Below are 68,564 nucleotides of genomic sequence, written 5' to 3' on the forward strand. Positions count from 1 at the left end.
TCTAATTACCTCCATTTATTAACATGAAATGTGAATTCGGTAATAGATTTACAAGTAAAGCTTTTTAAAACTTACAATATTGATAAATCTTCATTTGAGCATTATATTTATGATATAAAACCATAAAACAGAGTCACAGGATCTTTAGAATATCTCCTTAGATATTATTGCCATTGGCCAACAATCACAAGGTTTAAAACTATTTTATCATCTTATTCTAGAAAAATAATTTAAAATTTATCAAAATTTTATTCTTTGCCTTTAAAATAAGAGGTAATTAACATTTTCTCTTAAATTGTATATTAATCTTTATTTATGTATTTCATCAAAAAGAAATATCAATTCAATATTTATATATTTTACAATTGATATAGGAGATAATTTTACATTTTTCTATCTTATATATTCATCTCGAAAAAAATATTGAAATCTACATGTATTTGAGTTTTATAAACTTTGCACTTTAAAGGCGATTGACATTTCTCTTAAATAATGTACTCCTCTTTCCTTTTTTTTTGTATTTTATCACACGCATACAACATGTCAAGACCGAAACATTCTGCATAATGAAGATGAGGCAATGAACATATTAATTCATAATCGTTTATTAGTCTCTCATTTTGTATATGGTCATATAACAAAAATTCCTACCCTAACCAAGATTTGATACATTCTGTTTTTGCATATTGTTGCTATTAACTATAATTCCTGACTATACTCGTAAATTATGCTAGAAACGTTGTATAATGTTTAAAGCAAATAAACTTTATTGTATTGTATTGTACTGTTTTTAGATGTGTTTTACGCCGAACGCATGATATGCATACAATCAAACAAACAAACAAAAAGATAAATAAAGAGTGTCAACTATTTCTTTGAAGTAGCTGTGTGTTCGCATATATACATGTATGGTTGTACATCTGTACAAACATTTATAAACAATTATTTGTACGTGTAATCCACTCTATGCAGGATAATCTAATGACAGGTATTGCCAAAATGCTGAGTATACCCTTATCAATCACACAGCAATGTCGTTATGAATTTTACTAACGATTTATTTAAATAACTTACTTGTTCGTAACGCGATCTTTAACACTTTCGTTAGCATGATTTTAACTAAAGCTTCTGGTTACTTATCGATAAGTATGTAATAATATCTATCCTTATGTGTGAAATACATGTATATATATACAAAGACACAATTTATTCGCTTTTAAGTTATTTTTGTGTTGCACGTTTGTTTTGTAGTCATCATGTCAGTCTAGAAATTTCATTCATTAAGGTGTGAATTAAGTCAAAGCTCCCGGCTTCGTGTCTAAAAGAAGAATAACCTTCTGTCATCTCAGCACATTATATGCAGATGATCAAAAATATCATAATGTAGCTATTGAATGCAAATTTTTAAGCAGTATTCTTTTTACCTTTGGCTAGAGAAATACATTTTTTTCTAAGCGAATATATAGAACATAAGTGTTCTTTTTAACCTGTACCAAATTGTTTTACGATTTCTAGGTAAAATGCATGTTAATGGAATATAATTAAATATTAAAATAGCTTTTCTTCTTTCTTTTTTTAATAAGAGAATTCACGAAATTTGTTTCATGAACATTTCATTAATGGTTTATTGTAAATTGATTTACCGAAATTTTCCTCTTCTGATTTTAGGAGAAACGTGTTCTTGTTAGAAGAAAATTTTTTCTCATAAAAACGAACGCTGAGAGTTACACAAACAATATAAAATTTTGAACTTGTAAACTCAAAATTCAAACACTTGGTTTTAGCAGTATCTAATAACGTAACTTTTAAAGTGAATTTGTCTATAATGGAAGATCTGTAAGCTTTAAATAATTATATCGCATGACCGCCACAACTTTCCTTTAAGGATCGGCGTTCTCTGAATTTCAGTATTGGAAAACTTTGGGGTGCTCTAAATGAGGTATCAGTACACTTTCTCGCGCATGCCCAGCTTATTATTTTATTTCAAATAATAAAATGAGCATACCTGGAAAAGAGCAAAACAAAACATTACACAGTTTACAGACTTTTTTTAAATACATGTATTTATATCTCATCTCTATTTTTTTCAAAATCTGAAAATGCAGTTATTATAAAGATGGTGACTCCAGTGGAAAGTAATCGCCTTTTTCTGCATCCTGACCTCGAGGACAAATCTGACACAATGGTCAAATTATTCTTTTCTTTTTTTACTTTAAACAATGTCTTCGTTTTACAGGAGATTCTGACCAGTAAGCTATTCAGTAAATCACTACAGGTATATGAACATAATATTCTAGCGTTATTATTAATAGATGGAAGTAGTGTTAAAGGCACATTATGCGTCAGAAATCCTAGCATTTTTATTTCTCAAAATTTTAAATATTTGGTGTCTTGTTACAAGTTCCACAAAAAATACTTATTTGCCATATAAATGAACTATCTTTGCATCTTTTGCTTTGCTGGCAATTGGTATAATTATAATGAATTAGTACTTTGTATGGAAGTCAAAATACTATTTGTTTACATTTTGCTACTTTTTCGACACATTACTGCACATTCAGCACTACTTTCTTCAGCTGTTAAATATTTTACATGTTCTAAATCCATTATTAAAACATTATTAAACATGTGTTTTACATTTCTTAAGAATTGAATAAAAAAGGATTTCTGAGGCATAATGTGCCTTTAAGTAAAAGTCACTACATTGTCGTTAGTTTAAAAAAAAACGCGTACATACCTCTGAAATATACACCGGGATACTTATCGACAATATTTCCTTGATTATATTTTGAAAATGAGCTGGACAGATGATTATTATTTCGCATTTAAAAAATTGCATCAACTTACCTCGTGAAATGGTTATTTATGCCCAGTTCCTTCAACGGCATCTAATGGGTGTATTTCTGTGGGTATTTCTTAAAATATTTATATGCTTAAATAAAACAAATATTACGAGAGAAGAAAAAAGACGTGATGGTCATGCGATAAAACAGTTACAGAATAAATACTCGGACTTCACCGGCTGGTATCAGCGCATGGGGCGACAAAAGGGTCAATCATAGAAATTAATCTCGACGTTCCGTCTCGATTAATTTCCTATGATAGACCCTTGTTGTCGCCCCATGCGCTGATACCAGCCGGTAAAGTCCTCGTATATATTCTATAACTATTACATAATACATACATTTCTACATTTTTTAATTATTTATGTTACATAACATACGTCACAAACTAAAATATATGTTGTTGTAGACATTTTAAAATAATTTCAAAGAGCTTAAACGTAAATCTCTTCAAGAAAAAGTTATGAAAAATGATATTATATTTTAAACAAGATAAAGTTTTGTTGAATCAATCATAAAAATTTTCTTGAGTCAGTTGGAAAAATGCTGAAAAATTTGGGGAGGGGCTAAAATATAAAAGGATAATTTGCAAGAGAAAAAATGTAGTAAACAAAAACATATGTTTCAAACAAACTACGATAAGATAAAATATTAGGTAATTATTAAGAAAGAAAGGTTGCTTTGGTACTATACTTCTGATATATCATCAATCCAATCAGTTCTTTTAACAGTTATTCCACTTTCTGTTGAAATCATTAAGAAATGCTATGTATTTTTCAAAAAATATTCTATCAATCAAATTTTTGAGATTCAAGATTTTGACAGGTTGTAAGACCGTATTATATAAACGGTTATTTGCATTTTTACCTTCGCCTATTGACTCATGTTATATATGAAAACAGTCGTTTATCTAGGACCATATTGCTTTAATTAAAAATCTTTAATCTTCCACTCACGTATGGGGACACATAAGTGTAAAAATTGCATTAATTTAATAAGGCAATATTTGTACACGACTTTAGTTCATGTACACATGTACTATTTTAATTTATTGTACATGTAAAAGATATCACTCAACATCAAGTTAAAATTATTTTGTATGGCAGTTAATGACGTTAAGCAAGAGTAAATATTTCATAAGGTAGAATAATACCCTCCCACACAAACAACCTTGAAAATAAATAAAATCATGTTTGGTGCGGCATAATCTAATCAATATGTTATAATCCACAGCTATTATGACATTTTAAACTAATCATATTTTGAAATGTTCAATTTCAATTTACATTCAAAAAAAGACGTAATCATGTGTTCATCGTATTAAGTATGGTGTTCATAACGTGATACCAATGAGCCAATCAAATCATGCTTTATTGAATGAAATGAAACACGTACGTGTATTGTGAAGCTGTGAATATATGAAAAATCTCAATTGTTCTATGTTGAAACACAAGTTGCGTGAGAGATGACGTTTTAATCAGTAGGATGTGCGTTAATTATGTTGTTTAAACTTCTTTTGTATTTTATATAAGTTCTAGTTTATTTTGAGACTAGAAGACTTTAATTTACTTTAACATTTTCTTTAAGCTCACCAGACCTTTAGCTCAAGTAATCTTTTAGAATTTGTCAATCAATCCGTTATCAAATATTAATTATTTCACTATTGTGGACACAATATGGATAGGAACATATTATGTTCATATTCGTGGTCTCTCGTATGACCTCAAATATCGGTGGTCGTTGGTAAAAAAAACCACGATGGCAAATCAAAGAAAAGTTTGACAGAATAAAGCGGTGCAAGACCGAGCTGCTTATTGGTCGGAGTTGTAATCTAAGGGTCTCCTGTTTGGTGGGTTCCAACGTCATCAAGGACAACCCATTGTTACCTTGAGTAAAAACCTTTACATTCATTTATCAATACTGGTTGGTTCCTTGAACGGATTCCTACACAGTCGAACTGAACTAGTTTGTTTAGATTAAACGCACATTATGCTTAATATTGAGTAAGTATTGCATATTTCACTGAGGGAAAACGTTGAATTATTAGTTGTACAGCATGTTAGATGCTTATCACTTGAAATAGTAGCACTGAGTGTAAAATTATTTGTCATAAAAGTATCAAAATGTTAAGAAAGCATTATTTTGATTTCCATACAAAATAATTTATCACAATGAATGCACTTATTGCCAAAAAGCAATAAAAAACAAAAGTTGGTTCAGGTAATTGGTGGATGAATATTTTTTAAACTATAACATGACACCAAAAATAAAGGCATTTCTAAGGCGTATTTGACCATAAACTTTGTGGGTTATCTTGGTTCAAAAACCCACCAGGTCAAATCAAAGAAAAAACCTTGTTAAATGACTCAAGACTAATTTTTCTGATGTTTATCAATAAGATTAACTCGTCCAGCTGATCGAATTTTGTGTCAATGAATTATTGGTCATCTGTTAGGAAATTGTCACGGCGACAATCATGTTTTAATTGCTTTTTATGCCTTACCGAGAAGTTAAAAGCCTGTTGCATAGATTTCAATAACTTTACAGGTCTGTATGTAGCGAACTAAATGTATAATGTAATAAATCATTTGAATCGAACTAATTTAAAATTTCTTTTTCCAAATAAAAAAATATATACTTTACATTTTAAAAAAATATTTATTATAAATTAGATTATAAATATGATCAGCTACCATTTCAATCAACATAATCAAAGGACACGAGCACTACCTATTATGTCAGATTTTGTTTTAAATTGGTAATAAAATTTTACAGAGCAGATTCCATCGTAACTAATTATTACAATATATTATGTGTTTCCTTTCTCTTTTCCTATGATTTCTTCCAGTGAGTTTTAAAGCTTCATTTTCTAAAATCAAATGAATCATTTCAATATCCCTTAGACATGTCAGCATTCGCGTTTTTAAGAACTGTTATCAGTTCCTATTGTCCACAAAAAAACTTCTGATTAAGATGAAAAAGAAAACATATTTTGCTCAATAGTCTTTCTCTTTAAAGATGTCCTTCCGTTTTGTTTTAGCTCATATCATAAATTCTTAACAAAATTTGTTTTAAATGTAAGCCCCAAGAGAAGAATCAAAGTGTTTCTTTTGAAAGTTTCAAGAAATATTTTACCACAATACCTAGTACACTGTCAAGACTCACGGAGTTAAATTATTTGCAGGGTTCACATTACTACGATAGGACAATCTCCTAATCTAGACATATCTTGTAGCGATAACAAATGAATTAACTTCAATATACCCACGCATAAACCCAGATTGAAAAAAGCAGTATTTATATGACTTGTATAGAAAGCCGTTACAACCTGAAGTCTATAAAAACTTAATAACAATTATTAACAGGCATTTTGAAAAACCATAAATATTAATCGCTGGCGGTCTTTTCGTTATATATTTATACCTTTACAGTCAAGAGTGCTTAATCTTTATGTTTTGCTATCTAATTATAACATTATATTATCTCAAGATGTCAGTTTGTCATTGACCTCATCAATAGAAAGATTATGTCTAAGAATACACTTTGCTTAATGCATAAAATTAACAAGTCACTACACATTGTACACGTTGTTGTTCCTTTAAAGGTCTATTCAGCCATTAAAAGCTATTATTTTATTTCACACATTTTTCTTTTCTATTTTTCGTTTTACTGTTACAGTTTCCAAAAACCTTCTCATCGGCCTTATAAATATAATTTCTTTTGCTTTTATGCAATTACTTAAGTAATGATGATTCGGTATTTTATATGAAATTCAAATTACATTGTACTACCTTGTAAACATTTTGGTAACAATATAACACATAAATGTACTTTTGGGGTTATTTTAATCTGATGTGTAGCACCTGACATGTTATACTCGTTATTAAAACATTATAAGACACGAGAAAAAATGTAAACCAGTAAAAAATACATTTTGTTTCCATTTCTGAGACTCAAAGGCCTTTAAAATGGGAGATTATGATTGACATTGAAAGTTTTAACAATTATATTGATATTTGGAAGCAATATACGGATACTTGAAAAGCCATTTAAAATTAATTACATACATTGGCTTCCAGGAGCATTTTTAGTTAGTTAGTTTGAGAGGTTTATTTAAGTGTTATAATATGGACAAATTTATATTTAGAATATTTTCACATAGCTTAGGAATAAAAAAATAGATAAACACAAGAAACACCTAGGGTAGAAAAGCCATGTGAATGAAATTTTTTTTAAATCAATTTTAAAGTAAAGGCCTACATATACCTCCGAAATGATTTTATTTTTATTTCTCAAAAGCCTTTTCATTTTGGTGTACTTTAAAAGTATCAAAAAGGTTAATTAAAAGCCGATTACCTAAACCATCTTTTTCATCTGTTGCTTTTAGGCAATGAGTAAAGTTATATTGTATTTGTATTTTGTATGGATGTCAAAATAATTTATTTTTACTTTGCTACTTTTATGACAATTAATTTCACATTTTTCGCTACTTTCTTCATGTAACATGGTACTAACTTGCTCTAAATCCATTATTTAAACATCTCAAAATTCAAGTGTACCCTTTCTAAAAAAGCAAAAATCTTTTTGTTTCTGAGTAATTATGTGCCCTTCATTTTATTAATATTTATCATTTATTTATTTATTTATTTATTTACTATCATGGACGACTAGTATACTAAAGAGTATACCGACCTCGTGTTGTGAACTTTTCAAAAGAACCTTTCTGTTTTAATTACACGTTGTAACTTACGATTAATACTTTTCTTATATGAAGTTATTTTTCGACCTTTCATTGAAATCCAGACGGGTTTTTTTGTGTAGTTTATCACCATTATTATATTGGAAAACATATATGTTTTGTTTGTCTTTTTTTCTGTTTACATATAAATAAAGATAACGATATAAAGATATAAAATGTCTGGTTTCATTTTTTTGTAAAATTACATTGCGAAGTCCAAAATTAGTTGTATTGACAACTATCAAATTCTATGAAGAACATACTGTTTTCTTGATTTATGTCCAGTCATTTTGGACAAATGTTGCCGGAGTGTTGTATCGTAGTCAGCCGTCTGTAGTGGCAGCTTTCATTTATACGTTATATAATAATAAAAAGCGTCTAGAATGTCGTGCTATCGTCATATTTTTGCAGCGCTTTAGATAAATGAAATTTATCTCATCTGTTTTTATTGAGTTCTATGTATGGGAAAATAGAAAAGTAACAAAATTGTTGATTAAAAAAGGTAAATTTACTTATTTGCCAGAAAGGTGAAACACATTTATAAGTACATGTATACATATAAGATAATCTTTCATATCTGAGCGACAAAAATCGCCTCTAACAAATTTATATATAAGTTGATTTTCTCATCTTGGCGACAGAAACCGTGTTTAACAAGTATACATATAAGATGATGTTCAATATCTGGACCACAATAACCGCTCTGTTAAGAACAATTTACAAAGTGCTGTAAAGAACATAAGAAATATTCCAACAGCCAAAATATATTCGGAGGAAAAGGTGGAGAAAAAAGGGAGGCGGTGGTTTAAAGCAAAATGTTTTACTTAGGATAAAATTTATGAGGAATGAAGATGGCGAATCTTGATTTGTTAAAAATGTCATGTGGTTAAAATGGATTTTCTGATTTAAAATATGTCTTGTTAAAAGTATAATGTCATTTTAGCCGTCCATTGGTAAAGGAGTAAATTCATCATACAATAATATCCTTCTCAGTATGAAATAGAGAAAAACGTAACCCAAAACGGCAAGATTGAAAACGCTGCAGGCTCGATTTCATTGTGCCCCTGGCGCTGGCATTAGCAGGATTCAACATTTAACATGAAATGGTAAGTTTGCAAGATAATGTTTCAAATCTGTTCAAAGCTTTTGAAAGAAGGCATAATTTGCTCCGATATTTCCAAAAAAAAAAATGCTGTTCGATCGAAGAAATAAAATGAAAACGAAATGTGTGATCTTCCTGAAAAAGACGACATAATTAGACATTGTTAGACCCACCTATGAAAAAAAATCTCATGAGGGACAATAACATACATGAATAAATTAACAGGAAGATTTTTATCTCGATGAAAATTAAGCCAACGAGAAGGTATTTGAGGATACGAAAGACTTAATGATACTTTTTAGTACCGATCTATCCGGCTTATATGATCGTTGGATTTAGGGCGAGTCAGTAGAATGAGCAAAAATAGACTATACTACGTTAATTAGAAATCATAATCTGTCTGCTCTTAAAATAATTCAAGGAGTGACTATACTCCTACTTTAGTTGAATGACTTTTAGTTATCAAAAAAAATCATTTCTTTCGAAACAATAAGTATTATCAAATATTATTAAGAATTGGTTTAGAAACATGTGTGGCTCTGATAAAATTAGGGAAGATGGTCACAATGAGAAAAATTAAAGGCAATGAAACATTACAATCACGTGACCGTAGGAAAACAGGTAAGGATAGTTGTTTAATGATCGTTTTTATATTGAAAGGTTAATGCACCTTAATTTTGAGAGGGTAAATGCACCTTTTTCCCATGCATTAACATTTGTAGAAACACAAGAACGCATTTGAGCCAGGAGGGCGATGAGTTTCGTAAGTCCGATGTCATCAGTAGATGTTTAAGTAAAAAAGGAAAAGATGCATAAGAATGCACATATGATTCAGCAATTTCGCGTATAGCAATCTCGCAATCTTTTTTTGCTTTTTTGGGTTGTTGTTATGTTGTTATTTTTGCATAAAGAAACAGGTTTCGCCATGATTTTACAGCCATTATTGCATTGGGCTACATGTATAATGCAGGTGCCCTGAATGATTCAGTTTACCCGTTAATGCATGTTTTTATTCCGTGAATGTACCTTTGCATGTACAAGTTTTATGCATGAATGTGAATTCATGGCATACACTGAAATTGATAAAATTGTTAATGTCACTACTAATTGTCGAAATTATATCAGAAATCATGCTTTTTGATGATGATGCCGATGATGATGCTGCTGATGATGCTGATGACGATGATTATAGCAAATAATTAGGACTGCACAGCTGGACATATAAGATCTCCCTTTATCATTGTAATTCAAATTTCGAACAAATACTTGATCTATTTTATACATGTGAATTAAAAGGCGGTAGGTATAAACAAAAATATAAGCATGCCGCAAATCATGAATACTGACTTAAATGTTAAATAATTCAATAAAGAATAGAGAGAATGAGAGAAAAAACCATAAAAGAATATCAAATTTTAATTTTACGTGCCGTTGCAAAGTATTATGTGACACACTTTGCAATTGATTTTATGTCCATGGTTGGTGATAAATTTACATATAAAAAAATAATTGCTTTACAATGAGAACACAAAATAGAAGCTGTGACATGGTTTTGGCGAGTTCATTGAGAATGCGTGAGAAAATGTTGAAACTCTCAGTTTCAGAGTCACGAGGAAAGACACAAACAGAGTGTTGCCAGAGATATAACACTTGTAGCTTTAAATAGTAAGTGTCAACAAGTTAACAATGCGCTTTCATTGATATATATACGTATACTATATTTAGCATGCAATAGAGATCCGATAGTTTAAAAAAATAAAAGCACAAAGAAAATTTGGTATATTCATATTTTAGGCGATCTGTTAACATATGGAGAATACAAAATATCAACAGCTGAATGGTGCTTTCTAAATCCTACATGGATGAAGTTTAGTTATTCAGAACTTTCTAAATATATTGTAAATCTTTCATTTAAAATATGAATGTTTTCATTGTTTCCCTATACAACTAAGCAGGGAAATAGGTCTATAATTTTCAGACCTTTCACTATTATCTTTAAATTTATAAACTCGAACAATACAGCCTCGAACTCAACAATATGGCAAAATGGGACTTTAGAATACAGGATAAAAGGCACATAATTTTATACTAGAAAAGTACTACTTCCTTAATGTATTTGTAAGTAACTTGATCAAGACCTGCCGCATTAGCATTCTTAAGAAAATTTCTGGAATCTAGCTCAAGATATAATAAGTCGCCGTCATCGTGGTCCAACGAGTCAGAGGCAGAGCTCGCTACCAGAGGTCAAGGTCCTATTTGAAGTTAATTATTATTAAATTAATTTAATATTATTCATTTATAATTATTATTATTATTATATTTTTTAATTATTATTATTATTATTTATGTTATAGCAATCATTGCCTTTTTTCATGTTTAAAACGAATATATATTGAGGTAAAGGTCATTTATTATGTTTGGTGACACTATTTATCTATTGCCAGAAATGCACACATTAACATAGTTCAATTTGCTAATAACAACACCATGAACTAGGAATTGGAGCTATTGTTTTGATATGTACTAAAAGTGTCGTTCAAATGACACTTGCCTAAAATTTCATGATTAAACTAGTAAATGCAATTACAATAACTTTATTTACTTTATCCTGTAATAAATAAATTATTTATCAAATGTGTTTAGTTTACTTCTATGATACTATATAAATTTCACTTTGGAATAAATCAAAATGCATTTTTCCTTTTATATTTTGTCTATTGTTCAGTTTGTTTTACCCTGAATAATCATTATTTATTGATATTAAATTGTAACGAAGTTACAGTTCATCGTAGATTCTCAGCACACATTTCTAACTTAATGAGAAATCTTGTTAATAATGCGCATTTTGGAAGGCGTACACTAATGAAATAAACATGTTCATAGGTATATATACTAAGTTATATATAGTAAGTTATAAAAATAATTAATAAATGTCCCCCAGGGCCTCCATAGTGTTCGGAAATTATATCTATTAAGATGTGTTAAATGCTCACAGGCTCATCTGTTATTATTTTAAATATTAAATAAAACCCTCAAATAAAACAAACTGCATAAAATTAGGCATAAAATAAAAATATTTTCTGAATGAATTGAACCTAACACGCCTACGTAGTATTACGTAACTAGGTAGGTTAATCTTTGTAATAGTATAATTAGTGCTTTGTTTTACAAAAAGGGGAATACAACATAAATACCTCTACAAATATACTCGCTTTTATCTCGTATTTTTTGCGGAAAGAATTTGACGCTATTAAACAAGATCGATGTAAGCCGGGTGATATAAAGTATTTTCATACGTTGACTAGTATATAAAATCATAATTGCAACCTTTGATTCAAACAAATAAAATGATCCGATTGTCATTATCTATAATAAGATACTAATTCGAGGAAATACGTCAATCATATATGTTTTAGTATTTTTTTTCTTTTATTCTTTATGGATAAACAGATGTAGAAATGATAAAAACAAAGCATTTATGATACTGGTTTAGGTATAGTCAATAATATACTAACAGTGACTTACGGCGACATTCAAAAAAATATTTTGTCGACAATAAAAAGCCAACACTGCTAAATAATTGACAAATTCTTAAATTGATAGACTACCATCACGAAATTTATATGCGTATTAAAATAAATCATTAATGTACCCGATGTATTCAGTAAAATACAGAAATGAAAGGCGTGTATGTTAATATTGTTGACGTTTTCCTTTTCTTTTCTCATAAAAAATTTCTTAGCACAGGTAAGGTTTAAAGTTATTTTTATTATTTTCTTTATCAGCTATAACTGTTGAATGAAGCTATAACTGTTGTGTGAAGTAAGACAATACTGACGTTAATACAATGTATGTAAATAGCGATTATTCAGGTGTTTTTTTCTTCTATAAATACAGGATTAATTTTCATCGATTGGTATGAATTTTAATATTTCATGAGTGGCGGTACATACTACAAGATGACAATAAACGAAAAAAAAAGCTTGAATTTTCTGTTTATTATACATATATACATTTTCCTCTTTTTTGACAATACAATTTGAAAACCTTCTCCATTAGCTGAATTCATAAGAAAATAGTCTGGCAAAACACCAGTGAAAATATTGAAAATATGTTTCACTGCAGTGAAAAATAAATTTGTACAGAGAAAATAGGGAAAATTAAATACGCATTTTATTTCATCAAAATTATAAGTATATGATAATTATAATGATTGCATGTTTGTATAAATGTTTGTTTCAGCTGGTATATGCTATAATTTTAATTCATAAATAATCACTTTCGCCAGGGACCATTTGCATTTTATTAATTTTGTTGTTGTACGAGTAATTGCCATAAAAAAGATAATCAAGACAAGAAATAAGTTTTACAAAATATTTACATTCATTTACATTCAGTTTACATACAGAAAGTAAAACAAAAGTTATGTGTGTAATATTAACTACATGAAAACATATTTAAAAACGTAATCTTTTTTCTGCAAACTTGAAGTATAACTATCTATCCATACAGGGTCTTTCAAATCTTAAAGGGAAGCAAATGAGGTTTTGTGATATGACGGGGACTGAAATAATTTCTCTTCTCAATTTCATGTTTGTTTAAACCAATGACTTGTGTACAATGTATCAGATCATTCACTCACTCCATTTTGCTAACTCATTCAAAAAATAATATTGTTAAACGGTGTAAAGCTACATTGTATATCTTTTGAAATATTACAAAAAATAAAACTAAAATTGTATTGCTTCAATTAACAATATTATTTTTTGAATGAGTTTCATTCAACACGCCTTCATACAAACTTTGACATGATATTAAATCACGTAGTTTGTGTTTATGGTTAATCTTTATAATAATTGTATAATTACATTAGAATCTATATTAATAAATTAATCTGATTGTCTTTACGGTGTATATTAAACAGATACTGTTTAATTAATACGAAGAAATAGGTCATTCACTTTTTGTTTTGGTCTTAAAAGATAAAAGGTGAGTGCAGAAATCATAATAATAAAGCATTAATTAAAATGAATTGATCAATTGGTCTATATGGTAAATTATTGTAAGGTCTGTAATACAAAAGATAATGGCATGACATTATTTAGAATAATATATAACAACAAACCATTAGAGTTATATATAATTCATGAATGTGTTTGGGTAGTATGAAATACATGGTGCGATATTATGACATGATTATTTCCGTTTCAAAGTTTCAAAGTCTGCAAAACGTCGTCTGCTTATGTTTGCATATTCATAGAGCCTATGACTATTTTTCTCGTGCTGAGTTAGGCGTGTTGTAGGCCATTCGAGGCTTTACATTTGGTAGCGTTCCAGTTTTTCCCTCCCAACCCCGATTTATTGTAATTAGAACAGCTCATAACTGACAAGTTTTTGTTAAAGTTTAAATAAGTTTTTGTTTCAGTTTCTTTTCATCCGGTGCTTTTAAAGAGATATGTGGCTTGCGACTTTTTTGTGGTTCTTCGATATTCTTCATTCTTAGTACGTATAGGGCTAATTTTATGCGATATATGCTATCAATAATAAGCCATATTCCTACTTGTCTTTTGTTTTATATTTATTATATATTTAGTGTTAAGATGATAAGATAATAATTATTCAACACGCGTTTTAAAGGAGTATCGGATAATAATATGTTCTAGAACAAAATATAATTATTCACCATATTCATGTTAACGTAACAAAGGGCAATAACTGGTTCTTGTATGTTGCATTTCCTTTCAATGTGGAGGACCATTGATGAAGTGTTATTGAATAACTCTGTAATAAGTCACGAAAAATTACGCTTCTTGAGCACTGCACTTCCTCTCATTGCGCTAGACCATTGTATTCCAAGGAAAAGGAACAAAGAGAAATACTCTACAAATACTGAAGATGGAGTTATAGTTATAGTACACTGCACTTCCTCTCATTGTGCTTGACCATGGTATGAAGTTATATTAAATTCCATCTACCAGTTTTCAAGTTATGCACTGGACAAAAAGTAAACAAGGGCAATAACTGTAATTAGTCTAAATAGAGTAATGTTTCTTGTGCACATCACTTCATCTCACTGCCCTTGACCATTGTATGAAGTTTCCTTGAATTCAAACCATTAATTTTCAAGTTATGCAATGAGCAATACAAAGAAACAAAGGGCAAAAACTGTAAAATTAGTCATGAAAGTGTTATGGTTTCTGTGCACTGCGCTTTCACTTAATATACATGACCATTGTTTGAAATGGTATTGAATTCCAACTAGTAGTTTGCAAGTCATGCTCCGAACACAAAAAAGCAATGGAAAAGTAACAAAGGGCAATAACACAGTAATTACTTTAGATAAAGTTATGGTTCTTGTGCACTGCACTTCTTCAAATTGTGTTTGACCATTGTATTAAGTTGTTTAGAATTCCAACCAGTAGTTTTCAAGTAATGCTCAGGACAAAGAAAAGTAAGTAACAAAGGGCAATAACTCTGTAATAAGTCAAGATAGGGTTATGGTTCTTGTGCACTGCACTTTTTCTAAATGGGCTTGACCATTGTATGAAATTGAATTGAATTCCAACCATAAGTCTTTAAGATATGCTCCGAATAACGAAAATGCAACGGACCGCTGGACCAACCGACCGGCCACCGAGTCACTCCTATATACCCCCACCTCATCTTCGTTTCGGGGGTATTATTATACAAATTTCTTTTTACTTAAGGTATTCTGAAGAAATTTTAATCATGATAATAACAATGATTTTGCAATCCAAGTACATCAAATATAAACAGTTATGCATTTTAAGGGTTGTTTTGACAAATATAAATCAAGTCCATAAATAAATACATGCAATAAAGTTATAATAATTTAAACTAAATTTAGATTATTGTGCACAAGCATAAAGACAATTATTGTATTACTTACAAAGTTATTCACTTGCCCCTAACTGAACTTTGTTTTTTTTTCATGTGTGGAAGCTATGCAGCCAGCTTACGGAACATGGGTGGTTCTACTCTGGTGCCTGTTTGTGCCTGAAAAACGAACGTATGGGCATGTAAGGTCTTCCTCCACCAGTTTAGTTGGAAAGTCGCCATATAACCTTTACTAAGTGATGCAACGAAACAAGTGACTTAAGGGTTAGACTATTGATATCCGTCAGTATATATAATACATGAATAGCGAAATGTTTTTAATAATCCAGACGGTATTAATTTGTCTTATCTCTATATGTTATTAATTCGTATTATTTCATCAAAAACAGATTAGAGAGCTTATCATTAAACATGACGTAAATGGATTGAACTTACCGTGACCTTTAAGGACCTAAATTAAACATGTATACACAACAATTATGTTGTGCTGAACAATCTCCAAGGATCGAAAACAATAAAATGTAACATCTTTGATTAAATGTACGGGGATATTGAACAGTCGCCAAATGGCACAAATGACACTGAAATTTGACAATAAGGTAGAGAAAAACAGAATCCTTTAGAAAGCCCAACACGGCAAAATTGAAGATGTTGCAGACTACAAACCTCATAAGTAGTCTATTATAAAAATTCTGGAAAAGCGGAATTACATTGAGAGCAACAAAAACAAAGATAAAAGTTTGGCTGAGTCTGTTAAATTATGTGATAAAAGAAAGTGTAATTAACATCTCTCACGACCCCTGGCACCGGCTTATAGGGTACTTTCAGTCATCAACACCATATTACAATAAATAATCCCGAGGTTATAAAAAAAACAATACAAGAACTATAAACCCACGTACCTCTTTAGCAGTCAATAAACAAACAAATAACATTAAAACAATTCAATATATCTCAAGGACCATATATTACGGAAATGGAAAACAAGAGACTGCTCTAAACGCAGCCCCCTTCTCCCATAATTACTTAGCCACGCCTCACAGAACCATCGGTACGTTACCCAGTCGGGCAATGAAGTAAAAGAAATGCACAATGGCGGAAAAGGGTTTTTTTTTCATAACTTAAAAAAAAACAATGTTATAAGGAAGCCTTGGATATTTATAACTTGTAATTTATAGTACTTATTGTTTATACTTCGTTTTATTATCCAATATGGGCGTTTTATTATCCACTATAGGTACTTCTGATACATTGATTAATTCAATGTATATCAATGTATTAATGGTTGTTCATTTGGTGTGTATTTTGAACAGTGTGCAGTATTAACAAGGCGCTTGTTATGAGTTTTTTCATTAGAGTTATGGGACTAGGAACTAAAGAGATTGGTAAAGGTGTATGAAAAGCAAATTAGACGAGAATGTATGTCACAATGAGAAAAAAATCTAAAGGCAGTGGAACATTACAATCACATAACCGTAAGAAAAAAAGTAGGTTGTTGTTAAATCATCATTTTTATATTTAATGGTTAATGCACCTTAATTTAGAGAGAGTTAATGCACCTTTTTCTCGTGCATTAACATTTGCAGAAACACAAAAACACATTTAAAACCCGGACCAGGAGGGTGAGGACTTACACGCCATTATTGCATTGAGCTAAATGTATTATGCAGGTGCCCTGAATGATTCATTTTACCCGTTAATGCATTTTTTTCTCTCACTTAATGTACCTTTGCATGTGCAAGTTTTATGCAAGAATGTGCATTCATGGCATACACTGACTGAAATTGATAAAATTGTTTTTGTCACTATTAAATGTCGAAATTATATTAGAAATCATGCTTTTTGATGATAATGCCGATGATGATGATGCTGACGATGATGATTATAGCAAATAATTAGGACTGCACAGCTGGACATATAAGATCTTTCTTTATTATTGTACAATGTTATTCAAATTTCGAACAAATAGTTGATCTGTTTTATACATATGAATTTAAAGGCGGTAGGTAAAAACAAAATATAAGCATGCCACAAATCATGAAGACTGACTACAATATTAAATAATTCAATGAAGAATAGAATGAGAGAGAAAAAAAACATATACGATTAGAAAATTTAAATTTTAATTATTATGTGACAAACTTTGCAATAGGTTTTTCTGTCCTTGGCTGGTGGAAAATTGACATATAAACCTAAATAATTGCTTTACAATGAGAACACAAAATAGAAGCTGTGATATGGTTTTGACTAGTTCATTGAGAATGCGTGAGTAAATGTTGAAACTCCCAGAAATTAGGCATGAAATAAAAATATTTTCTGAATGAATTGAACCTAACACGCCTACGTAGTATTACGTACCGAGGTAGGTTAATCTTTGTAATAGTATAATAAGTACTTTGTTTTACAAAAAGGAGAATACAACATAAATACCTCTACAAATATACTCGCTTTTATCTCGTATTTTTTTTGCGGAAAGAATTTGACGCTATTAAACAAGATCGATGTAAGCCGGGTGATATAAAGTATTTTCATACGTTGACTAGTATATAAAGTCATAATTGCAACCTTTGATTCAAACAAATAAAATGATCCGATTGTCATTATCTATAAAAAGATACTAATTCGAGGAAATACGTCAATCATATATGTTTTAGTATTTTTTTTCTTTTATTCTTTATGGATAAACGGATGTAGCAATGATAAAAACAAAGCATTTACGTTACTGGTTTAGGTATAGTCAATAATATACTAACAGTGACTTACGGCGACATTCAAATAAATATTTTGTCGACAATAAAAAGCCAACACCGCTAAATAATTGACAAATTCTTATATTGATAGCCTACCATCATGAAATTTATATGCGTATAAAAATAAATCATTAATGTACCCGATGGATTCAGTAAACTACAGAAATGAAAGGCGTGTATGTTAATAGTGTTGACGTTTTCCTTTTCTTTTCTCATGAAAATTGTCTTAGCACAGGCAAGGTTTAAAGTTGTTTTTATTATTTTCTTTATCAGCTATAACTGTTGTTGTGTTAAGTAAGACAATTCTGACGTTAATACAATGTATGTTTATAGCGAATATTCAGGGCTTTTTTTCTATAATACAAATTTTTTTCGATTGGTTGAATTTAATATTTCATGAGTGGCGGTATCTACTACAAGATGAAAATAAATGAAAAAAGCTTGAAATTTCTGTTTATTATACATATATACATTTTCCTCTTTTTGACAACACAATTTGAAAACCTTCAAATATACATTGTGTATATTAGCTGAATTTATAAAAAAGTAATCTGGCAAAACACCAGTGAAAATATGGAAAATATGTTTCACTGCAGTGAAAAATAAATTTGTACAGTGAAAATAGGGAAAATGAAATACGCATTTTATTTCATCATTTTTATAAGTATATAAAACTTATAGTAATTTCATGTTTGTATAAATGGTTATTTCAGCTGGTATATGCTATAATTTAATTAATCAATAATCACTTTCGCCAGGGACCATTTGCATATTATTAATTTTGTTGTTGTACGAGTAATTGCTATTAAGAAGATAATCAAGACAAGAAATAAGTTTTACAAAATATTTACATTCATTTACATTCAGTTTACATACAGAAAGTAAAACAAAAGTTATGTGCTTAATATTAACTACATGAAAACATATTTAAAAACGTAATCTTTTTTCTGCTAACTTGCAGTATATCTATCCATACAGGGTCTTTCAAATCTTAAAGGGAAGCAAATGAGGTTTTGTGATATGACGGGGACTGAAATAATTTCTCTTCTCAATTTCATGTTTGTTTAGACCAATGACTTGTGTGCAATGTATCTGATCATTCGCTCACTCCATTTTGCTAACTCATTCAAAAAATAATATTGTTAAACGGTATAAAGCTACATTGTTTATCTTTTGAAATATTACAAAAAATAATACTAAAATTGTATTGCTTCAATTAACAATATTATTTTTTGAATGAGTTTCATTCAACACGCCTTCATACAAACTTTGACATAATATTAAATCACGTAGTTTGTGTTTTGGTTAATCTTTATAATAATTGTATAATTACATCAGCATCTATATTAATAAATTAATCTGATAGTCGGTGTATATTAAACAGATACTATTTAATTTATACGAAGAAATACGTCATTCACTTTTTGTTTGTTTTCTTCTTAATAGATAAAAATACACGAGTGTAGAAATCATAATAATAAAGCATTAATTAAAATAAATTGATCAATTGGTCTATATGGTATGTTATCGTAAGGTCTGTGATACAAAAGATAATGGCATGACATTATTTAGAATAATATATAACAACAAACCATTAGAGTTATATATAATTCATGAATGTGTTTGGGTAGTATGAGATACATGGTGCGATATTATGACATGATTATTTCCGTTTCAAAGTCTGCAAAACGTCGTCTGCTTATGTTTGCATATTCATACAGCCCATGACTATTTTTCTCGTGCTGAGTTAGGCGTGTTAGAGGCCATTCGAGGCTTTACATTTGGTAGCGTTCCAGTTTTTCCCTCCCAACCCCACCTCCTGATTTATTGTAATTAGTACAGCTTATAGATTGGATTGTTAAAGTTTAAATATGTTTTTGTTTCAGTTTTCCTTTCATCCGGTGCTTTTAAAGAGATATGTGGCTTGCGACGTTTTGTGGTTCTTCGATATTCTTCATTCTTAGTACGTATAGGGCTGATTTTATGCGATATATGCTATCAATAATAAGCCATATTCCTTCTTGTATCTTGTTTTATATTTATCATATATTTAGTGTTAAGATGATAAGATAATAATTATTCTACACACGTTTTAAAGGAGTATCAGATAATAATATGTTCTAGAACAAAATATAATTATTCACCATATTAATTGTTCATGTTAAAGTAACAAAGGGCAATAACTGGTTCTTGTATGTTGCATTTCCTTTCAATGCGGAGGACGATTGATGAAGTGTTATTGAATAACTCTGTAACAAGTCCAAAAGTTACGCTTCTTGAGCACTGCACTTCCTCTCATTGCACTTGACCATTGTATGAAGTTGTATTGAATTCCAACTACCAGTTTTCAAGTTATGCACTGGACAAAAAGTAACCAAGGGCAATAACTGTAATTAGTCTAAATAGAGTAATGTTTCTTGTGCACAACACTTCATCTCACTGCCCTTTACCATTGTATGAAGTTTCCTTGAATTCAAACCATTAATTTTCAAGTTATGCAATGGGCAATAAAAAGAAAAAAAAGGGCAAAAACTGTAAAATTAATCAAGAAAGTGTTATGGTTTCTGTGCACTGCGTTTTCTCTCAATATACATGACAATTGTATGAAATTGTATTGAATTCCAACTAGTAGTTTGCAAGTCATGCTCCGAACACAAAAAAGCAATGGAAAAGTAACAAAGGGCAATTACACAGTAATTACTTTAAATAAAGTTATGGTTCTTGTGCACTGCACTTCTTCAAATTGTGTTTGACCATTGTATTAAGTTGTTTAGAATTCCAACCAGTAGTTATCAAGTAATGCTCAGGACAAAGAAAAGTAAGTAACAAAGGGCAATAACTCTGTAATAAGTCAAGATAGGGTTATGGTTCTTGTGCACTGCACTTTTTCTAAATGGGCTTGACCATTGTATGAAATTGAATTGAATTCCAACCATAAGTCTTTAAGATATGCTCCGAATAACGAAAATGCAACGGACCGCTGGACCAACCGACCGGCCACCGAGTCACTCCTATATACCCCCACCTCATCTTCGTTTCGGGGGTATTATTATACAAATTTCTTTTACTTAAGGTATTCTGAAGAAATTTTAATCATGATAATAACAATGATTTTGCAATCCAAGTACATCAAATATAAACAGTTATGCATTTTAAGGGTTGTTTTGACAAATATAAATCAAGTCCATAAATAAATACATGCAATAAAGTTATAATAATTTAAACTAAATTTAGATTATTGTGCACAAGCATAAAGACAATTATTGTATTACTTACAAAGTTATTCACTTGCCCCTAACTGAACTTTGGTTTTTTTTCATGTGTGGAAGCTATGCAGCCAGCTTACGGAACATGGGTGGTTCTACTCTGGTGCCTGTTTGTGCCTGAAAAACGAACGTATGGGCATGTAAGGTCTTCCTCCACCAGTTAAGTTGGAAAGTCGCCATATAACCTTTACTAAGTGATGCAACGAAACAAGTGACTTAAGGGTTAGACTATTGATATCCGTCAGTATATATAATACATGAATAGCGAAATGTTTTTAATAATCCAGACGGTATTAATTTGTCTTATCTCTATATGTTATTAATTCGTATTATTTCATCAAAAACAGATTAGAGAGCTTATCATTAAACATGACGTAAATGGATTGAACTTACCGTGACCTTTAAGGACCTAAATTAAACATGTATACACAACAATTATGTTGTGCTGAACAATCTCCAAGGATCGAAAACAATAAAATGTAACATCTTTGATTAAATGTACGGGGATATTGAACAGTCGCCAAATGGCACAAATGACACTGAAATTTGACAATAAGGTAGAGAAAAACAGAATCCCTTTAGAAAGCCCAACACGGCAAAATTGAAGATGTTGCAGACTACAAACCTCATAAGTAGTCTATTATAAAATTCTGGAAAAGCGGAATTACATTGAGAGCAACAAAAACAAAGATAAAAGTTTGGCTGAGTCTGTTAAATTATGTGATAAAAGAAAGTGTAATTAACATCTCTCACGACCCCTGGCACCGGCTTATAGGGTACTTTCAGTCATCAACACCATATTACAATAAATAATCCCGAGGTTATAAAAAAACAATACAAGAACTATAAACCCACGTACCTCTTTAGCAGTCAATAAACAAACAAATAACATTAAAACAATTCAATATATTTCAAGGACCATATATTACGGAAATGGAAAACAAGAGACTGCTCTAAACGCAGCCCCCTTCTCCCATAATTACTTAGCCACGCCTCACAGAACCATCGGTACGTTACGCAGCCGGGCAATGAAGTAAAAGAAATGCACAATGGCGGAAAAGGTTTTTTTTTCATAACTTAAACAAAAACAATGTTATAAGGAAGCCTTGGATATTTATAACTTGTAATTTATAGTACTTATTGTTTATACTTCGTTTTTATTATCCAATATGGGCGTTTTATTATCCACTATAGGTACTTCTGATACATTGATTAATTCAATGTATATCAATGTATTAATGGTTGTTCATTTGGTGTGTATTTTGAACAGTGTGCAGTATTAACAAGGCGCTTGTTATGAGTTTTTTCATTAGAGTTATGGGACTAGGAACTAAAGAGATTGGTAAAGGTGTATGAAAAGCAAATTAGACGAGAATGTATGTCACAATGAGAAAAAAATCTAAAGGCAGTGGAACATTACAATCACATAACCGTAAGAAAAAAAGTAGGTTGTTGTTAAATCATCATTTTTATATTTAATGGTTAATGCACCTTAATTTAGAGAGAGTTAATGCACCTTTTTCTCGTGCATTAACATTTGCAGAAACACAAAAACACATTTAAAACCCGGACCAGGAGGGTGAGGACTTACACGCCATTATTGCATTGAGCTAAATGTATTATGCAGGTGCCCTGAATGATTCATTTTACCCATTAATGCATTTTTTTCTCTCACTTAATGTACCTTTGCATGTGCAAGTTTTATGCAAGAATGTGCATTCATGGCATACACTGACTGAAATTGATAAAATTGTTAATGTCACTATTAAATGTCGAAATTATATTAGAAATCATGCTTTTTGATGATAATGCCGATGATGATGATGCTGACGATGATGATTATAGCAAATAATTAGGACTGCACAGCTGGACATATAAGATCTTTCTTTATTTTTGTACAATGTTATTCAAATTTCGAACAAATAGTTGATCTGTTTTATACATATGAATTTAAAGGCGGTAGGTAAAAACAAAATATAAGCATGCCACAAATCATGAAGACTGACTACAATATTAAATAATTCAATGAAGAATAGAATGAGAGAGAAAAAAAACATATACGATTAGAAAATTTAAATTTTAATTATTATGTGACAAACTTTGCAATAGGTTTTCTGTCCTTGGCTGGTGGAAAATTGACATATAAACCTAAATAATTGCTTTACAATGAGAACACAAAATAGAAGCTGTGATATGGTTTTGACTAGTTCATTGAGAATGCGTGAGTAAATGTTGAAACTCCCAGAAATTAGGCATGAAATAAAAATATTTTCTGAATGAATTGAACCTAACACGCCTACGTAGTATTACGTACCGAGGTAGGTTAATCTTTGTAATAGTATAATAAGTACTTTGTTTTACAAAAAGGAGAATACAACATAAATACCTCTACAAATATACTCGCTTTTATCTCGTATTTTTTTTGCGGAAAGAATTTGACGCTATTAAACAAGATCGATGTAAGCCGGGTGATATAAAGTATTTTCATACGTTGACTAGTATATAAAGTCATAATTGCAACCTTTGATTCAAACAAATAAAATGATCCGATTGTCATTATCTATAAAAAGATACTAATTCGAGGAAATACGTCAATCATATATGTTTTAGTATTTTTTTTTCTTTTATTCTTTATGGATAAACGGATGTAGAAATGATAAAAACAAAGCATTTATGATACTGGTTTAGGTATAGTCAATAATATACTAACAGTGACTTACGGCGACATTCAAATAAATATTTTGTCGACAATAAAAAGCCAACACCGCTAAATAATTGACAAATTCTTATATTGATAGCCTACCATCATGAAATTTATATGCGTATAAAAATAAATCATTAATGTACCCGATGGATTCAGTAAACTACAGAAATGAAAGGCGTGTATGTTAATAGTGTTGACGTTTTCCTTTTCTTTTCTCATGAAAATTGTCTTAGCACAGGCAAGGTTTAAAGTTGTTTTTATTATTTTCTTTATCAGCTATAACTGTTGTGTTAAGTAAGACAATTCTGACGTTAATACAATGTATGTTTATAGCGAATATTCAGGGCTTTTTTTTCTATAAATTTTTTCGATTGGTTTGAATTTTAATATTTCATGAGTGGCGGTATCTACTACAAGATGAAAATAAATGAAAAAAGCTTGAAATTTCTGTTTATTATACATATATACATTTTCCTCTTTTATGACAACACAATTTGAAAACCTTCAAATATACATTGTGTATATTAGCTGAATTTATAAAAAAGTAATCTGGCAAAACACCAGTGAAAATATGGAAAATATGTTTCACTGCAGTGAAAAATAAATTTGTACAGTGAAAATAGGGAAAATGAAATACGCATTTTATTTCATCAAATTTATAAGTATATAATACTTATAGTAATTTCATGTTTGTATAAATGGTTATTTCAGCTGGTATATGCTATAATTTTAATTTATCAATAATCACTTTCGCCAGGGACCATTTGCATATTATTAATTTTGTTGTTGTAATTGCTATAAAAAAGATAATCAAGACAAGAAATAAGTTTTACAAAATATTTACATTCATTTACATTCAGTTTACATAAAGAAAGTGAAACAAAAGTTATGTGTGTAATATTAACTACATGAAAGCATATTTTAAAACGCTAACTTGCCGTATATCTATCTATCTATCTATCTATCTATCTATCTATCTATCTATCTATCTATCCATCTATCCATCCATCCATCCATCCATCCATCCATACAGGGTCTTTCAAATCTATCTGATCAATCTTAAAGGGAAGCAAACGAGGTTTTGTTATATGACGGGACTGAAATAATTTCTCTTCTCAATTTCATGTTTGTTTAGACCAATGACTTGTGTACAATGTATCAGATCATTTGTTCACTCCATTTTGCGAACTCATTTAGAAAATAATATTGTTAAACGGTATAAAGCTACATTGTATATCTTTTGAAATATTACAAAAAATAATACTAAAATTATATTGCTTGGATTAACAATATTATTTTTTGAATGAGTTTCTTTCAATACGCCTTCATACAAACTTTGACATAATATTAAATTACGTAGTTTGTGTTAATCTTTATAATAATTGTATAATCACATTAGAATCTATATTAATAAATTAATCTGATTGTCTTTACGGTGTATATTAAACAGATACTTTTAATTAATACGAAGAAATACGTCATTCATTTTTTGTTTGTTTTGTTCTTGATATATAAAAATACATGTAGATGAATGTAGAAATCATAATAATAAAGCATTAAAATGAATTGATCTATTGGTCTATATGGTATATTATTATAACTTTATAAGGTCTGTAATACAAAAGATAATGGCATGACATTATTTAGAATAATATATCACAACAAACCACTAGAGTTATATATTCATGAATGTGTTTGGGTAGTATGAGATACATGGTGCGATATTATGACAGTCCCCGTACATAAATATAATTATTTTCGTTTCAAAGTCGGCAAAACTTCGTCTGTTATGTTTGCATATTCATATAGCCTATGATTATTGGCGGGTAAATGCTCGTTTCCTCGTGCTGAGTATAAAAGCACAACTAGGCGTGTTTTAGGCCATTCGAGGGTTAACATTTGGTAGCGTAACCTATCGTTCCAGTTTTTCCCTCCCACACCCCCTCCCGATTTATTTTAATTAGAACAGCTTATAACTGACAAGTTTTGTTATAGATTGGGTTGTTAAAGTTTTGATAAGTTTTTGTTTCAGTTTCCTTTCATCCGATGGTTTTCAAGAGATATGTGGCTTGCGTCATTTTTTGGTTCTTCGATATTCTTTATTCTTAGTACGTATAGGGCTGATTTTATGCGATATATGCTATCAATAATAAGCCATATTACTACTTATGTCTTGTTTTATATTTATCATATATTTAGTTTAAATATGATAAGATAATAATTATTTTACACGCGTTTTAAAGGAATAAACGTATTTATATATCAGATAATTATATGTTCTAGAACAAAATATAATTATTCACCATATTAATTGTTCATGCTAAAGTAACAAAGGGCAATAACTCTTTTATTTATCAATGGAAATTATGATGTGTTTTGAATAACTACTGTAAACAAGTCCAAGTTCGTTCTTTAACTCATTCTTGATGATTGAACCATTGTATGAAGTTAAATTGAATTCCAACTATAGTTTTCAAGTTATGTCCTGGATAAAAAGTAAGCCATGGGCATATAGATAATTAGTCCTAAACTAGAGTTATGTATTCATTGGTTGGGACAGAACATTCATATATACAGTCCCTTACATTTTATGTAAGTTTCCTTGCAATTCAATACCATATAATTATAAAGCTTATTCATGTGCGAATAAAAAGAAAATAGGCGAAACTGTAAAATTTAATCAGGTAACATTTTGTTCGTACACTTGCGTTTTCTCTCATATATACATGACAATTGTATAATTGGTATTAAATTTTCAAATGTAGTTTGCAAGTCATGCTCCGAACACAAAAAAGCAATGGAAAAGTAACAAAGGGCAATTACACAGTAATTACTTTAAATAAAGTTATGGTTCTTGTGCACTGCACTTCTTCAAATTGTTTTGACCATTGTATTAAGTTGTTTAGAATTCCAACCAGTAGTTTTCAAGTAATGCTTAGGACAAAGAAAAGTAAGTAACAAAGGGCAATAACTCTGTAATTAGTCAAGATAGGGTTATGGTTCTTGTGCACTGCACTTTCTCTAAATGGGCTTGACCATTGTATGAAATTGAATTGAATTCCAACCATAAGTCTTTAAGATATGCTCCGAATAAAGAAAATGCAACGGACCGCTGGACCGACCGACCGGCCACCGAGTCACTCCTATATACCCCCACCCCATCTTCGTTTCGGGGGTATTATTATACAAATTTCTTTTACTTTAGGTATTCTAAAGAAATTTTAATCATGATAATAACAATGATTTTGCAATCCAAGTACATCAAATATAAACAGTTATGCATTTTAAGGGTTGTTTTGACAAATATAAATCATGTCCATAAATAAATACATGCAATAACGTTATAATAATTTAAACTAAATTCAGATATTGTGCACAAGCATAAAGACAATTATAACTGAACTTTGGTTTTTTCATGTGTGGAAGCTATGCAGCCAGCTTACGGAACATGGGTGGTTCTACTCTGGTGCCTGTTTGTGCCTGAAAAACGAACGTATGGGCATGTAAGGTCTTCCTCGAAAGTCGGCATATAACCTTTACAATATTGATGCAACGAAAAATGTGACTTAATTAAGGGTTGGAATATTGATATACGTCAGTAAAGTATAATACATGTATAGCGAATTGTTTTTAATTATCTATACGGTATTAACTTGTCTTATCTATATGTTATTTATACGTATTATTTCATCAAAAAAAGATTAGAGAGCTTATCATTAAACATTACGTGAATGGATTGAACTTACCGTGACCTTCCATTTAAGATCTAAATTTAAGATTTCACATAAAGTGTCTTCAAATTTTCACTATTATCTTGACAAAATGGCAAAGGTGAAACGGCTATCAAAACAATAAAGTTTTAAATGTGTTATTACAAGTACTAATTAATATCAACGAAACAAACAAAAAAATGCCTCAAAATGGTTTTTATTACTAGTACTTATCAATTACAAGTCTAACCTTTACTTATTTTAACTCGATTACAAAACAAGTACTTATACTAATCACTTTCGGGCTTTCTGGAACTAACAAGTATTGGTGTCCTATGAAGAACTGGGATTTATTTTGGATAGGGCTCAAACTCGTGCCTCCTGAGAAGATGCACTTTACCTCTTCACGACATTATCAACAGGAAAAACATGGCTGAATTTTTTTTTTATTTAAATGTTAGAAATGCGTCTTTAGGTTGTACTTTTTTTATATCGTTTTAAAATATCAGAATGTCCACAAATACTGGCAAACTCCGTTCTCTGTTGAGCCGGTTTTTTTTCTAATATAGAAAAATCTGGAAAAGAGGAGATTACTAGAGCTTCCCCGAGTTGGGGCGGCAATTTTCGTCCGATGGCAAATATACAAGCAAAATTTACCTTGAATCAAATTGTTCTGTGATGGAAGGTTTGTTATACAATAAATAATAACGTTGATAGTATTGCATAACAACATATCACGAAATATTTATATATGGATGTTGTTGTTACATATATAGAACAAAATATTATTTTTCTTCATATAAATATACATACTAAATCGCGTAGACTTTTATCAACTTCTTTTTTTTTTCAAGCAATGTTAATTAGAATATCCAAATGATAATGTTTATTGTTTTTATCACAATTTGAAATTCTAAAGGAAAATGTGCCCATTGTAGACCTATCCACTTGTAAGAGAATAAATTAGCCTGTAATATTTTAACACTGACCCAGTTATGAATCTGTTTTGCAACTCAAATGTGATAGCGAAAGCTGGTTATCAGTGGCAATATTTCTAGGTGACAAGTTAGCTCTTTTTATAGTTAATTAGGAATGCTTACTGGAAAATAGACTGTATTTATGTTGTTTAGCCGAATGTAAAAAAAATAAACTTGCCATGTGATTTGATATTTCATACTTGCAAAACAGAGTGAATAAACTGGTTGCACTTTGTGCAATCAGGCCTTGAAAAGAACTGGTTCTGTGCTGTGCAAATATTTAAACAGGGACAAGAGCTCTAGTTATATTCAGTTGATTGCAGTGAAAATATTTAAGGTCACCTGTATTTGGTATAACATATACATGTACTACTTTTGCTATATGGTCACAAGTATATAACAGATTTTTTTTTCTAATTTTTGAAAATTCTGATTCAGCAATGTTTTGAGATAGTCCCCTGACATGAATCCATGTTGACTTATCCGTTACAACTGTCTAGGAAGAAAAGAATGCTCCAAATATTTTTCATGTTTTTATTGGGTGTAAAATCACGTCTTTTATTATACGGCGACATTACAAGATTTTATTCCAAATACATGTGGGTATTATACCCATGAGCACACAGCATATATACAAACATACATACATAAACATAATATCAAGGTCATTAAACATATATAACATATATTTAGCATTTACTGTATATTTGAGTCATAAGTTTGCTTTAATATGAACAGAATAACATATTACAGCAAGGTTTAAATGAAGTACAGGTTTTACATAATGATATCAATTAAGTAACATTACATTTACCTTCCTAGGTACTATAATTTACGAATATTCATCATTACAGGTCTATTGTCATTACGTGGCTTACATCTGTCATTTTAGAAAAGCAGAGTAATGGAGAGCTGTAGGGATGGTGTAGCAGAATGCCACCTTCCGTCTGGTTGCTGCGGCGCTTGGTGTACACCACACCGTCATCAGCAGAGCCTGGGAGAGATACCGGCTACATGGTACATGGCCAGGAGGCATGCTGGAGGTCGGCAAAGGGTCACAACACCAGCTCAGGATCGGTTTTTGGTCGTTCAGGCACGTCGTACAAGGTTTTCGACAGCAAATTCTCTTCGAAATGACCTTGCTAATGCTGCGAAGTCCGTGTTCCCACGCAGACGGTACGTAGAAGGTTGCATGAAGGTAATTTGCGGTCGAGAAGACCTTGCATAGATATCCACTTGACATCGCCAGACTCGTTTGGAATGGACCATTGAGCTTAAACGGTAAAACCATGCAACACTGGAGACACGTTCTGTTCACTGATGAGTTTAGGTTCTGCCTCTATAATTTCTCTGGACAGATTATGGTTCTTGTGCACTGCACTTCCTCTTATTGTGCTTGACTATTGTATGAAGTTCTTTTCAAGTTATACTCCGGACAAGTAAAAGTATCAAAGGGCAATAACTCTGTAATTTGTCAAAAAGGTGTTATGGTTCTTGTGCACTGCACTTCCCCTTATGGTACTTGGCCATTGTATGAAGTTTTGAATTCCAACTGGTAGTTTTCAAGTTATGCTCAGGACAAGGAAAAGTGACAAAGGGCAATAACTCTGCAATTAGTCAAGATTGAGTTATGGTTCTTGTGCACTGCACTTCCTCTCAATGTGCTTGATCATTGTATGAAGTAATACCAAATTCCAACCATTAGTCTTTAAGTTATGGTCTGGACAAAAAAAAAGCAATGGAAAAGTAACCAAGGGCAATTACTCTGTAATGACTTTAGATAGAGTTATGGTTCTTGTGCACTGCACTTCCCCAATATTTGCTTGACCATTGTATGAAATTTTGAATTCCAAGCAGTAGTTTTCAAGTTATGCTCCAGACAACGAAAAGTAACAAGGGCAATAACTCTGTAATTAGTCAAGATAGAGTTATGGTTCTTAAGCACTTCGATTTCTCTCAATGAGCTTGACCATTGTATGAAGATGTATTGAATTCCAACCATTAGTCTTCAAGTTATGTTTAGGACAAGGAAAATGCAATGGACTGCTGGACCGACCAACCGACACAGAATGACTCCTATATACCCCCAAACTTCCTTTCGAGGGTATAATGATGTGAAGATTATCCAACTGCCATCTATCCATATTTTAAGTTTCATAAAAAAGTTCAGTTCTTTTTGACTGATCACAAATATTGTTATGTTTTCCATGTTTTAAGCCTATTTGTTGCCATAGCAACCAATTTATTTAACATAGGAAGAAAAAAAAAAGACATGCATAATCTCCAGACTGACATCTACCCATATTTCAAGTTTATGTGTTAACTTTCCCATATTTTCAGTCTTTTGTTGCCAAAGCAACCAATTTATTCAACATAAAGATGTGCATAGTCTCTATACTTCCATCTATCAATATATCAAGTTTCATAAAAAATATTTTCAGTACTTTTTGCTTTATTGCAGGATTCAGTTTTGCGGACAGACTGACAGACAGTCAGAAAGACAGATGAACAGTAAACCTTAAGTCCCCCTGCTTCTATTTGTCCAAACAGAACAAGGTACTAACACCACAAAATTTTTGAAACCGCTCTGAGAGACAACCATTCTTTGTCCAAGGGGAGTAATTGCCACTCTTCAGAATCAAAACAATGACTTGTGTATTACATATTTGATGCTCTCCCTATAGATCTAAGTGGACAGACTTGCCTATACAACTGTAAGCATTTTCTAGAAGAATAAAGTACAAATGTACACCATTTTGATAACCACATATAACAACATTGTTACATGAGTATCAAAACATTTATTAAAGAAGACTTTAACAATTATATTTTTAAAAACATGTAAAACATATAACTATACATACATATAGCTGAATACAATACCCATGTACGGATTTTTCCGTCAAAAATTTTATCACAGAGAAAGAACAATTATGCTTTATGTATTTATACATGCTTTTCAAATAATCATATAAGCATTTTCTCTATCTTAACAACAAGATATGTTTGTAAAACATGTATGCTCCCTATCAGCAGCCAATTAGTCATGCGATCAGGTTATTATGCATGACTTCTGACCCATTGAACAAACAATTAATAAGGGTTATCTAGTATCTTCTGGTCAGGTCTAGTCAAGTTTGAAGTTCCTAGGCCTAAGGGTTCTTTAGTTATCACTCGGAAACCATTTGGTCTACGGACTGACAAGTGCAAAGCAATATACCCCCTCTTCTTCGAAGTGGGGGCATAATAAATTGAACTGAATGCATTTACTTTGTACTGAATGAAAGGTTTTGATAAGGGTTATTAAGTCAACCGGGATCAAATGATACAATAAACAAGGAGCTTTTCAATAAAATAAGAATAAACATCAGAAACTTTGTCTGTTATTGTTATAAACTTGGTTTATACATGTACGTTCTGAAAAAATCGGCCTAAATTGTTATGCACCTGTTCATTTTTCTGTCCATCCATCTATTAGCAATTTTGTGTTTGCTCTGTATCTCTTAAATGATGGAAAGAAATTTAAAATACTTGATAGAAAGGTAAACCATGAGACGAAGTGCAGAGCGCAGATGTGACATTCCCCATGTCAAGGCCAAGGTCATACTAAGTCATGATGTATGAATTTTAACATTTTGTGTCTGCTCTGTATCAAATCTAGGCAATTGAAACTACTAGCAGTTGGCAGAAATGTTACTTATAAAAAGTGCAGGTTTGGCATTTTTCAAGACTAAGTCATTACTGGAGGTCAAAGGTCAAAATACTGTCTTCTAACTTTCATTACTTGATGGTTTGTCAAATTAGTTGGCATATGTCTTCATCTCCATCAGATGGCGTGTCATGAGCAAGACCTGTCTGTAACCCAAGGTCACTTAATGTTGGGCTTAAAGATCAAAGGTCAAATAGTGGTCTTCAAATACCCTCCTTGGTTTATTTTTTTTTTTTTTTTGATGTATTATTAAAATATTTGGTAGATGTTTTCACCAAGGTCAAAGTCTGATGCTGGTCGCAAACGCACTACGTTGGTTTTGTCGTGACGCGGCTCAAATGTATTGAACAATGTGTTATTATTAGGTTAAAGTGAAATTTTTGCTCTCGGGTTTATATTTGTTGAATTTATTACTATTATGGCAATAATTATAGCAATAAAACATGCATACATAAAGTAACCATTGTTTATACCATCAAGACTACAACATTGACCTTTTCACAATTCTGAAATACATGTCTCTAAACCTTATAATGAAATAGTAATATGTTACTATTATCGTTTAAAAATGTCTTTATAATTAACTAAGAGTAAAAATGTCTTTATAATTAACTAAGAGATTTACGAGATATTTTTAACATCTTTATACTATCTGTACTTCAAAAGACAAACAAACTTCAAGATATAAATACATTGTTGCTTTTTAAATATACGAGTACATACATTTAAATGGCATCAAATGCACAGGCAGTGAAATAAGAACTGGTTATTTTTTTCCTAATTTTTCTGTGTCAATGCTGTGATAATAATAATTATTCAAGATCAGGTCACTTCGGATTCTTGGTTAGAGCCTATTTTATGGCAAAAATTAGAGACCTGTTGTAGAAATGTCTCCAGAAAGGCACATTTACTCTGTAGCTTATTCAACACTTTGTCTGACGTATCAATAGATAAACTGTTGGCATACAAAACTTTCAACTCTGCTAACATTGTGGAATTCTGTCTGCTTGCACTGAAATAAACAAAATATTTTTTTTTTCTCTTAATGTTTTATATCATTAGTTGATATATACATGTGTTGTTATATATCATCATTTGATATACATGTGTTATTCTACATGTACACCACTTCCTTGTTTACTTTTATTAGTTATAAAGATTATTGACAGGTTATATGGCCCTATATAAATGTCTATGTGGAAATATAACCCAAGCAGCTAGGTGAGGTTTATATTGCAAACAACCATTTATATATGGTTATATAACCTGTCAGGAATATTCATAACGAATTTATAATGCAGCAAACTACCTTTTTTAAGAAAATAGGGAAATTTCTTAGAAAATTGACAGCAGTGGTGTATACAAAATTATATAAACATCACACTTATCCAATGAAAAGTCACATTACAAATGTTATAACAATATTATAAAGTTTAATATACAGGTTTGTAAAGCATGCTATTTGAAATATACATAAACACTCTCTTAAAATCACCTGACTACTCGATTTAAATGAAGAAACAAGGTCATGAGCATAAAAGGGCTTGAACCCATGATTCCTGTTTGTGAAGGAGACCCCTCAACCTACCTGAAAGCAACCCATCATACCTACCTTAATTTGATCTCAAATATTAGTGACAATATTTAATTCCTCCTAAATTTGGCACAAAAACATTGATAATAATTATCCTTATTATAAATACCAAATCAATCACAGGTTGTTTTGTAATAATATTAGAAATGTAATTAAAAAAAAATTTCTAATTCATTTAGTAATGCTTATTTTGAAATATATATATGTATATACAGTTTCGTATATGAATTGAAAGTCTAACAATATTATCAAATCCTCACTTAACCAACCTGAAACTTTACAATACATGTGGACTTTTCCAAGCACCACATATTCTGACTGGGTCTCTAAAGTGGAAGATTAACCAACATAACTTGAAAGACTACATAAGTAGCAATAAACAATTACCATGATAACAGGATAGAAAGCATTAAGTAGCAATGAACATTTACCAACATTACGAGAAAGAGTGCATAATCAGCAATGAGCATTTACCAACAAAACATGATAGAGTGCATAAGTAACATTGAACATTTACCAACAAAACATGATGGAGTGCATAAGTAGCAATGAGCAGTTACCAACAAAACATGATAGAGAGCAGAAGTATCAATGAGCATTTACCAACAAAACATGATATAGTGCATAAGTATCAATGAACATTTACCAACAAAACATGATAGAGAGCATAAGGATCAATGAGCATTTACCAACAAAACATGATAGAGTGCAAAAGTAGCAATAATCCTTTTCCAACAAAACGTGATAGAAAGCATTAAGTAGCAATGAACATTTACCAACAAAACGTGATAGAAAGCATAAAGTAGCAATGAATATTTACCAAAAAAACATGATAGAGTGCATAAGTGTCAATGAACATTTACCAACAAAACATGATAGAGAGCATAAGTATCAATGAACATTTACCAACAAAACATGATAGAGAGCATAAGTATCAATGAACATTTACCAACAAAACATGATAGAGTGCATAAGTAGCAATGAGCAGTTACCAACAAAACATGATAGAGTGCATAAGTAGCAATGAGCATTTACCAACAAAACATGATAGAGTTCATAAGTATCAATGAACATATTCCAACAAAACATGATAGAGAGCATAAGTAACATTTAACATTTACCAACAAAACATGATAGAGTGCATAAGTATCAATGAGCATTTACCAACAAAACATGATAGAGTTCATAAGTATCAATGAACATATTCCAACAAAACATGATAGAGAGCATAAGTATCAATGAACTCTTTCCAACAAAACATGAAAGAGTTCATTAGAATCAATGAACATATTCCAACAAAACATGATAGAGAGCATAAGTATCAATGAGCATTTACCAACAAAACATGAAAAAGTGCATAAGTATCAATGAGCATTTACCAACAAAACATGATAGAGTGCATAAGTAGCAATGACCATTTTCCAACAAAACATGAAAGAGAGCATAAGTATCAATGAACATTTACCAACAAAACATGATAGAGAGCATAAGTATCAATAAGCATTTACCAACAAAATATGATAGAGTGTGTCAGTAACAATGATCATTTACCAACAAAACATGATAGAGTGCATAAGTATCAATGAGCATTTACCAACAAAACATGATAGAGTTCATAAGTATCAATGAACTCTTACCAACAAAACATGATATAGTGCATAAGTGTTAATGTACATTTACCAACAAAACATGATATAGTGCATAAGTGTCAATGAACATTTACCAACAAAACATGATAGAGTGCATAAATATCAATGAGCATTTACCAACAAAACATGATAGAGTGTGTAAGTAACAATGAACATTTACCAACAAAACATGATAGAGTGCATAAGTAGCAATGAGCATTTACCAACAAAACATGATAGAGTGCATAAGTAGCAATGAGCATTTACCAACAAAACATGATAGAGTTCATAAGTATCAATGAACATATTCCAACAAAACATGATAGAGAGCATAAGTAACAATTAACATTTACCAACAAAACATGATAGAGTGCATAAGTATCAATGAGCATTTACCAACAAAACATGATAGAGTTCATAAGTATCAATGAACATATTCCAACAAAACATGATAGAGAGCATAAGTATCAATGAACTCTTACCAACAAAACATGATATAATGCATAAGTATCAATGAGCATTTACCAACAAAACATGATAGAGTTCATAAGAATCAATGAACATATTCCAACAAAACATGATAGAGAGCATAAGTATCAATGAGCATTTACCAACAAAACATGAAAAAGTGCATAAGTATCAATGAGCATTTACCAACAAAACATGATAGGGTGCATAAGTAGCAATGACCATTTTCCAACAAAACATGATAGAGAGCATAAGTATCAATGAACATTTACCAACAAAACATGATAGAGAGCATAAGTATCAATAAGCATTTACCAACAAAACATGATAGAGTGTGTCAGTAACAATGATCATTTACCAACAAAACATGATAGAGTGCATAAGTATCAATGAGCATTTACCAACAAAACATGATAGAGTTCATAAGTATCAATGAACACTTACCAACAAAACATGATATAGTGCATAAGTGTCAATGAACATTTACCAACAAAACATGATATAGTGCATAAGTGTCAATGAACATTTACCAACAAAACATGATAGAGTGCATAAATATCAATGAGCATTTACCAACAAAACATGATAGAGTGTGTAAGTAACAATGAACATTTACCAACAAAACATGATAGAGAGCATAAGTAGCAATGAACATTTACCAACAAAAGGTGATAGAGTGCATAAGTATCAATGAACATTTACCAACAAAACATGATAGAGAGCATAAGTAGCAATGAACATTTACCAACAAAATGTGATAAAGTGCATAAGTATCAATGAACATTTACCAACAAAACATGATATAGAGCATGATAACATGATAGAGAGCATAAGTATCAATGAACATTTACCAACAAAACATGATAGAGAGCATAAGTATCAATAAGCGTTTACCAACAAAACATGATAGAGTGTGTCAGTAACAATGAACATTTACCAACAAAACATGATAGAGAGCATAAGTAGCAATGAACATTTACCAACAAATTGTGATAGATTGCATAAGTATCAATGAACATTTACCAACAAAACATGATAAAGAGCATAAGTAGCAATGATAACATGATAGAGATCATAAGTATCAATGAACATTTACCAACAAAACATGATAGAGTGTGTAAGTAACAATGAACATTAACCAACAAAACGTGATAGAGTGCATAAGTATCAATGAGCATTTACAAACAAAACATGATAGAGAGCATAAGTAGCAATGAGCATTTACCAACAAAACATGATATAATGCATAAGTGTCAATGAGCATTTACCAACAAAACATGATATAATGCATAAGTGTCAATGAACATCTACCAACAAAACATGATATAGTGCATAAGTGTCAATGAACATTTACCAACAAAACATGATATAATGCATAAGTGTCAATGAACATCTACCAACAAAACATGATATAGTGCATAAGTGTCAATGAACATTTACCAACAAAACATGATAGAGTGCATAAATATCAATGAGCATTTACCAATAAAACATGATAGAGTGTGTAAGTAACAATGAACATTTACCAACAAAACATGATATAGAGCATAAGTAGCAATGGACATTTACCAACAAAACATGATAGAGAGCATAAGTATAAGTTTTGACCCCAGGGCTTTTATTTTAACAAACTTTGTAGACACTTACTAGAAAATGTTTCATGCTTAATATCTAAACTCTAGCTATTTGGTTTTTTTCAAAGAAGATTTTTAAGTTTTTGCTATACACATATAAGGAAAATCAATGACCCCCGGGGCAGGGCCAATTTTGACCCCAGGGCTTTAATTTGAACAAACTTTGTAGACACTCACTAGAAGATGTTTCATGCTTAATATATAAACTCTAGCTATTTGGGTTTTTTCAAAGAAGATTTTTTAAGTTTTTGCTATACACATACAAGGAAAATCAATGACCCCCAGGTGGGGCTAATTTTGACCCAAGGGCTTTTCTTTGAACAAATTGGTAGACACCTATAAGAACATGTTTCATGCTAAATATCTTAGCTCTAGCTCTTTGAGTTCTTTAAAAAAAGATTTTTTAAGTTTTTACTATATGCATATAGGGAAAATCAATGACCCCCTGGGGCAGGGCCAATTTTGACCCAAGGGCTTTTCTTTGAACAAACTTGGTAGACACTCATTAGAAGACGTTTCATGCAAAATATCTTAGCTCTAGCTTTTTGGGTTCTTTAAAAGAAGATTTTTTAAGTTTTTACTATATGCATATAGGGAAAATCAATGACCCCCTGGGGCAGGGCCAATTTTGACCCCAGGGCTTTCATTTGAACAAACTTGGTAGACACTCACTAGAAGATGTTTCATGCCAAATATCTAAGCTCTAGATCTTGGGTTTTTTAAAAGGAGATATTTAAAGTTTTTTTCTTTCGGTTGCCATGGCAACCAGAGTTCTGCATGGAATTAAATTCTTTGAACAATTTTTAAAAGTGACCACCAAAGGGACATTCCTGTGAAGTTTGGATAAAATTGGCTTAGTGGTTTATGAGGAGATGTCATTTAAAGTAAAAGTTTACGGACGGATGGACGACGGAAGGACGAAAAGCGATCACAAAAGCTCACCCTGTCACTTTGTGACAGGTGAGCTAAAAACAAAACAAAGAACATTCTTAGTTTCAGGGTGACATATTGGTTATTCTGGAAATATCATGATGCTAGAATTACGAGCCTTGTCACATAGGATTTTGCTGATGAAGTAAAATATCTATACCTCAGTTTGCAGAGTTATAGTGAACCATTAATTACAAGTCAGTGTGTGCAGAGTAATAGAGCAACATTAATTACAGGTCAGTGTGTGCAGAGTAATAGAGCAACATTAATTACAGGTCAGTGTGTGCAGAGTAATAGAGCAACATTAATTACAGGTCAGTGTGAAAATTAATCAGGTTTTGCTGCGGTCTCAAATTTTATTGTTGTTTCTATGTACTTTAAAATTTTGTCACCTTTCTTGCATTTCAAATGAACAATATCTGGGCTGGGAATCAAAACTGCGTCGTATCCTACAAAAAGGCCGCCATCTTGGAAGGAAACATGTATGTTTTTGTTTATAACTCTTCTTGTTGGAAATGACTGAAAACCAGATATATGTATTAAGACGCTACACTATTTTCCGCTTCGTTCGTTATATGTTGCTTGCACAACTATTTTGTAAAACAAAAGTTATAGCGAACTTGCAACTCGAAGCGGGGCAGAATTTTTATGAAAATGTGTGGATACGACGCAGTTCATATTGTTTATAATCTATCATTTTTTCATTCAAATCAATTATATACTCGTTTTCAGATTTCACCATAAACTTCAAAACATAATTTTGCATCATTTACTAAACTTTCATTAAAAAGAGATGTTTATATTCTAAAAAATAATGATTTTTACGAAATGATACGACAAAGTTGAAAATAAAATATGATACGACGCAGTTGTATTTTCATTGCAGGCTGTATATTGGTTAAACTATTTAAATTATGTGCTAGGTATGCTTATAACGTCCAACAACATTTCTTGTTTACAACTGAAGTCAAAAGCAGAGGTCACTCATTGGTTCCATAAGAAATGAAAATGTAATACAATTCTATTAAGGCTGCATTTTTCGGTCGCATTTTAGTACCTATCATTAGCATCTACAAATTCCGAAAAGCTATATCAAATGCAATATACATTGAAACACGTGATCGCACACCCATATGGCAATGTGTTCCAGTGTTGCCTTAGCATGCTTCTAAAATTGTTCCCGTGAGTCCGAAATGGGAGTGATTACTATTTTTAATACAAAATTCAATATTCCAATGTAACCTCTCCTGGACCCTATATCAATCAGGAATGACATTTTCTTTTTTTTTCAAAACAGAAAGAATGACAAATTTTGAAAAGGTCTCTTGCTATTGGAAGAGAGCTATGCGCAAATTGCATGCCTACCTTTGTTACATGTAATTAGCAATAATTTCCGTCAATTCTGTTATTACTTATGTCTTTTACGTGCCGATTTTATAGTATTCATTTTCTTAATAATCAATGAGAACAGATGAGTTTTATTATTTGAAACTGAACATTAATTTTTTTAAATTATATTATAAATGGTTAAGCTACAATATATTTTTGAAGTAGGTTATGTGTTCTGTTTAGTCATTTTATATTCAGCATTACATTTGTCTACGGAATTTATTTTCTATATTTGCACTTAAGTATCATTCGATTCCATTAAATGCATCGCATCGAATTTTCAACAGACTAGAGACATGGCATCTTAACAGGTGTGTCCGACCGAGGCCGAGGTGTTTATGCTAAACGAATTCAAATACTTTGAACTGAACTGCTATGAATTCAAAAAACCACCAGGGACTTTATATTCTATGGAAAACCTATCAAGCTAGTTTCAAAATGTCGATGGTTCTCTGCAGGTGCAACATTTTTTGCCTGAAATAATGCACAAAGGCGCACCTGAGGTCCTCGCCCCTAGTAAAGCTAATGTGTAGAGTGAAAGTTTGAAAACAAACCACAAAAAAGCAGTCATTATATCCAGAACATGCAGAACCACAGTGAGAGCGTAGCTAGCCAAAATGAATTCAAGTTAATATATTTCTACATTGTTTTGCGAAAAAAGTAGGGATAATATTGAACATGCAGGAAAATATAAGAAATTATTTCAGATATTAGGATCAATTAGGTAACATGTTCATGTTTATCTGACAAGTAGCTTCCTCAATGTAAATTCAAATTAAATGTTATATTGGACATGACACAATGTGTTCTAAATAATCAAAAGCAACAGAACATTGCTATACACGCAAATGATCTGGGTTTTTTATCTAGCGCAAGTGATTATTCCATAAAATAGAAATATATTGCCAAAATTATCCCTGTTGAAAAGACTGCCAAAAAATACTACTGCGTCGTATCATATTTTATTTTCAACAGCGTCGTATCATTTCGTAAAAATCATTATTTTCTTAGAAAATAAACATCTCTTTTTAATGAAATTTCAGTAAATGATGCAAAATTATATTTCGAAGTTTATGGTGAACTCTGAAACAAATATATAATTGATATGAAGGAAAAAATGATAGATAAAGCAATATGAACTGCGTCGTATCCACACATTTTCATAAAAATTCTGCCCCGCTTCGAGTTGCAAGTTCGCTATAACTTTTGTTTTACAAACTAGTTGTGCAAGCAACATATACCGAACGAAGCGGAAAATAGTGTAGCTTGTTAATACATATATCTGGTTTTCAGTCATTTCCAACAAAAAGAGTTATAAACAAAAACATACATGTTTCGTTCCAAGATGGCGGCGTTTGTTTACATTTTGTAGGATATGACGCAGTTTTGATTCCCAGCCCTGAATATGATTTTGTTTAGCTTTCCTTGTTTGTGTTAAATAGAGCTAAATGACATTATTCGGGTGATTGCACACCATATGACCAACAACAAATGGCTGATTATGCTTCTCACACATTTGCCAGTAGCACTCTACAATTTCCAATGTACTTTTCTGGCATAGTAAACAAACACTTCAACAGAATTGGCACATATTCCATACTAAAGTACTCATGATCTGTGAAAAATAATATATCTTATGGAGGAAGCGTGACCCAAGAATGTTATAGTGAGGTTAGCATTGTAACAAGTGTAACAGGGTATGTTAGTCTAGAACAGCATATTGACATAGATTTTAAGCAGCTGCATGATATTGAGTAAATTTGTCTAATAGAGAGTTTTTCAAACATTCTGACCCAGTCGACTTACTGTCAAAGTATCAATGGCTACTTGAAATGTGATGATGATGTTCTATGTACAATCATAGAAATGCAACAGCCTTTGTTAGGACCATCATCTTGGATATCTATGCATATTATCTCACAAATTTAGGCTTTCACTGGTCAAAGGTTTTCTATACCCCATATTAAAAGTCAGGTTATTTAAAATATAGGGCCCCCCCCTTCCCTACCATGACAAAAAGTTTTGATATGACCCTGCCTCATAATTTCAGATATATACCCTCACATACCACATTATCAGTAAATTATCATGGTTAATTTATTAAATTTATGCTAATATGGACAGAAATTAAGTAAAGAACATTTACAAAGGGCAAATAACTACAAATATCATGAACAAGATGGCCAAGATGGCCCTAGATCGCTCCCCTGACCCATCAACCTCATCCAATCAACCTCATCCGGGCAACGTCTTAAACAAGCATCCAAACCAAGTTTGATGACAATTGAGAAATCATAAAAACAAACTTGTAGACTAATTTGCAGGGGATTTGGATAACAACAGTAGCCACTAGAGAGTTCACAAAATTTTTCTATTCTTAGCTCCTGAGACCTAGTTTTACATCAGAGATGACCCATAAAATAAGCAATCTGACCAAGTTTGATGACAATTGAGTCAAAAATGTTTCCATTAGAGTATTAACAAGGTTTTTCCATATTTCGGCAGTGTGACCTAGTTTTTGAACCTGGGTGACCCATATTAGAACTTGACCTAGAAATCATCAAAACAAATTTCTATGAGCTTCAAAAAAGAGTCATGGTTTTTAATTGATAACTTTTTCCCTGATAAGTTAATCTATCTAAAAGTTTGGTGTTGATACCTCCAAAGTCCAATAGTTTTTGCAACTGGCTTAATATTTTTGGAAGGATGGACTTTTCCTCAATGACATAATTGAGCCGTGTCATGACAAAACCAACATAATGGCTTTGCGACCAGCATGGATCCAGACCAGCCTGCGCATCCAAGCAGTCTGATCAGGATCCATGCTGTTCGCTATCAGTTTCTCTACTTGTTACAGAGTTGGGAAGCGAACAGCATGGATCCTGATCAGACTGCGCGGATGCGCAGGCTGCTCTGGATCCATGCTGGTCACAAAGCCATTATGTTGGTTTTGTCGTGCCACGGCTCATATTTCTTTCTATGAAGCTGAAATCAATGACAAAAATTACAAAGGGGAATAACTCTACAATTATGCATAAGTTATGGTTCTTGTAAATTGTACTACGTCTCACCTCAAGTTTCAAGTTGATACTTCTGATACTTTTGAGTAATGCTCTAGGCAAAAAATATTTTTTTTTTACAATTACAAAAGACAATTTATCCAGAATAGTACAAAAGAAAATTATTAATTACTATTAGACAGAACATTTCTCCTCAATAAGATCTCTCCATTTACGAAGTTTCAAGCAAATACCTTCCATAGACTTTTGAGTTACACCCTTGACAAACAAAATATGAAAGTGACAGATGGACAGTCAAACAAGTTGATTCCTAACAACCTCTTTAACAACTTGGTCACCAACCAGATTTTAGAAAAAGATTTTCAATTTTTTCTATATAAATAATTATGCACACATATTGGTGAACCTAAAGTCAGATGAACAATGTTGGTGCAAACATGTGACTTGTGTGACAAAGCTCTAATATGACAGATCTCTATTATCAAATACGCTAAAAGTGTCACCTGATAAATGTAAAGAAACTTTATCTTCTCAAATAAACCCCCCCCCCCCCAAAAAAAATGAAATTTTTGGTGGCTTAGACTTACAAGTTTTATCCTGAGGTATTTGAGTTCAAAAACAGATCTAATGTTAATATTAAGTTACTGCTAATACTACAAATTAAAGTTGACAAGTTGACCATTGTGTGAACACAAACATTTTAAAGTCAACAGGGAAACCAAACACTCTCAGGTTGAATACTGTTACATGCTGTAAATTATAACAATAATTTAACCTACTGTAATTTAAACCTTTTACAACTGTTGATTAAGTTTAGCACTTTGAAAATGAATTAATTCCTGATGTTTGGTACGGAAACAGGAAAGATGATTTTTGCTAAACATGGTGTTACAATCTTCAAAGTAACACCCGAGGTCAACAAGAGCACCGAGCTAGACCGAGCATTATATGCCAGAAAGTGATTTTTTTTAGTTAAAACTAAAACTATCACTAAATGTGATTAATACCCCCACAAGTCTGCTTCGGAAATGAGGATGTTACTAGTAACAGAATACCTTGTAAAAGAATTGAAATAAAGAGTTATGGTTGTGGGCAATTAAAGATAATTGTGGTTCATGTATGTTGCATTTCCTTTCAATGTGGTTGGCCATTTATGAAGTTTAATTGAATTACTCTGTAATAAGTCCAGAAAGACAAAGAAACAGAACAAAGGGCAATAACTCTATAAATACTTAAGATAGAGTTATAGTTATTGTCCACTGCACTCCCTCTTATTGTACTTGACCATTGTATGAAGTTGTTTTGAATTCCAACCAGTACGTTTTAAGTTATGCTCAGGACAAGGAAAAGTATCAAAGGGTAGTAACTCTGTAATTTGTCAAAATGGGAGTTCAGGCTCTTGTGCACTGCACTTCCTTTTAATGTCCTTGACAACTGTATGAAGTTATACTGAATTCCAAACAGTAGTTTTCAAGTTATGCTCTGGACAAGGAAAAGTAACAAAGGGCAATAACTCTGTAATTGGTCAAGATGGAGTTATGGTTCTTGTGCACTGCACTTCCCCTTATTGTGCTTGACCATTGTATGAAGTTGTTTTGAATTCCAACCAGTAGTTTTCAAGTCATGCTCTGGACAAAGAAAAGAAACAAAGGGCAGTAACTCTGTAATAAGTCAAGATGGAGTAATGGTTCTTGTGCACTGCACTTCCTCTAAATGAACTGGACCATTGTATGAAATTATAATGAATTCCAACAATCAGTCTTCAAGTTATGGTCCGGACAAAAGAAAGCAATGGAAAAGTAATAAAGGGCAATAACTCTGTAATTACTTTAGATAGAGTTATGGTTCTTATGCACTGCACTTCCTCTCAATGTGCTTGACCATTGTATGTAGTTATATTGAATTCCAACCATAAGTCTTCAAGTTATGCTCCGGACAAGGAAAATGCAATGGACAAAAAAAAGCTATGGAAAAGCAACAAAGGGCAATAACTCTGTAATTACTTTAGATAGAGTTATGGTTCTTGTGCACTGCACTTCCCCTTATTGTGTTTTACAATTGTATGAAGTTGTTTTGAATTCCAACCAGTAGTTTTCAAGTTATGCCCCGGACAAGAAAAAGTAACAAAGGGCAATAACTCTGTAATTAGTCAAGATAGAGTTATGGTACTTGTGCACTGCACTTCCTCTCAATGTGCTTGACCATTGTATGTAGTTATATTGAATTCCAACCATTAGTTTTCAAGTTATGCTCCAGACAAGGAAAATGCAACGGACGTCTGGACCGACCGACTGACCGCCCGACCGACCACCGGGTGACTCCTATATACCCCCCCCTAAACTTTGTTTTTGGGGGTATTATGAAGCATTTGTAAGACATGGGAATTAAATAATTTTACTACAACAGATGGACAGAAAGACGCCAGGGATAAAACAAGATATAAGCACATTTTTTAGGGCATATAATTAATGTAATCAATATAAACTATAGGATGATTAATACCAAGTTATTGGGCAAAAACTGTTGTCAGTGACCTTGACCTTGTGACCCAAAAATTAATAGGGGTATTCTACTCAATATTGACAATCATCCTATGAAGTTTGAACACTGTGGGCCAAATGTAACTTAAGTAATGTTCGAGAAACCACAATTTTCAGTGTAAAGATTATTGTGACCCTGACCTTTGACCTTATGACCCCAAAATCAATAGGAGTCTTCTACTCATTATGGACAATCATCCTATAAAGTAAAAACATTGTGGGCCAAATGGAACTTAAGTTATGCTTTGAAACTTTTTTCAGTTTTAAGATACTAGTGACCTTGACCTTTGACTTTGTGACCCCAAAATTAATAGGGGTCTTCTACTCATTATAGACAATCATCCTATGAAGTTTGAACACTGTGAGCCAAATGGAACCTAAGTTATGCTTCAGAAACTGTTTTCAGTGTCAAGGTAATAGTGACCTTGACCTGTGACTTTGTGAACCCAAAATCAATAGTGTCTTATACCCAATACAGACAATCATTCTATGAAGTTTGAATATTGTGGGCCAAATGGAACATAAGTTATGCTCGAGAAAATGTTTTCAGTGTCAATGTAATAGTGACCTTGACTTTTGACCTTGTGACCCCAATATCAATAGGGGTCTTCAACCCAATATGGACAATCATCCTATGAAGTTTGAATATTGTTGGCTGAATGGAACTTAAGTTATGCTACAGAAACCAAATTGCTAACAGAAGGACAGACAGACGGACAGACGCCAGGAGGTATAAGATAATATGCCCGAAATTCATTCAGGCATATAAAAACATCTCACCTGCTGGAGCTAAAAGATGCATAGACTCCAGTAATTTCTACACATTTAGTCGCCTCTCCTAATAAAGCAGGGAAAACAAGGGCTGTAATTCTTATGCCTCGGGCATTAAACAAGAGCCTGATTTCTACTATATGTTTTTTATTAACATCAAACTAAAATCCACATGTTCTGCTTTCATTCAATCATTCAAACTACTGTGCCATGATAGCCCATAGTCCCTCATCTGAGTCTTACTGCTTGACTGTTAAGAAAGCTTTTCTTTCATTTGACCTGATGACCTAGTTTTTGATCCAAGGTGACCCATATTTGAATTCATCAGAGATATGATTGAGAAGATTATTCTGACAAAGTTTGATCAAGATCAAAACAAAATGTGACCCATTCACTGTTTATGACATACTTTTTTAACCCAAGACGACTTATCCTGTATCTATTTACTATTTATAACCAACTTGTTTAACCCAGGATGGCTTTATTTATACACTTACCTGTCTATGTTATATTACTAACAATGACTATCATCAGATCATGATGACAGAACTGTCTTGCACAATAAATATCATAAAATTTCTTTAGTAAGTAAGTAAGTAAGTAAGTAAAGTCTTTATTTACTAAGGCTACACATTTGATTACCCATTTTCTTTAATAACTAATTTTTGGTTTTGATTAAAATTTTTATTGCATTCTACATGTAATGTAAAGTCTTTTTTGAAAGATATTCAATTCAGTTTTAATCTGGATTGCTGTTTAAATGAAAACATAAGGCAGTATCATATCTTTCTTAATGACACAGTCCATATCAATGCTTAATTTGCTAGATGGGAAACACCTGCATCACTTCAGTTTATACATAAATTCATCATCTTTACATTTTTATTGTAACTTTAATCAACTCTACATGGTATAACTTTCTTCAATTTTCAAGATTAGATGCAAAGTTTACAAAAATTATATAGGATGACACCATTATATCTTCGATGACACTTAAATTCGGTAATTTGCACTAGATCGGAAGTATCAATAAAGATTTATTGTAAACTTCCAAAAGACATAGCTCTGTTGTATACCAGGGGTGTAATGTAACAGATGAAAGAGAATACTAACCTCTTTTTAGAATGCAAGTGTGTGTTTATTTTCACAAGTTGTTGAAGAATAAACTGCAAACGTTCTTCAATAATATTCACAATTGTCTCCCCTTCATTTTGGTGATTTGTTGGACCATCAGTATCCTTAAGCTGACTTGACAAACCTTTCAAGGGTTCCTGACAATCTGCCAAACTCTGTAACATTTGATGAAGAACTTTCAAATTTCTAGAACTGCTCTGGCCTGAAATAGAGGATTTTGAATGAGTGTAACTTCAATACTGAATTTATTGCATGAGTTGAATAAAATTCAATTATGGGAGCCTCTGGTGAGCATAATATCATTTTATTCAATGAGTTCAATAAATTCAGTAATGAACTAACACAAATTTTTATATTTTATTTATCACATACCTAAAATAAAGACAGTTTAAAGTGAAATATTAACTAAGAGTCATTTTTCATTAACGTGCCTATAGTATAACGCTAACATTTAGCGCGTCTTTATGCTATGTTTGTATTATGCTAATGACGTAACGTCAAAATATATGCACGACCGTGCAATACCAAAATCGGCAAGGGTATGTGATAAATAAACATTTTGAATATGATGATTTACATTAGATATGCAGCTTTGAAGATAGATCTATGACACTATATCTAGAAAGAAGTGAATTTTCCTTCATTAGAAAAAGCTGCATGAGTTTTATAACATTCATATAATCGTTTAAGCGTGTATTAAATACTAATATCATCAGGAGAAAGCAGTGCTGAATGTAAAATTATGTCATAATGGGTCTTTAAACATGTAAAGGTTATCCAAACAAGAGCTGATTGAACCGGGTGATACTCCCCGAAAAGGTTTTGGACACGGAAAGGAATACCTATTGTAGTGTCAGAGTTATGTCACAGATAAAGTTGAAAGTGTAAAAACAATCCAAATATTGCACGCGATACGTCGCCTCAATATGGTGATCATTTCTCTGAAAAAGTTGTAAAATCCGACTTCAAATAGCGAAGTTATGGGCTGGACAGGATTTTGCTGCAACTGGTCATGCTGTGACCTAGACCATCAAGGAAGGGACCAAAATGTTGCACGCAAAACATCGTCACAATATGGTGATCATTTCTGTAAAATAGTTGAAAATCTGACTTCAAATAACGAAGTTATGGGCCAGACACCATTTTGCTGCATGGTCATGCTTTGTCCTTGAACTTCAAGGTAGCGACCCAAATCCAACTTCAATTAATAAACTTATGAGCCGGACACGATTTTGATGCAAGATCATGCTGTGACCTTGACCTTCAAGGTAGTGACCAAAATTTTGCTAGTGACACCTTGTCTCAATATGGTGATCATTTCTGTGAAAAAGTTGTAAAATCCGACTTCAAATAACGAAGTTATAGGCCAGACACAATTTGCTGCAAGGTCATGCTGTGACCTTGACCTTCAAGGTAGCGACCCAAATGTTGCTTGCGACACGTCGTCACAATATGATCATCATTTCTGTGAAATAGTTGAAAATCTAACTTCAAATAACGAAGTTATGGGCCAGACACCATTTTGCTGCATGGTCATGCTTTGACCTTGAACTTCAAGGTAGCGACCCAAATCCAACTTCAATTAATAAACTTATGAGCCGGACACGATTTTGATGCAAGATCATGCTGTGACCTTGACCTTCAAGGTAGTGACCAAAATTTTGCTAGTGACACCTCGTCTCAATAATCATTTCTGTGAAATAGTTGTAAAATCCGACTTCAAATAACAAAGTTATGGGCCGGACACAATTTGCTGCAAGGTCATGCTGTGACCTTGACCTTCAAGGTAGCCACCCAAATGTTGCGTGCGACACGTCTTCACAATATGATGATCATTTCTGTGAAATAGTTGAAAATCTGACTTCAAATAATGAAGTTATGGGCCGGACACAAATTCAGGACGTACGTATGGACGGACCAACAAATGGACGAACAGACAACCCGGTGACTAATATTATGCTCTCTGGAAATTTTTCGGGGAGCATAATAAACTTTTTGGGGAAAAAATGGTAAGTTTTTAAAGGCTCAAAACAATCTGATTAAAATCAACTGCTAATTAATCAATGCTAGGCATTAGCATCTGACAACCACCAATAGGTTATCACCTTCTCACAAAAATTAACAATTTGTTTTACTTCCAGCAATAATTTGATACTTTGTCTAACGCTTATTCTGTAAAGTATGGTTTATTCAATTATTGCATGGCTAAAATAGCTTTCTCTGTAAATTCAAATTACAAAGGTGAAGCAAACACAGTGGCAAACAAATCTACATGCAATAAATAAAATAACTAGACCTGAACTTTAGTCAGACTGAGGCCAAAAGGTATATAAGAACAGCTAACGTTAAATAAACATGAGGACAATGATAACCCTTACATTGCTCACCTGATTATGAAGGCTAAATCCGAATTTCCATGATATTTGGACTGGAACAGTATCCCCTAGAGTGATAACAAGGTTTTTCAGTATTTGGGCTGTGTGACCTAGTTTTTACCCCAGCTCACCCGTATTCAAATTTTAGCTAGAAATCAATATAAACAACCTTTCTGACCAATTTCCAGGATATTTGGATGAAAAAAGTAGCCCCTAGAGAGTTAACAAGGTTTTTCCATATCTAGGCTGTGTGACCTAGTTTTTGACTCCAGGTAACTATTCAAACTTAACCTTTAATATCACCAAAACAACCTTTCTGACCTATTTTCAGGATATTTGGATTGAAACAGTTCCCTTTACAGTGTTAACAATGTTTCATAAGTTTGGGCTGTGTGACCTAGTTTTTAAGCCCCGGTGACCCATATTTGATCCCAACCTAGAAATCATCATAACAACCTTCCTGATTAATTTCTAAGGTATTTGGACCAAACAGTAGCTTCTGGAGTGTTAACAAGATTTTTCTATTTTTATCTCCTGTGAACTAGTTTTTCATCCCAGATGACCCATGTTCAAACTCTTCCGAGCAGTTACTTAAACAAGCATCCTGACCAAGTTTGATGATGATTGAGGCAAAAATGTGACCACTTGAGTGTTAACGAACTAAATGTGGACAGACAACAGACATTCAACGATCCTAATTCAGGTGAGCTAAAAACAATGCAGAATTTAAATGTTATTGAGAGGACACGTAATGTAGACTTTTTACCACTTGACCTTTATAGCCACCTAATTATTGCGCTCTGCACAGAGACTCATAATAGTGATCACTTGTGCCAATTTTTTTTCAGTCTTTAAGGTTATGGAGTCGACACGAAATGCAGACATTTTAACACTTCATTTTGACCTTGAGGGTTACAAAGCAACCAAATTATTCGCTCAGCACATGTTCTCATAAGGGTGATCACTTGTGCCCAGTTATTTCAATTTTTTTCTGTGGTTTAAATGTTATGGAGCCAAACTGAAATGTAGACTTTGTATGACCTTCACCTATGGGGTAGCAAACCCAACTATTGCGCTCTGCATATTGTCTCTTTATGGTGATCAATAGTACCAAGTTATTTCAAAACATTTTCACCAGTTTAAAAGTTATTAGGCGGAGAAAAATTGGGATAAATTTTCCCTTGTTTAATAGATGGCCCGTTTATCTATTGTTACAAAGTGAACTATATTGTTCTCTTTTGTTCGGTTTACAGTTAGATAGCCCCCTATCCATATTTGGTAAAGCAAGTGGCGGAAGCACAGATTGACAGACAGAGGCCATTCCTATAATCCCTCCCAGCTTTGCATAAAGCGATTAATCAAGTGATGTCTGGAGTCAGTCAGGGCCAGTATTGAACCAAGGGGCATGACTTATTAGTTTTGTAAAGGTCAATAAGGAAATTCTTCATGCTCTAGACATTTTAGTTTCACACAATGAAACTTAAATGTGTTTTTCTAAACAAGTCTATATGAACCAGGTAAATCCCGAGGTAAGGCCATTATTTTTTATCCCTATGTTCTACACATCGTCTCATAAGTAATATTTCTTCCAAAAAGTTTAATTTCTTTCTGTCTGTTCCAAACAATACAGAGCTGACACGAAATTTGAAATTGTTATTAAGATGATTAAAGGTGACCTTGGCCTGAGGAAAAAAACTGCTAACAGACGCACAGATTTGCGACTATGTGCTTAAAGCAATATGCTGAATTTCATTTTTTCGGGATTAAAAAAAGATCACAATTATGTAAAAGCACATGCACCTAATATGATCATTAAACAAGAGCTGTCGGTAGGACAGCAACGCTCGACTATTCTTAGTGCTTGATAGTAAAAAAAATGCTTGATAGAGTTACCTCCTCCTGTTTACAGGTTGGGGTCATGATGGTGAACAAGTGTGCAAAGTTTCAAAAACATATGTCAATGGACTTTGAAAATATTTGAACTATTACAAAAACTTTAACGTAAATTCTAAGTCGAAAAAGGGGCATAATACTGTCAAAATGCTTGATAGAGCTACCTCCTCCTGTTTACAGGTTGGGGTCATGATGGTGAACAAGTGTGCAAAGTTTCAAAGCCATATGTCAATGGACTTTGAAAATATTTGAACTATTACAAAAACTTTAACGTAAATTCTAAGTCGAAAAAGGGGCATAATTCTTTCAAAATGCTTGATAGAGTTACCTCCTCCTGTTTACAGGTTGGGGTCATGATGGTGAACAAGTGTGCAAAGTTTCAAAGCCATATGTCAATGGACTTTGAAAATATTTGAACTATTACAAAAACTTTAACGTAAATTCTAAGTCGAAAAAGGGGCATAATTCTGTCAAAATGCTTGATAGAGTTACCTCCACCTGTTTCCAGGTTGGGGTTATGATGGTGAACAAGTGTGCAAAGTTTCAAAGCCATATGTCAATGGACTTTGAAAATATTTGAACTATTACAAAAACTTTAACGTAAATTCTAAGTCGAAACAGGGGCATAATTCTGTCAAAATGCTTGATAGAGTTACCTCCTCCTGTTTACAGGTTGGGGTCATGATGTTGAACAAGTGTGCAAAGTTTCAAAGCCATATAACAATGGACTTTGAAAATATTTGAACTATTACAAAAACTTTAACGTAAATTCTAAGTCAAAAAAGGGGCATAATTCTGTCAAAATGCTTGATAGAGTTACCTCCTCCTTTTTACAGGTTGGGGTCATGATGTTGAACAAGTGTGCAAAGTTTCAAAGCCATATGTCAATGGACTTTGAAAATATTTGAACTATTACAAAAACTTTAACATAAGTGGTTACGCCGACGCCGACGCGGACGCGGACGCCGACGTTCGGGTGACTGCAATAGCTCTACTTATTCTTATCGAATAGTCGAGCTAAAAAGCAAAATCAATTTTAATGTCTTACATTGTGCAATGGCCTTACAGAAACATGAAAGACAACACTTAACCTTGAACACAGCACGGAGAAAAGATTATCAATTTTGATTAATTATGCCCTGCAGAATCAGTTTTATCTCAATGAAATTCTTGATGACTTTTAATCTCTTTTAAATTTCTTGATTACATTTCTTACAATTCTTTTTTCCATTTTCATTTCCTATTCAATGATTCTCACAGAAATTTAATTGCATTTTACTGTCTACCCCTTATCTGTTGCCAATTAACGTCCATGTTTCATAATGATGACAGATTATTGTAAGATGACAGCAAAGGAACATCCTGTATCACAGACTAACTACATCACCATAGTTTTAAAACCGAGTCAAATAAGTAGTACAAGGTTATCATGAGCATGCTATAATTATGTGATATATGACAAGAGAATAATGTAAGAACATACAGGTCCACCTAACTAACCCTTAACCTGCAATGGATAAACTTGGTGTGTATATGGTACTTACGATTTCAAATGAAATGAAAATGAAATTCATCATCAACTGCCGAAATTCCTTAATTAGAGCTATAATACACAATCACACTTGCTCATATTCGTGAAAACAAAATAAGACCCATTTATAAATTAAATATAATGTTGCCATTGTTCAATAACACACATAAAATTTACACACGATGACCTTTGACAGGTGTGTAGCCGGCTTCTCAAAAGAACCTGCCAATCTTTGATGTTTATGCACATGTAGTCCTGGCTGTTTGATCCGAATCATCAAAGAATGTGCCGAAACTTACATGACTTACGCACTTTTTAGTGTTCATATGAGAAAAATATGTCATTTTTTTAAATAGACACATGTTTGGTTAATATTTAAGAAGAAAATTATTTTGTTGGATAATTATCGAATCAATTACACTAAAATATATAATGTAGTGTACATTAGGCTATAAATTTCATATCCGTTGGTGCATTTGTTCGACATTTAACCCTGACACATAATTATTGATTTTTTTGTGGTCTGCACAGATTATGATGTGTATTGTTAAACTAAAGTACAATATAGAGGTGTTTATGTCGATTATCTCAACGCATGTAATTATCACATTTTATGACAAGTCTTTCATCTCATTATTCTGAAATATTTTATATGAATATCCGGATCCAAAAATCGGCTCCGGACACCGAATCGTGATGCAAACTTTCAGACATCCCTAATCAAAATATAAATTTTTTTTAATACTTAAAAACATTAAAGAGCCTTGTCTAAAGCTTGCAGACTTGCACCTTGAACAAAGCATATTGTCTACTTATGGTGAACATGTGTACCAAATTGAATTCCTTTTGAAAACTCATTATGAAATCAGAAGTCAGACGGGACAAAACTCCAGCTGCACATAAACTAAATGACAAAGTGCTAACTTCAATCCTTAGCTGTGACCTTGACCTTTGAGCAAGAGAGAAGTATACCAACATCTTACCAAAATTATAGACACACTCCCTGCTGTAAACTGGCATATAAGGTTTAGTTTCAGAAATGTGCCCTGCTGTAGTATACTGACTTCTAATACAACCTTATACAAGCCCCCTGTAGTTTATGTCATCATCTTAGGCAGTAATAGGTTAAATCCAATTAAATTATACAAAGAGTTAACCTGTTATTGCACTAAGGTGACCATGTATATATTTTTGGCTTAATGAAGGTCCATCTGCCCTTTAAAATACTGACATCTGACACATCTGACCAATAGTTATAGAAAAACAATTATACTGAAATCTGAGTAAAAGATATAGAAAAATACATTGTACAGTTTATTGACAAATGAATGTCCTGAATTATTCTGACATTTGGCTGTGGTTACGAATGACTAGTTTATTTATTCGATGAAAATTTTAATGGCAACAATACCTGTAAGACTACGTTCGAGAAGGGCTATATACTCTAACTGTGCTCTTAAATACTCCATGTGACACTCCATTTGAAGGTATAATTTCAAAGCTCGTTGATAATGTTTCTCTGACAACTGTCTTAAATGTCTCTTCTTCTGTTCAGAACACTAAAATTACACAAAGTTGAATGATTATCTTGATTTATCAGCAAATATTTAAGGTTAAGATACACACTTTCATGATTATTACTAAAATAGGTAAAATTAGTAATAATTAAACAATGACCTTTAGGCAAACTCCCAAGACTTGAATTCTTTTTTTTTTTTCAAAAAAATTGCATAACATGTACAAATGTACAAGAGGACCTTAATGGCCCTTGTATCACTCACTTGAATATAAATACACTTAATGACAAGGGACAAGTAATCAGCGTTTTTTTTCTCTACTTTGGGAATGGTACCGGTACCAGACTGATTGGGAAAAAATGCATTATTTTGACTAAAATTGGGAATTTTTTTAATGCATTTTTTCAGCTACAAATGAGATTAGACATCATGAATAAAGATAGCTAACAGCTTCTACTGTCTAGATAGAACTATTGAGTGGTGATTTATATTAATATGTTGGATTTAAATGATTTTAGAAAAATCACTTTGCCTTGTGGGCATTTTGAACAGTCATTTTGGGAATTTAACATTGGAAATTGGGAATTTTAATGTCTATTTTTATTGGGAATGGCACCGTTTTAGGGTAGTAGTTATATAAAGAAAGAAAACACTGAGTAATATTGTAAACGACAAACGAAAGCAGATATAAAATCTAAATCTAAAACTGATATCACAAAGTTCATATTTGTATCTGAAATAGTGCACATGTAAAAACATTACTGGTTGCTATTGCTAAGGGAAAACAATAATAAGTTACTAAAGAAGTCACTGTTTGCAATGTGGAAAGTCAATTGTTGCTATGAGAGCCACTTATTGCTTTTTAAAGTCACCATTTGCTATGGAAGTCAATGGTTGCTCTAAAAAGTCACTACTTGCTAATGAAGTCTCCGGTTGCTATGGAAATTCAGTGGTTGCTATGGAAGTCAATGGTTACTATGGAAAGTCAATGGTTGCAATAGGCAACTGGTTGCTATGGAAAGTCATGGTGGCTATGGCAAGTCACTGGATGCTATGGAAAGTCATTGTGTGCTAAAGAAGTCCATGGTTGCAATGGATAGTCAACAGTTGCTAAGAGGGTCACTTTTTGCTATGGAAAGTCACTGGCTGCTAAAGAGGTCTAAGGTTGCCATGGAAAGTCAATGGTTGCTATGTAACAAACTGGTTACTAAGTAAGTCAGTAGTTGCTATGGGAAGTCCCTGGTTGCTCTAAAAGTCAATGGTTGCTATGGACATTAAGTGGTTGCTATGGAAATGTATCATTGCTATGGAATGTCAATGGTTGCTATTAAAGTCAATGTTTACTATGCAGCAATCACCATAGCTGGAATTTTTTCTTCAAAACAGCCGTGCTAAAATTTAATATCATCAATTTAGAAATCAAGCATTGAAGTTCAATACAATTGGAGCACTGTGTCTTGATTCCTTAATTCACCTGAAAAGATGTCATCATTCCACCAAGAATGTGATATATGATTAAATTTTACTGTAGCTGTTAATGAATAAACAAATCAATGTAATCTATCAAGGAAACTGACACATGCTCTCAGGTATTGTATATATAACCGGAGTTAAACTGCAGGTCATATATATCGAATATCTGACATACATACATGTTTTAATTTTTTGCAGCCTTGTAACCCTACCTTGAATTTGGCTCAGGTATTTGTCTTTGAAACCATGGCTTTTCCCCCCCCCCCCTTTTTATATCATGGGCTGTATGAGGCGGGCTTTCCCCAAAGAAAATGTCCAAAAGAACACAATAAGTGATTGAGATATAAATATTTGACAGCAACTTATTAACCTTTTCCCTTATGTAAGCGTGTTTTGACGGCTTTTTGACCCCCCCCCCCCCTTTTGAGGCCTCAAACAGTGAAAAAATGTCCCATTTAGACCCCAAACACTGTTTTTCGTTTGAGAAATGTTGTAAAAAAAAATGACCATTTTTTCGGCACCGTCCCCCACCCAATTAATACATCAGGGGGTTGCCAGAAGGGGGATGTGCCCCCTTCTGTTTGGGGGGTTTGAAGGGGGGCGGAGTCCCCCTCATCGCAAAGAAAATTTTGGACTTGTGATAGGCTTAAAATGACCCCAGGTTGATCATAAGGTAACATGTAACCAATGCTGAAAAGCCTTTGACTCTATCTCAATCCCTTGAGAAGTTGCAGCACTTTGAAGTAAATTTTGATGGAAAAAATCGAGGCAAAAAAGTGATTTTTGGCAATTTTGAGATGTCCCCTCGTTGCCATGGTAACAGGAAATTTAAGACTGAGCATTTCGTTACAAAGGCAATGGTCCAGTCAACATTTGTGCCAAGTTTGATTAGTATTGAAGCATTTTTCATAGTTTCATAGCAGTTTGAACTTGTTAGAGGAGGCTTTTCAGTGAAAATGGCCATTTTTCACAATATGCTCATGGGGGAAAGGGTTAAACAATAAGTATGAATTTTTGTGAAACTAGAAATAAAGCTCATTTACCGATATTTCCAGCAAGGATTCATTGCATCTTTGATCTATATTCAAGTTATATTTGCTTATATGCGGACTCATCTACTCTTATGGCATCAAAAGTTTGTAATGTACTTTCTATTATTGAAACAATTGATATATTACTATTGTTATCTTCTCAATTAATGTGATGCCTAATGATATATACAAACTTTGTTTAATCACCATACTCATTCTCTTTAACAAGGTTACAGGGATTTTTGAATATTTTCAGTAGAGTTTTAACTTTATTTGTATGTTTGAAAGTCTTCTTACTAGCAAAAAAATCTTATAGTTATAAAAGAGTTAATATGATCGTTGAGGAGGGCTTGATAAAACACTACCCGAGAATGCTACCGACAAAGTTTGGTGATCATCCATCCATTAGTTCTGTAGGAGGAGACATTTAAAGGTTTTTCTAATTTTAGCCATAGAGACCCCTAAAAGGGGCCAATCAAAATAATATGAGCAAACTTGATAAAAGACTACACAAGAATGCTACAGACAAAGTTTGGTGATCATCCATCAATTAGTTCTCTAGAAATAGACATTAAACAGTATGTGTATTTTTAGCTTTAGCAGCCTCTAAAAGAGGCCAATCAAATTCATATGAGCAAACTTGATAATAGACTACCCAAAAATGCTACAGACAAAGTTTGGTGATCATCCATCAAATAGTTCTGTAGAAGAAGATGTTTCAAGGTTTTTCTATTTTTAGCTCTGCTGACCCCTAAAAGGGGCCAATTGGAATGACATGGGCAAATTCCAGTGTGACTGTCACATGGATGCTACAGACCAAATTTGAAGTAAATCTGCTTAGTAGTTTCAGAGAAGAAGACGATTGTTGATGACGGACGACGGAGCATCCCCCTTTGATACTAATAGCTCACTCTAAGCCTTCGGCTCTGGTGAGCTAAAAAAACTTAACAACTTGACTTACATCCCCTCTCACTGTGCTATGGAACAATGAAGCTAGCCTGTGATTTATGGACGCCATCCTAAACTGGTACATTGGTTGACTGGCATATGAAGAATCTTCCCTGCAGTATTTCATGGAATTGTCCATTAAATTTGTCACCTCATTCTCAACCTGAAGATACCAGCAATAACAGGAAATTTAACAATCTACTCAAAACATAACATGCAATAATGACTTTGCCATGATTTTTCACTGCCCCAACCTCTAATTAATATTGTGTAACATATAGCCTAGACTATTGTGAATTCTTACCAAACTCTTTTCTGTTAGCAGCATATTTGTTTAACTATAATTCGATACTTGTGTAATATTTAAAACAGACAAATTCCAAAAGAGGTGTGTTACATAAATCAAGGAAGTTAGAGACCTATTTTGTTTTCATCATGCGTAATTGTTTTAACTGTTGAAAAATTTGTATACATATACAGTTGAGCCTTGCTAATCTGAACCTGTCTAATCTGGAATCCTTTCTTATCCAAATAAAGTGTCCAGTCAAAATTTCGTTTGCTCTATTTTTCAATAATAAAAAACCTTCCGGATCTGGAACATGTCTACTCCGAATTCTGGACGATTTTTTAATTTTTGTACTTATTTTACTCTTAAATAAACCTCTCAGATCCGAACCTATTTTGCCAAATGTCACATCCACATTCAAAATAACAGATAATCACACATCTTGCAGCTGTAAACATACACAAAACTGGTAAGTGTAATTTTGCTTAATTTATGAATGAAATGTATAATCTGCGAAGGTGTGAAAATTACACTGAGCATGCCTTGATATCTACTATAATTGCTTAATTGATTGTTTTTTCAAAAATGTGACCAATTTAGAGTGTTAACAAAGTTTTTCATATCTAGGCAGTGTGACCTAGGTTTTGACCTCAGGTGACCTATATTCCAACTTGACCTAGAAATCATCAAAACAAACTTTCTGATCTATTTCAAAGACATTTGGATAAAAACAGTTGCCACAAGAGAGTTAACAAGATTTTTCAATTTTTAGCTCATGTGACCTAGTTTTTCATCAGAGTTGACCCATGTTCAAACTCATATGAGCAATTAACTAGACAAGCATCCTGACCAAGTTTCATGAAAACTGAGTCAAAATGTAACCACTACAGTGTTAACAAGGTTTTTCGATGTTTGGGTGGTGTGACCTTGTTTTTGACCCCAGGTGACCCACATTCGAACTTGACCTAGAAATCAAAACAGTAGCCACTAGAGTGTTATCAAAATTTTTCTATTTGTAGCTCCTGTGACCTAGTTTTTCTTTGAAGATGACCAACATTCGAACTCATCCAAGCAATTACCTAGAAAAGCATCCTGACCACGACAGTGTTAACAAGGTTGTGACCCAAGGTGACCCATATTCAAACTTGACCTTGAAATTATCAAAACAAACTTTCAGGCCAATTTCTAGGATATTTGGATCAAAAACAGTAGCCTATAGAGTGTAAACAAGACTTTCTATTTTTAGCTCCTGTGACCTAGTTTTTAATCTGAGATGACCAACGTTTGAACTCATCTGACAAGTGCTCTTACAAAGTTTGATGATGATTGAGGCAAAAATATGACCGCTAGAGTGATAACAAACAAAAGTGGACGGACAACAGATGCAGGACAACGGACATTCAACGATCCTTAGAAAGCTCACCTTGAACTAGCGTAGGTGAACTAAAACTCAATGGAACCTTAAATACATTTTGTACTAACAGTTCTTTGTATAAATCATTGACGCATAATTATTATTCACATCTTCATGAAGAACAAATCTTAATACCTCCTTTTACAAGAACAAATTATGTTATTACCTCCCCTTAGAAGAACAAATAATTATTTTATTACCTCCTTTCAGAAGAACATATCATCCTATTATCTCCTCTTAGGAGATAAAATAATATTATTTTATTTCTTCCTTTTACAAGAGTATTTTAAATAATAATTTTTTTTTTATTACCTCCTCTTTATTTACAGATGATAAAGGTGCATAATCTTGCAGTAAAGAAGCCATATTAAAATATGTGGTAGATAATTCCCATCTTACAGACTCCACTATGTTCTTGAAGCCTTGATTTCCAAGTGAAAGAGCTTTCTTGTACTCTTCAATTGCCTGCAAAAGTTAAAAAAAATTTTTTTTTAATATCTTTGTTTCCCCTCCTGTTGCCCATGTCAGTTTAGGTGGGGTAGGCTGAACATATCTGAATGAAATGGATTTATACAAATTTCTAGCATTTTGAATGTTTACCATCTATTAACTAAAAAGGTTAAAAAATTATTCAATGTAAATCACAGTTTCTAAGTTTTTAAGTTTCTTATGTACTTTTAAGCTGGAGATGTTTGTTTTCTCAATTATGCTTGATGATTCTTCAATTTCCATTTTTTTTTCTTTCTTTCGGGTTTTAATTATTAGATGCTTGGTAGATAGTAAAATATATACTGTGTACAGCCACCCACAACAAATGGATAACTGGCAGTTTTTCCCAGTAGAGATGGATCCCATACTGGGATACAGTGTATCTCAAGCAGTAATCAAAATAAGACAGAAACAGAGAAATACTTGTCCTGGTTGTTATTATTCTGTAGTTTTAAAGATTCCATATATAGAAGAGATTGCTATAATTTGTTTATTTGTGTATCGACTCGTATTTATATTTCCTTCTGAATCCTTTATTATTTTGACATCTAAAAAATTGGCAGTTATAGTGTTTATCTTCTAAGTGAATTTTATTGACGTAATTGTTGAATTTGTTGAGTTGGGCCAGGAAGGAATAAAATCTTCTGTAAAGTGTGGCCAATTATCATGAAAATGTCATCAATAAAGCACCATCATACAAGTGGTTTTTTGAGTCACACAGGTATGACATGAAGATAATGGCATAACTAAGTGAACATTAAGTTCCCATGGTTGTTCCCAAAATCTGCTCATAGAATTTGTTATTGAATTTAAAACAGTTTTGTTTTCTGTATTTTAAGTTTCTTATGTACTTGTATGTGTAGTCAAAGTACTTTTGTTTGTTGGTTTGGTTTTATGGCCCATCAACACTGTACAGGTCATATGGCGCCAAAACAGGAAAGATGATTTTTGCTAACCTCGGGTGTTACAAACTTCAAAGCAACACAAGGTCACTAAGGACAAGATACCCTAAACTCACAGTCTTCAATAAAAATAACAATGTACATATTAAAGACCACCTTCATGTGGCAGAATTAATAAATATAATGTCAGTGGAGATCATCCCAGACAATATTGTCATTCTCAGAAACAAAGTTAATTAAATGTCAAGGCCAGGTTTCATGAAAATGTCATACACACATAAATCTTCCAAATATCTTCATTTCCATTGGCTATAAATCAAACAACATAGCACGTTTTCATTGGAAGGAGACCATGTCTACCACTTCCTACAGAGATGAAAATTGCTGATCATCTAAGGAATTTCATTCTTAATTCTTAGAGTATGTACATGGAAGTCGTGGGAATCAATGGTGGGTCAGTGAAATCAAATATTAATCTACTGTTTCAACATGCATTAATAATTCACCAGCATTCGAAAGACCAATCCCTGTAGTAGGCACAAAATAATCTTATTCTATGTTTGGATTATTCTATGTTTGGAAATACAAGTTATCATTATTCTGAAGCCAAAAATAGTAAAATATTTATATAATCATATCGTTTACATGTAATACTATGTATTATAACAATACAAGAAAAGCAGAACACAGATGGGAGCATCATAATAAATATGACCATATAGAATCTATGAAAATCACAATATTTGCTCCTGATTTTAAGCAGGGATAAATGTTCCTTATTTTGAGCTTCTTATTAACCTGAAAGACAAAACTTTTCACATAATTAAGTAACTGTCTGACGAAATAGAAGCTAAGGATAAAGGGAGAATAATAATTCACAGACCAATCTGATTAAAATTAGCTCCTAATTAACACTATGCATTAGGATCTAACATCAAAAAATTTTTCAAGGCTGGAAAATTCCATTACACAATCAACGCATTTTCAAAGCTGAAAAATTCCATTACACAATCTAAGCATTTTCAAAGCTGAAAAATTCCATTACACAATCTAAGCATTTTCAAAGCTGAAAAATTCCATTACACAATCTAAGCATTTTCAAAGCTGGAAAAATTCCATTACACAATCTAAGCATTTTCAAAGCTGGAAAAATTCCATTATACAATCTAAGCATTTTCAAAGCTGAAAAATTCCATTACACAATCTAAGCATTTTCAAAGCTGAAAAATTCCATTAAACAATCTAAGCATTTTCAAAGCTGGAAAAATTCCATTACACAATCTAAGCATTTTCAAAGCTGGAAAAATTCCATTACACAATCTAAGCATTTTCAAAGCTGGAAAAATTCCATTACACAATCTAAGCATTTGGAAAAGGTTAATAAGTCTGTAATAGTTGTAACCTATAGTTTTCATTTGAGCCATTGTTAGGAATACCTGGGGATGATCATCACACTTAAAGTGTCGTTTTAAAGATATCACATGGAACATTAAGCTTAATTAAAGCTGCATGCCTCCAGATAAGACAAAAGTATACAAGAATATAAAACTTGAAATATACTAAGATTTTAAAGAAACTAAAAAATTTCAAGATTTAAGTAAAAATTTACATGCTATGTGTGATTAATGATACTTTTTAGCAGTATTTGTATCCATATTTCCACTGAGTGACTAATGCAATAAGGGCAACTTTTTCATGTTTTTAATACCGCTTTTTGGTAATTTATGTGGATTGTAAGACTTTAGTGCTGTATTGACACAGGGAACTACTTTCTTTGTTCACTTCATGATATTTTACTTACAGGGCTTCATTAAGTTCCAAAATTCAGAGATACAAGACTGCAAAATCTCTGCGATGGAAGTCACATTTTATAGGTAAAGAAGAAAAAGCATTCCATTTTGGAAGTTACTAGGTAAATGACTCCAAAACTTCACTTAAAGTAGCCCTGACTATTAAATGCATTTTCAAAATTTTAATGTTATAAGCATGAATCTAGGATCAATTTTGTTGCTTTAAATCTGCTGTTTTGTTTTTATTTCATATTAATGGTCTGTAATCCCTACTCAGTATGGGTGTTATGATTGTTGCGTCAATTAGTATACAATATTCAGAATAATTATCAGACCTTCAGGGACGCTGTCACACGGTGTGTGATTTTCACACCAAACAATGTTTTTTCTCTCCCAAATGTTAGTTAAAACTTAACATATCTTACAAAATAATCATAACAATCTACCGGTAATACCATGTGTAATTAACAATTTTATCACATACAAGTGCCGATTTTGTGACTCCGTATAATTGTGCATATATTAATTAATACATGACGTCAATAGCTTACTACAAACATAGTGAGAATAGGCGCTAAAATAAAATGTTAAAAACACTGTAAGTGTGTCATTGAAAAATGAGCAGTGTCACGACAAAACCAACATAATGGGTTAGCGACCAGCATGGATCCAGACAAGCCTGCACATCCGCGCAGTCTGATCAGGATCCATGCTGTTCGCTTACAAACCCTATTACAAGTAGAGAAACTGATAGCGAACAGCATGGATACTGATCAGACTGCGCGGATGCGCAGGCTGGTCTAGATCCATGCTGGTCGCAAACCCATTATGTTGGTTTTGTCGTAACGCGGCTCAAATGATTTTTTTCACTTTAAACAGTATTTAATTTGGGTATGTGATTAACAGAATATTATATTTGTGTAGGTTCATTACTAAATTGAATTTATTGAACTAGTTGAATTAAATAATATTTTGCAAGCCAGAGACTCACATAATATAATGCTATTCAACTATGAACTCAATATCCTTCATTAGACGATTTTAAGAAGGAATAAAAATTTCCTATTAAATAGAAGGAATAAAAATTTCCTACGAATCAAGGCTGGATTTGATACCTAACAATTGACGTCATATACTACATAATACCGCCAACATATGATAGGATAAAAACTGAACCACTTAGTAAAGAACATTAGCATTCTTTGACTGCAATATAATCTGTATATAAGAGTAAAACATAAGAGGGAATCATTAAGGTGACATAAATTAATCATGTTTTGTTGTTCTTAGGTTTTGTAATACTATAAGTTGAAAACGATAACAGTTTCATTATTTGGTGGTACCATTATGATATAATGGGTTGTGCATTTTAGTTATTTAATTATTACATTTTGCCTTGCTTTTATTGCAAGAAAATTGAATAAAAGTTAGTATAGACACATAAACCTGAGTGGTGTAGTGGTTAGACAATTCAGGTTATGAAAATGGTTTTTCGAGTTTGAATCTACATTTGCACAGATTTTTTAGTTTGATGTTTAATACTTTCCAAACAGTCTTTATTCTTTTTCATGTGATTGTTCTTTTTCTCATTTCTTAACATTTTATCATGGCATTGTTCTGGCTGAAATTTAAACATAGTAGGTAAAGTAAAAAATTGTATGTACGTGCCATTAGACAGAACTGAATAGTATTAAAATTCTTTTTGAAACTCTGAAATTAATTAACCACAGTTTTAACAATTTTTGCATATTTGTATATATATCCAGTTTTTGATTAAAAAAAAATCAAGTAAGTTGCAATATATCAAAACAAGAGGGCCATGATGGCCCTGAGGTCGCTCACCTGTATAAAGGCACCCGGAGCAGGGCCAGTTTATACCCCAGGGCTTTTATTCAAACAAACTTGGAAGACACCCATTAGAAGATGTTTCACGATGTTAAGTTTTTACTACACACATATAATGAAAAACAATGATCTACCCCCCCATCCTCCCGCCCTCTCCCACCCCACCGGCAGGGCCAATTTTAAGCCAAGGGCTTTTATTTGAACAAACTTGGTAGACACCCATAAGAAGATGTTTCATGCTAAACATCTAAGCTCTAGCTCATTGGGTTTTTTTAAAAGAAGATTTTTTAAGTTTTTACTATACACATATAGTTAAAACCAATGACACCCCTGGGGCGGGGCCAATTTTGACCCCAGGGCTTTTATTTGAACAAACTTTGTAGACACTCACTAGAAGATGTTTCATGCTAAATATCTTAGCTCTAGCTCTTTGAGTTCTTTAAAAGAAGATTTTTAAGTTTTTGCTATATACATATAAGGAAAATCAATGACCCCCGGGGCAAGCCAAATTTGACCCCAGGGCTTTTATTTGAACAAACTTGGTAGACACCAATTAGAACATGTTTCATGCTAAATATCTTAGCTCTAGCTCTTTGAGTTCTTTAAAAGAAGATTTTTTAAGTTTTTAATATATACATATAGGGAAAATCAATGACCCCCTGGGGCGGGGCCAATTTTGACCCCAGGGCTTTTATTTGAACAAACTTGGTAGACACTCATTAGAAGATGTTTCATGCTAAATATCTTAGCTCTAGCTCTTTGGGTTCTTTAAAAGAAGATTTTTTAAGTTTTTACTATATGCATATAGGGAAAATCAAAGACCCCCTGGGGCGGGGCCAATTTTGACCCCAGGGCTTTTATTTGAACAAACTTGGTAGACACTCATTAGAAGATGTTTCATGCTAAATATCTTAGCTCTAGCTCTTTGGGTTCTTTAAAAGAACATTTTTTAAGTTTTTACTATATGCATATAGGGAAAATCAAAGACCCCCTTGGGCGGGGCCAATTTTGACCAAAGGGCTTTTATTTGAACAAACTTGGTAGACACTCACTAGAAGATGTTTCATGCTTAATATCTAAACTCTAGCTATTTGGGTTTTTTCAAAGAAGATTTTTTAAGTTTTTACTATATATATGCATATAGGGAAAATCAATGACCCCCTGGGGCGGGGCCAATTTTGACCCCAGGGCTTTTATTTGAACAAACTTGGTAGACACTCATTAGAAGATGTTTCATGCTAAATATCTTAGCTCTAGCTCTTTGGGTTCTTTAAAAGAAGATATTTTAAGTTTTTACTATATGCATATAGGGAAAATCAATGACCCCCTGGGGCGGGGCCAATTTTGACCCCAGGGCTTTTATTTGAACAAACTTGGTAGACACTCACTAGAAGATGTTTCATGCCAAATATCTAAGCTCTAGCTCTTAGGATTTTTTAAAAGAAGATATTTAAAGTTTTTTCTTTCGGTTGCCATGGCAACCAGAGTTCTGCATGGAATGGAATTCTTTGAACAACTTTGTTAAGGCTTCACACAAGGAACATCCCTGTGAAGTTTCATTATGATCTGCCTTATGGTTTCAGAGGAGATGTCGTTTTAAAAGTGTGAACGGACAACGGACGACGTACGACGGACGACGGACGAAGAGTGATCCTAATAGCTCACCCTGAGCATATGCTCAGGTGAGCTAACAAGAACTGTCGGAGGACAATGACGCTCGGCTATTTGAAAAAGTTGTCACAAGGGTGTTTTATTGAGTATAATAATGCTTACCTATATGAATACATAAAATTGTCCAAAAAGATACAAAAGCTTGTTATTAACCCTTTCACTGCCATAGGGACGTCCCTATTATTTTCGGCTTATTTGCCATATGGACGGCTTTTGCAGTTTCTATAATAATATTAATAATTATAATAATAATAATTATAAATATATAGATAATTACACCATCGACAATAATTATTATATACTAGCAGATTTGGAAACATATATCATTATTATAATACTAATAACAAATAATAAAAATTATTAGTAATTTCTTAGAAAACCTTCTGGCAAATAGGTGATCAATATATAAATATTACCCTCTGGCAGCGAAAGGGTTAAGATGTTTTATTGAGTAAATCACTGCTTTATTATTATGAATGCATAAAATTGTCCCAAAAAAGGCACAAACCCTTCAGTAGTTATGGAGATACCAGCTTACAAGCAAAAACTTTACCAATAATTTCTAAGCCACAAAAAGGGGCATAATTATGCATAAAAACTATTCAGAGTTATGGGACTTATGTCAATCATGTAAGATAATCACAGAGAACAAGTTTGTGAAGTTTCAATCCATTCCCTTCAGTAGTTATGGAGATACTTACTTACACGCAAAAACTTAACCTTACTTACACGCAAAAACTTAACCAAGAATTTCTAAGTCGAAAAAGGGGCATTAATATGCAAAAAAGCAAATCAGAGTTATGGGACTTGTGCCAATCATGTTTGATAATCACAAAGAACAAGTGTATAATCACAGAGAAAAAGTGTGTGAAGTTTCAATCCATTCCTTTCAGTAGTTATGGAGATACTTGCTTTCACGCAAAAACTTAAACCCCAGGGGCGCCAACAAAACATTTAAAACGGAAATTAAACTGCCAAAAGTCGAGCAAAAAAAAATGCCCTTTTAGATTCGAACCGGGTCTCTACACAAAACATTGACACTGTTTTCCCCTAGCTTTAAAGCTTTTTAAATGCAAGGTAAATTTTGTTTCCCCTTGTTAAAAGATTTTAGGCATTTAAAATTTTTGTTCCCCCCCTTACCAAACCCAAAAAAACCTATAATTTTTACAATATTCGGAAAAAAGTAACAAAAGCAAATTCGAATTATAACCCGCAACACTATATTTTAACATTGGAAAATCGGTTTCTTTAAACTTTATTTATAGTGACACTTTTTTCACATAAAAATAAAAAGCCGTTTTGAAATATCAAAAGAACCGTTGGTCTTTTAAATTAAAGGGCAAAATATGGGGACCCTTTTCAAAAATTTTAGGCCAAATTTAACAAAAAAATCCACTCTCACACTTATTATATGTGGCAGCCGGGAAAAATTGGGCAGCATTACTTTAGTCTTTATATTGTAAAGTCTTAACCCGTAATGTTTTTAATAAAGTTTGCCCAAAGGTCAAATTAAGGGTTTTGCCCCTTTTGCAAAATTTTTTAGGGAAAAATTTGGGGGGGAAAAAAACTACGGCCACAAAAAGGTAAAAATAGAAAACAAACTTTTCCCTTTTTGATAAATCATGTCCCTTTGA

General features: G+C 32.3%; 1 protein-coding gene across 1 annotated transcript; it reads right to left on the reverse strand.

Annotated features, from left to right (window-relative positions):
- Positions 1–31,734: 31,734 nt before the first annotated feature.
- On the reverse strand, positions 31,735–60,711 carry LOC132755488 (erythroid differentiation-related factor 1-like). Its single transcript, XM_060746370.1, has 5 exons — positions 60,546–60,711; positions 58,547–58,696; positions 54,976–55,123; positions 47,745–47,967; positions 31,735–33,669 (listed from the first exon to the last, which is right to left on the reverse strand). Exons 1-5 carry the CDS (start codon positions 60,597–60,599, stop codon positions 33,480–33,482), a joined length of 765 nt encoding a protein of 254 aa, XP_060602353.1. The 5' UTR covers positions 60,600–60,711; the 3' UTR covers positions 31,735–33,479.
- Between the last annotated feature and the right edge of the window lie 7,853 nt (positions 60,712–68,564).

The sequence above is a fragment of the Ruditapes philippinarum genome, unplaced genomic scaffold (assembly GCF_026571515.1).
Source record: "Ruditapes philippinarum isolate M1 unplaced genomic scaffold, ASM2657151v2 ctg219_1_1_1_1, whole genome shotgun sequence".
Classification (NCBI taxonomy): domain Eukaryota; kingdom Metazoa; phylum Mollusca; class Bivalvia; order Venerida; family Veneridae; genus Ruditapes; species Ruditapes philippinarum.

Bases quoted from the DNA above. Each gene is read 5' to 3' on its own strand.
- LOC132755488 (XM_060746370.1), bottom strand. From the start codon at position 60,599: ATGGCTTCTTTACTGCAAGATTATGCACCTTTATCATCTGTAAATAAA. The intron at 55,124-58,546 runs GTAAGTCAAGTT...GTGTAATTTTAG, and splicing joins ATAGCACAGTGAGAGGGGAT to TGTTCTGAACAGAAGAAGAG. The intron at 47,968-54,975 runs GTATTGTTGCCA...CCTCTATTTCAG, and splicing joins TCTCGAACGTAGTCTTACAG to GCCAGAGCAGTTCTAGAAAT.